The 72,089-nt window shown below is 47.4% G+C and overlaps 1 protein-coding gene across 1 annotated transcript; it reads right to left on the minus strand.

Moving 5' to 3' along the window:
* Positions 1-40,542: 40,542 nt before the first annotated feature.
* Positions 40,543-41,429, minus strand: LOC123403441 (thionin BTH7). The gene is made up of 3 exons (XM_045097381.1): positions 41,113-41,429; positions 40,945-41,013; positions 40,543-40,853 (listed from the first exon to the last, which is right to left on the minus strand). Exons 1-3 carry the CDS (start codon positions 41,354-41,356, stop codon positions 40,753-40,755), a joined length of 414 nt encoding a protein of 137 aa, XP_044953316.1. The 5' UTR covers positions 41,357-41,429; the 3' UTR covers positions 40,543-40,752.
* Between the last annotated feature and the right edge of the window lie 30,660 nt (positions 41,430-72,089).

Genomic DNA, 72,089 nt, shown 5'->3' on the forward strand with positions numbered 1-72,089 from the left:
CATTAAAATTAGTCATGAGAATGACGATGTGAAAGAATGTAAAATATGCATGCATAGGAAAAATACACGTCAATTTCAAAATATAAACTGCATAAGTGAACATGCAGTCAGTGCACACAACCTTTGACCATGGGCACTAATATGGGCATAATTATATGGGTTGTTACACGCAAAAGAAGTATATGGGTTGGACATTTAAGAGTAACAATTGTTGTGTTAACCGCAAGTTGTTTTTTCTCTTGTATGCCATTTTACTAATTGTTGATGTATGATAATGAAAATAATAGCTAAAGCCGTCAATTGGAAAATGAAAATATCAAAATATAGTATATTTTTTCGGAATATGGAACATTGTGTACTTATAGTTGAAGGACTACCGTCATGGAAAAGTCGCACAACTCTTAGAGAACCTATCAATGTCCCAGTCATGTAAGCTTGATGATCTTAATTGGTAGTTGTATTTGTGTTGAAGGGAACTGACAAACGAACAATTGAGTCAAACTCTATGATATATGTAGAACTGAATTTGAAGGAATACAAATTAGCATCAAAGGACAGATTAGGCATCGAAAACATCATGAAAATATATAATAAATATGCGGGCATGAATGCATGAGCCACCACAACGCTAAAGATGACTTGAAGGAACAAGAAACATACATAGATGTAAGACATACTCTAGATATTTTGATTATGTTCTTGCGTCAAAATTTGTTTATAAATTATAAAAGTAGCATAAATTACTATCCTTCTTGGGTGCCATTGTCACCCGACTATATAAAATAAAAATATGACAAAGATTAATTTTCCGATGTTTGTAAAATTAGGAGTGTATAAATAATAATATCTGTATTGTCCAGTTGAATTACTATGATTACATATCAATGATATACTTTCAGAACTAACATTTATAAAGCATACTGATATGAAAATAATGATCAACCTATTGATCACCAAACACCATTACAATCCAAATTGTATGGGTAAATATATGTTCAAAGTCTAGCCGCGTAAATGCGCGGGTGACCCAGCTAGTTTTGTTGATACCTTATTACACATCCATCCGAACCGCCGGCAAATGCCACAGACTCATCCTTGAAGCAGCAGTCCAGAAGTGCTGCCTCCGAATTCGCCTCCAGACGGAGAATGGATTTGTCTGCATCGTACAGCCGCAGCCCCTGCAGAACAAAATTCTAATCGGAGCCCTGTCAGCCATCTCTTCCGCAAAGATAAAGTGCTGGTTTTGTCTCAAATAAATGCAGCTGTAAAGTGAATGGACTGCAGCATCTCTCGTGGGAACATGCACAGATTAGTCACTAGTCACAGCTATCAAGTCAGCCTAAGTTGCTACTAATACAGTATATTATACTTATTAATTTAGGGATGCTACCAGAGTTGATACTCCTAGAAAATGCAGTACTTGTTACGTTATCATTGACGCTATTCCTTGCAGTGTGACGGCTTGACAATGAACGACCCTGAATGATAGTAGTAGTATATTTCACTGATCACGGAGAAGACTTAAGACTGAAATGAATGCAGAGAATACGACCAGGGAGGCGAAGCGCTGGTAGCAAAGAGAAGGATTGGAGCACATCTGGAGAGCGCGAGATTGGATCTCATACCTAAGATGAAGCCAAGGGCGCTCACGAGCGCCTTGTTGCAGATGACAATGAAGACCGAGGAGACCACGGAGAGGCTGAGCGCCCCCACTATCCCCAACTGGAACTTCTCCCCCGCCACCCCCATCTGTGCCGGCTGGGTTTGCTATTGAGCACGCGAAGCAAGAAGCAGCAGCAGCCGAGGAGCTTCCAGACGCGGACCCCCACCGGCAGGACCTGCGCAACAGGAAGAAGATCACATTTCGATCAAGCAACCGCGACAAGAGACGGGCTTCCCGCTGTTCAAAGCAACCGAGCGGCAATAGCAGCAGCACCGCGGTGCCACAAACCTCTGTGTCAAAAATCCGAGCGCGTGGGGAGATCTGAGGAGGGCGGGCGGTGAGGGATCTGATCGGATCGGGGTCAGCTCCGCCCGGACTGGCGGTTGCACGGTTCAGGGTGCGTTCCTGGATCTGGATCCTGCAGGAGAGGGAGGGAGCTCTCCTGGATCTGGATCCTGCAGGAGAGGTAGAAAATGGAGGGGAACGGGGAACGGGGAGGTATGTTGAACGGGGAACGGTGGGTGAGGAGGATGGCGAGGTGGGCGATGGGTGGGAGTGGCGGGGAAAGGACAGGATCGGAAGGGGGCGGGGACGGGGAGGAGGTGGCGGCGGCGAGGAGATGGGGAGGAGGGAGGGGTCTGAGCTAGGGTTTGGGCTGTGGGTGGGGTTTTCTTTTTTTCTGTAAATACATGGATGGATGGATGTGAGATGGTGAGATAGATGGATGGATGGATGGGTGCCATGTCATTGATCCGTGGGAAGAGTTCTGATTGGTTAGAACATGTTAAGACATTTTTATAATCGTCGTAAAAGTTATGACGATCTCATCTTATGCGGTTACGATGATTTTGACTCACATCGTCGTAATTTATATGTAGATTTGATCCCCACAACGGTTTATGATGATTGTGGATGAAATCGTCATAGATTTATGATGAATTCATCAACGACATCTTAAAAAACGTCATGTATGAGCATATTTCTTGTAGTGTCTGGTGTTGATCATGCTTTGCCCGTGTAAGAGGTTTAGTCAGCGGGTCTGCTACATTCAGATCCGAGTGCACCTTGCATATATTTACATCCTCCCCTTCACGTAGTCGCGGATGAGGTTGAAGTGTCGCTTGATGTGTCTGGACTTCTTGTGAAACCGTGGTTCCTTTGCTAAGGCAATGGCAACCGTGTTGTCACAGAACAAGGTTATTGGATTCAGTGCGCTTGGCACCACTCCAAGATCCGTCATGAACTGCTTCATCCAGACACCCTTCTTAGCCGCCTCCGAGGCAGCCATGTACTCCGCTTCACATGTAGAATCAGCTACGACGCTTTGCTTGGAACTGCACCAGCTTACCGCACCCCCATTAAGAATAAATACGTATCCGGTCTGTGACTTAGAGTCGTCCGGATCTGTGTCAAAGCTTGCATCGACGTAACCCTTTACGGCGAGCTCTTCGTCACCTCCATACACGAGAAACATCTCCTTAGTCCTTTTCAGGTACTTCAGGATATTCTTGACCGTCGTCCAGTGATCCACTCCTTGATTACTCTGGAACCTGCCTGCCATACTTATGGCCAGGCTAACGTCTGGTCTAGTGCACATCATTGCATACATGATAGATCCTATGGCTGAAGCATAGGGGACGGTGCTCATATGCTCTCTATATTTATCAGTTGTTGGGCACTGAGTCTTACTCAATCTCGTACCTTGTAAAACTGGCAAGAACCCTTTCTTGGACTGTTCCATTTCGAACCTCTTCAAAACTTTATCAAGGTATGTGCTTTGTGAAAGTCCTATCACGCGTTTCGATCTATCCCTGTAGATCTTAATCCCTAGAATGTAAGCAGCTTCTCCTAGGTCCTTTATAGAGAAACTTTTATTCAAGTAATCCTTTATATTCTCCAAAAACTCTACGTTGTTTCCAATCAGCAATATGTCATCCACATATAAAATTAGAAACGCCACAGAGCTCCCACTCACTTTCTTGTAAATACAAGATTCTCCAACCACTTGTATAAACCCAAATGCTTTGATCACCTCATCAAAGCGTTAGTTCCAACTCCGAGATGCTTGCACCAGTCCATAAATGGATTGCTGGAGCTTGCACACCTTGTTAGCATTCTTACGATCGACAAAACTTTCGGGTTGCATCATACACAACTCTTCCTTAAGGAAACCGTTAAGGAACGCCGTTTTGACATCCATCTGCCAGATTTCATAATCGAAAAATGCAGCTATTGCTAACATGATTCTGACGGACTTAAGCATCGCTACGGGTGAGAATGTCTCATCGTAGTCAACTCCTTGAACTTGTGAAAAACCCTTTGCCACAAGTCGAGCTTTATAAACGGTCACATTGCCGTCAGCGTCCGTCTTCTTCTTAAAGATCCATTTGTTTTGTATAGCCTTGCGGCCCTCAGGTAGTACTTCCAAAGTCCACACTTTGTTTTCATACATGGATCCTATCTCGGACTTCATGGCCTCCAGCCATTTGTTGGAATCTGGGCCCATCATTGCTTCTTCATAATTTGCAGGTTCATTGTTGTCTAACAACATGATTGACAAAATGGGATTACCGTACCACTCTGGAGCAGCACGTGGTCTCGTCGACCTGCGTGGTTCGACAGGAACTTGAACCGGAGTTTCATGATCATCATCATTAACTTCCTCCTCAACCAGCGTCGCAACGATAGAGGTTTCCCCTTGCCCTGCGCCACCATCTAGAGGGATGAGAGGTTCGACAACCTCATCAAGTTCTATCTTCCTCCCACTCAATTCTCTCGAGAGAAACTCCTTCTCGAGAAAAGCTCCGTTTTTAGCAACAAACACTTTGCCCTCGGATTTGAGATAGAAGGTGTACCCAACTGTCTCTTTTGGGTAACCTATGAAGATGCACCTTTCCGCTTTGGGTTCTAGCTTTTCAGGCTGAAGCTTTTTGACATAAGCATCACATTCCCAAACTTTAAGAAACGACAACTTTGGCCTTTTGCCATACCACAGTTCGTATGGTGTCGTCTCAACGGATTTTGATGGTGCCCTATTTAAAGTGAATGCAGCTGTGTCTAATGCATAACCCCAAAACGATAACGGCAAATCAGTAAGAGACATCATAGATCGCACCATCTCTAATAAAGTACGATTACGACGTTCGGACACACCATTACGCTGTGGTGTTCCTGGCGGTGTCAACTGTGAAACAATTCCACATTGTCTTAAGTGAGCACCAAACTCGAAACTCAGATATTCACCCCCACGATCAGACCGTAGGAACTTGATCTTCTTGTTACGATGATTTTCAACTTCACTCTGAAATTGCTTGAACATTTCAAATGTTTCAGACTTGTGCTTCATTAAGTAGACATAACCATATCTACTCAAATCGTCAGTGAAGGTGAGAAAATAACGCCGCCGCGTGCCTCTACGCTCATCGGACCGCACACATCGGTATATATGATTTCCAACAAGTCACTGGCACGCTCCATTGTTCCGGAGAACGGAATTTTAGTCATCTTGCCCATGAGGCATGGTTCGCACGTGTCAAGTGAATCGAAGTCAAGTGACTCCAAAAGTCCATCGGCATGGAGTTTCTTCATGCGCTTTACACCAATATGACCTAAGCGGCAGTGCCACAAAAATATGGCGCTATCATTGTTAACTCTAACTCTTTTGGTCTCAATGTTATGTATATGTGTATCACTATCAAGATTCAATATGAACAATCCTCTCACATTGGATGCATGACCATAAAAGATGTTACTCATAGAAATAGAACAACCATTATTCTCTGACTTAAAAGAGTAACCGTCTCGCAATAAACAAGACCCAGATATAATGTTCATGCTCAACGCATGCACTAAATAACACTTATTCAAGTTCATAACTAATCCTGATGGTAACTGAAGTGAAACTGTGCCGACAGCGATTGCATCAACCTTGGAACCATTTCCTACGCGCATCGTCACTTCATCTTTCGCCAGCCTTCGCCTATTACGCAGTTCCTGTTTCGAGTTGCAAATATGAGCAACAGAACCGGTATCGAATACCCAGGCACTACTACGAGAGCCGGTTAAGTACACATCAATAACATGTATATCAAATATACCTGATTTTTCTTTGGCCGCCTTCTTATCAGCCAGATACTTGGGGCAGTTGCGCTTCCAGTGAGCCATACCCTTGCAATAGTAGCACTCTGTTTCAGGCTTAGGTCCAGCTTTGGGTTTCTTCGTCGGATTGGCAACAGGCTTGCCGCTCTTCTTTGAATTACCCTTCTTGCCTTTGCCGTTTCTCTTGAAACTAGTGGTCTTATTCACCATCAACACTTGATGCTCTTTACGGAGTTCAGACTCTGCGACTTTCAGCATCGCAGACAACTCGCCGGGTGACTTGTTCATCCCTTGTATGTTGTAGTTCAACACAAAGCCTTTATAGCTTGGCGGCAGTGATTATAGGATTCTGTCAGTGATAGCCTCTTGTGGGAGTTCAATCCCCAGCTCAGCTAGACGGTTTGAGTACCCAGACATTTTGAGCACATGTTCACTGACAGACGAATTCTCCTCCATCTTGCAAGCATAGAATTTATCGGAGGTCTCATACCTCTCGATCCGGGCGTTCTTCTGAAAGATGAACTTCAACTCCTGGAACATCTCATATGCTCCATGACGCTCAAAGCGACGTTGAAGTCCCGGTTCTAAGCCATACAAGACTGCACATTGAACTACTCAGTAGTCCTCCTTACGTGTTAACCAAGCGTTCTTAACATCCTAGTAAGCCGTAGCGGGTGGTTCATCTCCTAGCGCAGCATTAAGGACATAATCCTTCTTCCCAGCTTGTAGGATTAACTTAAGATTACGAGCCAAGTCTACAAAGTTGCTTCCATCATCTTTCAACTTAGCTTTCTCTAGGAATGTATTAAAATTCAGGGTGACTGTCGCGTGAGCCATGATATACAACACAAATATATTTAAAGTGGACTTAGACTATGTTCAAGATAATTAGAGTTTAACTTAATCAAATTACTTGCTAAACTCCCACTCAAAAAGTACATCTCTCTAGTCATTTGAGTGGTTCATGACCCACTTACACTAGCTCAAGTCCGATCATCACGTGAGTTGAGTATAGTTTCAGTGGTAAGCATCCGTATGCTAATCATATCATCTATATCATTCATGATCGACCTTTCGGTCTCATGTGTTCCAAGGCCATGTCTGCACATGCTAGGCTTGTCAAGCTTAACCCGAGTGTTCCGCGCGTGCAACTGTTTTGCACCCGTTGTATGTCAACGTTGAGTCTATCACACCCGATCATCACGTGGTGTCTCGAAACGATGAACTGTAGCAACGGTGCACAGTCGGGGAGAACACAATTTCGTCTTGAAATTTTAGTGAGAGATCACCTCATAATGCTACCGTCGTTCTAAGCAAAATAAGGTGCATAAAAGGATTAACATCACATGCAATTCATAAGTGACATGATATGTCCATCATCACGTGCTCCTTGATCTCCATCACCAAAGCACCGGCACGATCTTCTTGTCACCGGCGCCACAACATGATCTCCATCAACGTGTCGCCATTGGGGTTGTCGTGCTACTCATGCTATTACTACTAAAGCTACATCCTAGCAAAATAGTAAACGCATCTGCAAGCACAAACGTTAGTATAAAGACAGCCCTATGGCTCCTGTCGGTTGCCGTACCATCGACGTGCAAGTCGATATTATCTATTACAACATGATCATCTCATACATCCAATATATCACATCACATCGTTGGCGATATCACATCACAAGCATACCCTGCAAAAACAAGTTAGACGTCCTCTAATTTTGTTGTTGCATGTTTTACGTGGTGACCATGGGTATCTACTAGGATCGCATCTTACTTTCGCAAACACCACAACGGAGATATATGAATTGCTATTTAACCTTATATAAGGACCTCCTCGGTCAAATCCGATTCAACTAAAGTTAGAGAAACCGACACTTGCCAGTCATCTTTGAGCAACGGGGTTACTCGTAGCGATGAAACCTGTCTCTCGTAAGCGTACGAGTAATGTTGGTCCAAGCCGCTTCAATCCAACAATACCGCGGAATCAAGAAAAGACTAAGGAGGGCAGTAAAACGCACATCACCATCCACAAAAACTTTTGTGTTCTACTCGAGAAGACATCTACGCATGAACCTAGCTCATGATGCCACTGTTGGGGAACGTCGCATGGGAAACAACAAATTTCCTACGCGCACGAAGACCTATCATGGTGATGTCCATCTACGAGAGGGGATTTCTGATCTACGTACCCCTGTAGATCGCACAGCAGAAGCGTTAGTGAACGCGGTTGATGTAGTGGAACGTCCTCACGTCCCTCGATCCGCCCCGCGAACCGTCCCGCGATCCGTCCCACGATCTAGTGCCGAACGGACGGCACCTCCGCATTCAGCACACGTACAGCTCGACGATGATCTCGGCCTTCTTGATCCAGAAAGAGAGACGGAGAGGTAGATGAGTTCACCGGCAGCGTGACAGCGCTCCGGAGGTTGGTGTTGATCTGATCTCGGCAGGGCTCCGCCCGAGCTCCGCAGAAACGCGATCTAGAGGAAAAATCGTGGAGGTATGTGGTCGGGCTGCCGTGACAAAAGTTGTCTCAAATCAGCCCTAAAACCCCACTATATATAGGAGGGAGAGGGGGGGGGCTTGCCTTGAGGCTCAAGGAGCCCCAAGGGGGTCGGTCGAGCCAAGGGGGGGGAGTCCTCCCCTTCCAAACCGAATCCAACTAGGTTCGGAAGGTGGAGTCCTTCTCTCCTTTCCCACCTCCCTTTTTTTTCTCTTTGATTTCTTATCCTATGGTGCATAGGGCCTTCTTGGGCTGTCCCACCAGCCCACCAAGGCCTATGGGCTTCCCCGGCGTGGGTTGCCCCCCCGTGAACACCCGGAACCCATTCGTCATTCCCGGCACATTCCCAGTAACTCCGAAAACCTTCCGGTAATCAAATGAGGTCATCCTATATATCAATCTTTGTTTCCGGACCATTCCGGAAACCCTCGTGACGTCCATGATCTCATCCGGGACTCCGAACAACATTCGGTAACCAACCATATAACTCAAATACGCATAAAACAACGTCGAACCTTAAGTGTGCAGACCCTGCGGGTTCGAGAACTCTGCAGACATGACCCGAGTGACTCCTCGGTCAATATCAAATAGCGGGACCTGGATGCCCATATTGGATCCCACATATTCTACGAAGATCTTATCGTTTGAACCTCAGGGCCAAGGATTCATATAATCCCGTATGTCATTTCCTTTGTCCTTCGGTATGTTACTTGCCCGAGATTCGATCGTCACTATCCGCATACCTATTTCAATCTCGTTTACCGGCAAGTCTCTTTACTTATTCTGTAATACAAGATCCCGCAACTTACACTAAGTCACATTGCTTGCAAGGCTTGTGTGTGATGTTGTATTACCGAGTGGGCCCCGAGATACCTCTCCGTCACACGGAGTGACAAATCCCAATCTTGATCCATACTAACTCAACGAACACCTTCGGATATACCTGTAGAGCATCTTTATAGTCACCCAGTTATGTTGCGACATTTGATACACACAAAGCATTCCTCCGGTGTCAGTGTGTTATATGATCTCATGGTCATAGAAACAAATACTTGACACGCAGAAAACAGTAGCAAAAAAATGACACGATCAACATGCTACGTCTATTAGTTTGGGTCTAGTCCATCATGTGATTCTCCTAATGACGTGATCCAGTTATCAAGCAACAACACCTTGTTCATAATCAGAAGACCCTGACTATCTTTGATCAACTGGCTAGCCAACTAGAGGCTTGCTAGGGACAGTGTTTTGTCTATGTATCCACACATGTATATAAGTATTCATTCAATACAATTATAGCATGGATAATAAACGATTATCTTGATACAGGAATTATAATAATAACTATATTTATTATTGCCTCTAGGGCATAATTCCAACAGTTTAAACCCTAATCACTCGCTGACAGTTGGCCCAAGGCCAAGTCAAACCCACTTAGGGGCTAGTCAGCGCGGGATTAGCCCCTGAGACGCTGACCAGTGGGTCCCCCCTGTCAGGTTTGACCTGATCAGGTCAGTTGACCTGCTGACGCCATGATGATGCAGTAGTGACGCAATAAAGGGGTTTTCTAGTATAAAAATAATTCAAAAAATGTTTAAAACTTCTAAAATTCATAGAAATTAATCTGTAACTCCAGTGAAAATAATTTATATATGAAAAAGTATGAGAAAAATTCAAGAAATCTGAATATGTCATTTTCAAACATGTTTGGAAATGTTACAGAACCCAAACATGTAGATTAATGAATAAGTTAATTCTTATAAACACTTTGTAGATGGAATTTGGAAAATATTTAAATTTCACTATAAATGACATGATCAAACACTGTCCTAATTACAAACCAGCAACCAAACATGTCATCCCATGCATGTTAAAAGCAAGTTGATCTGAGCATCAGGTCGAATCAATTAAAATGGTATCCAAGAATACCTCGTTTGAATTGATATTTGAATTTGATTCAAATCAACCTCAAACCTAATACATGTTAGCTATAATAGTATACCACCTTGCATCCTCATGCCATGCTCATGCATCATCTTGATTGCATATGTTTGATATTGATTGTTGTCATTCCTTTCGGTAGGCTCCGCTCCCCCGGATTCCACCGAATATCCGTCTGACGGATATTGTCACTCCTCTGAGCAACAAGGCAAGCAACCATTTTGATCATCCCGATAAATCCCCTGTTCTTGCTCCTCCACTTACTTATTGCATTAGGATCAAATGCTTCAAATGCTTTTGCCACGTTAGTTGAACCCACTTCCTTTGCGTGACCTATCTTTGTCACAGTAAATAGCTGAACCTTGCAACCTAGCATACCACGTAGTTTCTTGAGCCATGATGTGCCTTATCCTGCTATGCATGCTATGCTTAGAGTTGTGTATGGTCTGTCATCTGGGAGATGAACAGAATTGTGAGAATGTGTTCGGTAGGTAAAGGTTGTGTGTTGAACCTGATTTGGTAAAGGTACCGGTGAAAGGCTGTGTAGGAGTACATGGCGGGTTGTTTCGTTGGAACCGTCCTTAGGAACTGAGTTCCGTGTATGTAATTCAAGACGAGATACTACCACATGCTCGGCCCTGAAATATGACCCCGCTCGACTTATTAATCGATTAGTACTCGGTCCAGGAGTTGTAAGTAGTTTCTGGTGTTTATAGTCATGCTGGAGGCCGTGCATGGTGCTGACCTGAGAAGTGGGCTGTGATGCGGTAGGCAGTGGCACGGTGTAGCAAGTGGCACCCGGATGGTGGGCTTGGGAACCCTGCGCACATCGTTTGGGGCCGTGGCGAAAACCTCGGCCGGACTTCCATGCGGGTTACCCTCAGATAGGCGATAGACCTGGACTAAGTACTAATGTGGTTAACGGTCGTGGCCGACTCCCTCGCTCGGCTTCCGCTTGAAGGTTGCCGAGGTGCATGACGTGCACATGGCGATAAGTGGCGAGAGCGTGTGTGACAAAGTACACCCCTGCAGGGTTACGATCTATTCGAATAGCCGCGTCCGCGGATATGGACTACTTGGAGACATATGTTGTTCATAGATAACTTAAATGGCTACTCATAAAATTATCAAGATAAGCGTGAGTGTCCTGGACGGCATTTCTGTATGGAGACGGAATGATTCCACGATGGAGTATTGTTGTGGTGTTAGTGGACTCGAGTGCGAGAAATCAAGTTGTCAAAATTATTGAAAAATGCAAGTTGTCTAGCCACGAGTAAAATGCTGGCTTTCCGCATGAAACCCCACAATACCTTTTGATACATTGCATGAGTAGACAGTTATCCTAAAGTCTTGCTGAGTACCTCCGTACTCATGTTTGCTTAATAAATGTTGCAGAGGTTGCTAATGACCCTAATGGAGGGTTGCCGTGAACTTTAGTAGCACTCCTTACAGGGAAATGCCCCTTTGTGATCCAACGAGCATGGTAGCTCGCTACTGCTCCGGACACATTGGTTGACCGGCATGTGTCCTTCTTAGCTGCTGTGTCTGTCCCCTTTGGGGAAATGTTACGCGATGTAATGGAGTCCTTGTAGCTTGCTACGACTCGTCTACACTCGCTGGTGACCGACACCTGCTTTGTTGGGTCATGTATGCGTGTCCTTGTGCGGTACTGCCACTTTGGTTTATGACTAGACTTGTGGATCCAGGTTCTTTGACATTGGAATGCTAGCGACACAATTGCATACATGAGTCAAAAGGCGCAAACGGTCCCGGCTAAGGTAAGGCTGCAGCCGTGGGGTTAACCGTGCGTGAGACCGCAAAGGGATGCGATGTGTTACATGCTAGATTCTTATGGCTTAGGATCGGGGTCCCGACAGCGTTGGTATCAGAGCCTGACTGACTGTAGGATTACTAAGCCAAACTGGTCAAAGTTGAGACTAGAATTGCTTTAGTTATGTATAAGGGAATTTTTTGTGGAAGGGAACATAAGACTCTTGTTCTCTTCTCAAGTTATTCTATTCTGGTCATCCTCGTCTTTTCTGCGGGAATTAAGGACTAGGTTACTCATCTTCTTCTAGCCTCGTGTTTCTGATCGGTAGATTATAGGACTACGGGTCAAGAGATATTTGGGTTTCTTTCATTCCTAGGAAAAAAGGAAGTAAGTTTGATGATCAGAGAGTTGAACTTGATAATTGAGTGGTTACGCTATTCCATTTTTGGGTTGTCTCAAAAATTGTTTTTCAGCATTTACAGCCATTATGCTGCCCAATTTTGCATTCAGAGCTCTAATGCTTTTGCATTACTCTCTATTTACAGATGCCTCGCCGTCCTTCTCGTCAGGTGGTACGTCTGACCAGGTGCATTGATGTGCCGGGTCATACGGCCATGCTGGTCAGGGTGATGTCGGTGTGCGGTTACCGCTGGTACCCCGAGTACACAGTGGAGGAATAGTACCGAGACTTCAACCAGAGCCAGTATATCTGCACTGTTAGGGTATTTCCAGACTACCCTGGAGCTGAGGAGCCAATCCATTGGTCCAATGGGTTGGGAGTCACTATTGACATGGCAGTACAAGATGCTGCCTATTCAATGCTGACCATTATGAGGGCGAGACATGCACTGGTGCAGAATTCAGAGTTCTGCTATGTTCCGGCCTCTCAGCCTGGTGAAGAGGGATACCTCAGCGGAGTCTATTTTGATTCTTCTATGGAGGATCCACTACTGTAGTCCACTGTTGAGATGCTAGAGAACAGAGACACGCATGCTCGTGCTCTCCGCATGGAGCTTTATGCTACCCGTGCCCGTCTGTGGACGGCTTTGACGCAGCTGGCACCCTTCAACCTCTAGCTATTCCTGAATGGAAATGGGATAAAGTTAGTATGGATTTCATTACCGGATTTCCCAAGACCAAGAAAGGAAATAATGCTATCTTTGTGGTCATTGACCGTCTTTCCAAAGTGGCTCATTTTCTTCCCGTTCGTGAGAGTATAACAGCTAGCCAGCTAGCAGAGTTATATATCTCTCGAATAGTGTCTCTTCATGGTATTCCCCTGGAGATTAACTCGGACCGTGGGAGTATCTTTACTTCTCGCTCTGGGAAAGTTTTCAGAATGCCATGGGGACTCACTTGTCTTTTAGCACTGCTTTCCATCCCCAATCAAGTGGTCAAGTAGAAAGAGTGAATCAAATCCTAGAAGATATGCTCCGAGCTTGTGTTATATCGTTCGGTATGAATTGGGAGCAGTGCCTTCCATTTGCCGAATTCGCTTATAACAATAGTTATCAATCAAGCTTGGGCAAAGCTCCTTTTGAAGTTCTTATGGACGAAGATGTCGAACACCTCTTAATTGGTCAGAAACCGGAGAGAGGCAACTCTTTGGCCCGGATATGATCCATGATGCAGAAGAGCAGGATCCCATTATTCGTGAAAAGTTGAAAACAGCCCAGTCTCGTCAAAAGAGCCAATATGATCGTCATCATAAGGCTGTGACGTTTGAAGTTGACGAGAAGGCTTACCTTCGGGTTACACCTTTGAAGGGTACCCATCGATTCTGTATCAAGGGCAAGTTGGCTCCTCGTTACATTGGTCCTTTTCGCATTCTTGCCAAACGAAGAGAAGTTGCCTACCAGTTGGAACTTCCTCCGCATCTTTCCAAGGTTCATGATGTCTTCCACGTCTCGCAACTCAGGCGTTGTTTTTCGGATCCTATCCGTGAAGTGCACCACGAAACGCTTGATCTCCAAGATAACCTTTCATACCGAGAATACCCCATGCGTATTCTTGATCAAGCTGAGCGTACCACTCGACGTCGAAACCTCAAGTTTCTTAAAGTTCAATGGTCAAATCATTCTGAAAAGGAGGCAACTTGGGAAAGAGGGGATCGTCGCCGACTTGAGTATCCTGCATTATTCCCGACGACTTCTAAATCTCGGGACGAGATTCTTTTGAGTGGGGGTGAGTTGTCACATCCCTGACACCTTAATCAACTTAGCTTTGTGCTCATGTTTTTTTTGCATTGCATCTAGGAAATTTTCAACAAGACCAAAGTAAGTGGTGAAGGAAAATTCGAAAACCCTAGGCACTTCTCAAGTTAAAGGAAAATTCAAACTAGCTAAAATCAATGAACCCAAAATGGCCTCAAGAAAAGTTCAATCTTTCTGATAATTCTTGGAAACAAATAAGCAATGAAGGAAACCATTTCTTTTATACTCTTGGCATTTTAAATAAATGCAAAATGCTATTGGTTTCAAGTTTTAAATTTGAAATCAGAAACTTTAAGTTTTCAAAAATGTTGAAAACTTTAGGAATGGGTGGATAGACTCCAACTAATATTCTGGTGTGTTCAAAATGTTCTTACAAACTATTTTGGGAGCTGAAATAATAGCAAATCAATAGTTAAAAAAACAGAAACAAAACAGAAAGGAAATAAGAGAAAAGAATAGCTTACCTCTATCTGTCGCCGGCCCAGCCCACCAGGGGCTCCCCGGTCATCTTCCTCCTCCTGCGAGTAGGCAGGGGAGAAGATGAGCACGGCGGCCAAGCCGACCACCTCCTGCCTGCCTCCTCGCTGTTGGAGGCCTCCAGGAGCGCCAGCGCGACGCCTGAGCCTTCTTATCCTCCTCCCCGCGGCTCTATCCTCTCCCCTAGGTCTCTCGATCCCCTTTCCCCTCTCGGATCTCTCTCTCCCCGAAGCTCCGGTCGCCGTCGATCCTCGTCTCCCGGTCCTCCTCGACCCTGCCGGCAGCCTCACAAGATCCGCCGTGAGCTCCTCTTCCCGAGGCTTTCCCCCTCCTTTAACCACGTTAGCCGCCGAAGCCCGAAGGACCTCGTCGCCGGCCATGTCATTGCCGTCGTTGTGGTACTCTGCTCGCGAGACCGAGCTCAGAAATGAGCTCCTGGAGCTCTGTAGATGGCGTAAGGCCCCTCTCCCAGGTCGCTAGTCCCCCGCATCGGCACCCCCGTCGATGCCCGAGCCACAGCCGCCGCTGATCTCATCGCCGGCGTGGATTCCGGTGACCACTTGGTCCAGCTCCTCTCCCTTTAGATGTGGCGTTTCTCTAGCTGTCCGTAGCACTAAACTGCGCCCAAAACCGACAGTCGTAGCGCCGTTTAGCTCACTCCGGCGAGCCCTCCGCCGCGCCCCGTGGTCGCCGCCGGCCATATTACGATGGGGCCCGACGTGGCCAGCCTAACCCAATAGTTTAAACCCTAATCGCTCGCTGACAGTGGGCCCAAGGCCAAGTCAAACCCACTTAGGGGCTGGTCAGCGCGGGATTAGCCCCTGAGACGCTGACCAGTGGGTCCCCCCTGTAAGGTTTGACCTGATCAGGTCAGTTGACCTGCTGACGCCATGATGATGCAGTAGTGACGCAATAAAGGGGTTTTCTAGTATAAAAATAATTCCAGAAATGTTTAAAACTTCTAAAATTCATAGAAACTAATCTGTAACTCCAATGAAAATAATTTATATATGAAAAAGTATCAGAAAAATTCAAGGAATCTGAATATGTCTACCCAAACATGTAGATTAATGAATAAGTTAATTCTTATAAACACTTTGTAGATGGAATTTGGAAAATATTTAAATTTCACTATAAATGACATGATCAAACACTTTCCTAATTACAAACCAGCAACCAAACATGTCATCCCATGCATGTTAAAAGCAAGTTGATCTGAGCATCAGGTCGAATCAATTAAATTGGTATCCGAGAATACCTCGTTTGAAGTGATATTTGAATTTGATTCAAATCAACCTCAAACCTAATACATGTTAGCTATAATAGTATGCCACCTTGCATCCTCATGCCATGCTCATGCATCATCTTGATTGCATATGTTTGATATTGATTGTTGTCATTCCTTTCGGTAGGCTCCGCTCCCCCGGATTCCACCGAATATCCGTCTGACGGATATTGTCACTATTCTGAGCAACAAGGCAAGCAACCATTTTGATCATCCCGATAAATCCCCTGTTCTTGCTCCTCCACTTACTTATTGCATTAGGATCAAATGCTTCAAATGCTTTTGCCACGTTAGTTGAACCCACTTCCTTTGCATGACCTGTCCTTGTCACAGTAAATAGCTGAACCTTGCAACCTAGCATACCTGGTAGTTGCTTGAGCCATGATGTGCCTTATCCTGCTATGCATGCTATGCTTAGAGTTGTGTATGGTCTGTCATCTGGGAGATGAACATAATTGTGAGAATGTGTTCGATAGGCAAAGGTTGTGTGTTGAACCTGATTTGGTAAAGGTACCGGTGAAAGGCTGTGTAGGAGTACATGGCGGGTTGTTTCATTGGAACCGTCCTTAGGAACTGAGTTCCGTGTATGTAATCCAGGACGAGATACTACCACATGCTGGGCCATGAAATATGACCCCGCTCGACTTATTAATCGCTTAGTACTCAGTCCAGGAGTTGCAAGTAGTTTCTGGTGTTTATAGTCATGCTGGAGGCCGTGCATGGTGCTTACCTGAGAGGTGGGATGTGATGCCGTAGGTAGTGGCACGGTGTACCAAGTGGCACCCGGATGGTGGGCTTGGGAACCCTGCGCACATCGTTTGGGGCCGTGGCGGAAACCTCGGCCGGACTTCCGTGCGGGTTACCCTCAGATAGGCGATAGACCTGGACTAGGTACTAATGTGGTTAACGGTCATGGCCGACTCCCTCGCTGGGCTTCCGCTTGAAGGTTGCCAAGGTGCATGACGTGCACATGGCGATAAGTGGCGAGAGCGTGTGTGACGAAGTAGACCCCTGCAGGGTTATGATCTATTCAAGTAGTCGCGTCCGCGGATATGGACTACTTGGAGACATATGTTATTCATAGATAACTTAAATGGGTACTCATAAAATTGTCAAGATAAGCGTGAGTGTCGTGGACGGCATTTCCGTATGGAGACGGAATGATTCCACGATGGAGTATTATTGTGGTGTTAGTGGACTCGAGTGCGAGAAATCAAGTTGTCAAAATTATTTAAAAATGCAAGTTGTCTAGCCACGAGTCAAATGCTGGCTTTCCGCATGAAACCCCACAATACCTTTTGATACATTGCATCAGTAGATAGTTATCCTAAAGTCTTGCTGAGTACCTCCGTACTCATGATTGATTAATAAATGTTGCAGAGGTTGCTAATGACCCTAACGGAGGGTTCTTCATAGACATCGACGACGACGAGTGGCTAGTGTCCCAGCTACGTTCTGGCCCTAGGTTGGGTCTGTAGTATAGTCAGGCCATGTGCCTTCCAGTTTCTCCTGTCTGTACTCAAACAGTTTTAAACACTTCCGCTGGCTTGTAACTGAATGACTGCTATTATGGGTCGTGAGACCCTTACTGTGTAATATTATGTGTGTGGCTCTTCCGAGCCTCTTAAATAAAGCTTGTATGTTTATGGTTATGTTTTGATGCCATCGATGTATCTATACATATCGGTATGCCATGCGTACGTGTGTCGTACTTGATATGTATGGGGTTCGACTACCTAGCCGTGAACTTTAGTAGCACTCCTTACAGGGAAATGCCCCTTTGTGATCCAACCAGCTGTTGGAATTATGCCCTAGAGGCAATAATAAATGTATAGTTATTATTATAATTCCTGTATCAAGATAATAGTTTATTATCCATGCTATAATTGTATTGAATGAAGACTCATTTACATGTGTGGATACATAGACAAAACACCGTCCCTAGCATGCCTCTAATTGGCTAGCCAGTTGATCGATGATAGTCAGTGTCTTCTGATTATGAACAAGGTGTTGTTGCTTGATAACTGGATCACGTCATTAGGAGAATCACGTGATGGACTAGGCCCAAACTAATAGACGTAGCATGTTGACCGTGTCATTTTGTTGCTACTGTTTTCTGCGTGTCAAGTATTTATTCCTATGACCATGAGATCATATAACTCACTGACACCGGAGGAATGCTTTGTGTGTATCAAACGTCGCAACGTAACTGGGTGACTATAAAGATGCTCTACAGGTATCTCCGAAGGTGTTAGTTGAGTTAGTATGGATCAAGAGTGGGATTTGTCACTCCGTGTGACGGGAAGGTATCTCGGGGCCCACTCGGTAATACAACAGCACACACAAGCCTTGCAAGCAATGTAACTTAGTGTAAGTTGCGGGATCTTGTATTACGGAACGAGTAAAGAGACTTGCCGGTAAACGAGATTGAAATAGGTATGCGGATACTGACGATCGAATCTCGGGCAAGTAACATACCGAAGGACAAAGGGAATGACATACGGGATTATACGAATCCTTGGCACTGAGGTTCAAGCGATAAGGTCTTCGTAGAATATGTAGGATCCAATATGGGCATCCAGGTCCCGCTATTGGATATTGACCGAGGAGTCTCTCGGGTCATGTCTACATAGTTCTCGAACCCGCAGGGTCTGCACGCTTAAGGTTCGACATTGTTTTATGCGTATTTGAGTTATATGGTTGGTTACCGAATGTTGTTCGGAGTCCCGGATGAGATCACGGATGTCACGAGGGTTTCCGGAATGGTCCGGTAACGAAGATTGATATATAGGATGACCTCATTTGATTACCGGAAGGTTTTCGGAGTTACCGGGAATGTACCGGGAATGACGAATGGGTTCCGGGAGTTCACCGGAAGGGGGCAACCCACTCCGGGGAAGCCCATAGGCTTTTGGGGGGGTCACACCAGCCCTTAGTGGGCTGTTGGGACAGCCCACCAATCCCCTATGCGCCAAGAGAGAAAAATCAAAGGAAAGAAAAAAAAGAGGAAGAAGTGGGAAGGGGGAAGGACTCCCTCCCACCAAACCAAGTAGGACTCCGTTTGGGGGGGGGGGAGAGTCCTCCCCCCTGGCTCGGCCGACCCCTTGGGGATCCCTTGGACCCCAAGGCAAGGTCCCCCTCCCTCCTCCTATATATATGGGGCTTTTAGGGCAGATTTGAGATGACTTTCTCACGGCTGCCCGACCACATACCTCCATAGTTTTTCCTCTAGATCGTGTTTCTGCGGAGCTCGGGAGGACCCCTGCTGAGACAAGATCATCACCAACCTCCGGAGCGCCGTCACGCTGCCGGAGAACTCTTCTACCTCTCCGTCTCTCTTGCTGGATCTAGAAGGCCGAGATCATCGTCGAGCTGTACGTGTGCTGAACGCGGAGGTGCCGTCCGTTCGGTACTAGATCGTGGGACTGATCGCGGGATTGTTCGCGGGGCGGATCGAGGGACGTGAGGACGTTCCACTACATCAACCGCGTTCTCTAACGCTTCTGCTGTACGATCTACAAGGGTACGTAGATCACTCATCCCCTCTCGTAGATGGACATCACCATGATAGGTCTTCGTGCGCGTAGGAAATTTTTTGTTTCCCATGCGACGTTTCCCAACACGAGCCATGGTAGCTCGCTACTGCTCCGGACACATTGGTTGACCGACATGTGTCCTTCTTAGCTGCTGTGTCTGTTCCCTTTGGGGAAATGTCACGCGATGTAATGGAGTCCTTGTAGCTTGCTACGACTCGTCTACACTCGCTGGTGACCGACACCTGCTTTGTTGGGTCCTGTATGCCTGTCTTTGTGTGGTACTGCCACTTTGGTTTATAACTAGACTTGTCGATCCGGGTTCTTTGACATTGGAATGCTAGCGACACAATTGCATACGTGAGTCAAAAGGCGCAAAAGGTCCCGGCTAAGGTAAGGCTGCAGCCGTGGGGTTAACCGTGCGTGAGACCGCAGAGGGATGCGATGTGTTACAGTCTAGATTCTTATGGCTTAGGATCGGGGTCCCGACATCACCGACATCACCGCCTACACCGAGGCTGACTGGGCTGGCTGCCCCGACACAAGGCTATTGACTTGGGTTTCTGTGTCTTCCTTGGGCTATTATTCATCTCGTGGTCGTCCAAGCGGCAGCTTACGGTCTCCCGATCCAGTGCTGAGGCTGAGTATCGTGCCATGGCGAATGTTGTCGATGAGTGTTCCTGGCTTCGTCATCTTCCTCTTGAGCTCTCGTGCCAGGTCACCAAGGCGACAGTGGTCTACTGCGACAATGTCTTGGTGGTCTACCTCTCCGCCAACCTAGTCCACGTCGCGGCAGCAAGCACATTGAGCTCGATATTCATTTTGTTTGGGATCAGGTCACTCATAGCGACGTTCGTGTTCACCATATTCCCACATCCCAACAATTTGCAGAAATCATGACCAAAGGCTTGCGCACGGCGTCTTTGCGTCAGCAATGTCGACGCTTCGACTGCGCGGGGTGGGCGGGGGAGGGGGCGTGGGGGTTGAGTATATATTTTATGTGCATATTGTGTATTACACCCACCTCCTAATTCTGTATAGTTGAGGTCGTGGCCCACCATGTACATCATATATACGTGTGGTTGCACCTGATCAATACATCGTGCAATTCCATCATCATACACCAAGCACGTACTCTACAAAAATCATAGAGGAGCGCTCGTCACCTCATCATTTATAGTAGTAAATGCAATTCCCACTAATTATGGATTCATTGCCAAGTTGGTGACTTATATTTATAAGGATGACATAATTAGATTTCTAAATGATGACTTAAATTTGTAAATGGTGACTTAAATTTGAGTGTTTGGATTTTCCTTGCAAAGGTGATGACTTAGTTAACTTTCAGTTTTGCAAATGGCTTGCAGACCTAGTGAAAGGGGGCATATAGTTTGCGAACTTTAGGCAGCAAATTATTTGCAAGATTTACATTAAAGATGATTTTTTTATTGTGAATATTAATTTGTGCAAATGTCCACTGTCGTCATGGCGTAGGAATGTGAAATTTCATGTCGAGGACTGATGACTCAATCCTTATCATAATTTGGACCACGTGACCCAGTTACCTACATGGGCATGTAGACATCTTGATGGGGCAATATATAATATGTTTTGTACATTGAATGAGCAACAAGTTTAAAGTCATGTTGCCGTTTAATACCAATAGACTATTTCATACATAATTTAATTGCCGTTTTAGTAGGAACTAGCCTCCCATCGCCATCTTGAGTCACTATTGAAACACCGACATGATAAGGAGCCTAGATGCCTCTCTTGCGTATTTCGCGTGTGCATTTGTCTCCTAGTACACCTGTTTATCTAGGTCGTATGTTTGTGTGTGTTTCATGTTTGTATATATGTCTTTATTGGACTTGTACATCTGTCTACTTGATAGACACAAAACATTCATGATGCAAGAAATACCATAAACTGAAATACCAATGCAAAAATGGGAAAAGGTGCCCGAATACCATTTTTTTAAAACATTATCAAATTCACTGATAGAAATGCATGTTGCGGCCCTGCATGAAGTTGCTATTACATTTATAACTAGATGGTTTCTTCTCTCTCTTGGATCTTCAACACAAAGTTCTCCACGATCTTCATGGAAATCTATCCAATGTAACCTTCTTTTGCGGTGTGTTTGTCGAAATCCGATGAATTGTGGATGTATGATCATATTGTCTATGAATCTTATTTGAGTTTCTTCTGATCTCTCTTATGCATGATTCCATATCCTTGTAATTCTCTTCGAGTTGTGGGTTTTGTCTGGCCAACTAGATCTATGATTCTTGCAATGGGAGAAGTGCTTGGTTTTGGGTTCATACCATGTGGTGACCTCACCTAGTGACAGAAGGGGTAGCGAGGCACGCATCGTGTTGTTGTTGCCATTAAGGGTAAAAAGATGGGGTTTTCATCATTCGTTTGAGATTATCACTCTACATCATGTCATCTTGCTTAAAGCGTTACTCTGTTCGTCATGAACTCAATACACTAGATGTATGCTGGATAGCGGTCGATGTGTGGAGTAATAGTAGTACATGCAGAAAGTATCGGTCTACTTGTCTCGGACGTGATGCCTATATGTATGATCATTGCCTTAGATATCATCATGACTTTGTGCGGTTCTATCAATTGCTCGACAGTAATTTGTTCAGCCACCGTAATACTTGCTGTTTTGAGAGAAGCCTCTAGTGAACACTATGGCCCCTAGGGTCTACTCCACACCATATTTTCAGCCTTACACTTTTTTACTTCGTTGCACTTTCCGCCTTCAGATCTCACTTTGCAAACAATCTTGAAGGGATTGACAACCCCTTTGAAGCGTTGGGTGCAAGCTTGTTTGTGTTTGCGCAGGTACTCTGGACTTGATGAGACCCTCCTTCTGGATGGATACCTTGGTTCTCAAACTGAGGGAAATAGTTACTGCTCCTGTGCTTCATCACCCTTTCCTCTTCAAGGGAAAACCAACGCAAGCCCAGCCTCTGTCAACGTGTCAATTTCTGGCGCTGTTGTCTGTGGGATAGCAGAAGAATTTCTGGTGCCTTTGCCGGGGAGGAAGATCAAGTCAAGAACTCATCCAAGTAGGTGTCGCAAACTCATCTCTTGCATTTACTTTGTTTGCGAGTTGCCTCTCTTTTTCCTCTCCCCCACTTCACGAATTTGCCTTTTTGTTCGCCTTTTCGTTCGCCCTTTTTCTCGCCTGCTCTTTGTTTGCTTGTGTGCTTGCTTGCTTGCTGAAGTCACCATGAACGAAAACACCAAACTTTGTGACTTCTTGAATACTAATAATAATGATTTTATTAGTACTCCGATTACTCCCGCCACTAGTGCGTAGTCATACAAAATCAATGCCGCTTTGCTGAATCTTGTTATGAAAGAGCAATTCTCTGGCCTTCCTAGTGAAGATGCCGCATCCCATCTCAATACCTTCATTGAGCTTTGCAATATGCAAAAGAAAAAAGATGTGGATAATGACGTGATTAAATTAAAGCTTTTTCCTTTCTCGTTGCGAGATCACGCAAAAACTTGGTTTTCTTCTTTGCCCAAAAATAGTATCGAGTCTTGGGATAAGTGCAAAGATGCTAATATATCCAAGTATTTTCCGCCTGATAAGATCATCTCTATCCGTAATGATATCATGAATTTCTACAAACTTCATCATGAACATGTTGCACAAGCTTGGGAGAGAGTGAAATTAATGATTAGAAATTGTCCCGCTCATGGCTTGAGTTTGTGGATGATTATACAAATATTTTACGCTGGCTTTAATTTCGCTTCTAGAAATATCTTAGACTCCGCCTCAGGTGGAACATTCATGAAAATCACGTTAGGGGAAGCCACAAAGCTCTTAGACAACATCATGATAAACTACTCTCAATGGCACACTCAAACGTCACCTACTAGTAAGAAGGTACACATTATAGAAGAAATTAACTCGTTGAGTGCTAAGATGGATGAGTTAATGAATTTGGTTGCTAGTAGAAGTGCTCCCTTGGATCCTAATGATATTCCTTTGTCTTCTTTGATTGAGAGTAGCAACGCTAGCTTGGACGTTAATTTTGTTGGTAGGAATAACTTTGGCAACAACAATGCCTTTAGAGGAAACTATGTCACTACTGGAAAACAGTTTTTTGCCATCTGCCTAGTCTTTGCCGTCTGCTAGCTGATGGGAAAGAGTGTCTTTACCGTCAGCTTCAACAAAGCAGATGGCAAAGCAGATGGCAAAGTCCTTTGCTATCAGCTGACCAACGGCAAAGGTGCCACGTGGCGCCCAGCTATGCAACCTGGATAGCAGCAGCTGGCCATATAGGAGGGCACACAGGAGGGGGCAAGAGGAGGTGGAGGTTGACGGCAAAGAAGAGGGAGAGGCAGACGGCACAAAATAGGGGTAGGCAGACGGCAAATAAGAGGGGGGAGGCAGATGGCACAGAGGAGGGGGAGGAGGAGGGGGAGGCAGACGGCAAAGAAGAGGGAGGGGGGTAGACGGCAGAGAAGAGGGGAGGCAGACGACAAAGCCTCCGTTAGCCCCTAACGGAGGCAACGCCTGCCGGCTGCCGTCTCAACATATTTGCCGACTGCTCTCATGGAAAGCTGACGGCAAAGCTCTTTGTCGTCTGCTTCGGTGAGGCAGACGGCAAAGAAGCTACAATGCCGTCGTAGGCTGACGCAGAAATTTTGCCGACAGTGAGATTCTTTGCCGTCTGTGATATACTCTTTGCCGTCTGTGATGGCAGAAGGCAAAGAAGCTAATTCTTGTAGTGTGTTCCTAGGCCTTTTCCTAGTAACTCCTCTAATAACTTTGGCAACTCCTACAACAATACTCATGGAAATTACAATAGATTACCCTCTGATCTAGAGAGTAATATCAAAGAGTTCATCAACTCTCAAAGATTTTCAATGCGTCCATAGAGGAAAAACTACTCAAAATTGACGATTTGGCTAAGAGCGTGGATATAATTTCTTGTGATGTTGATGCTTTGAAAGTTAGATGTGCTCCTCCCAAAATCAACGTGGATGAATCTTTGAAAGCAATGCGTGTTTCCATGATTGAGAGCCAAGAAAGGACCACCCAAATTCATGCTAGACATGAATGGCTTAAAAAGGGTGTTCTCGGGATGAGAATCACGGAGATGTTAAAGTGCTTGGTGTGACTCCCATTGAATCTTTGTTTTCTTGTGTCCAACCTAATGATTATGGGGTTGGATATGAATCCACTTTGGTTGAAAAGTGCCCCAATGATTCGGACTCCATCTATCTTGATGTTAAAAGCATTAAAAGTGGAGTAGAAGACGTTAAAACTTTGAGTAGTAATGAAATTACTACCATGGATTTCAAGCAATTTAATTATGATAGTTGCTCCTTGATTGAATGCATTTCTTTGATGCAATCCATGTTGAACTCTCCACATGCTTATAGCCAAAACAAAGTCTTTACCGATCATATCGTTGAAGCTATGATAAAATCTCTTGAAGAGAAACTTGAATGGGAAGTCTCTATCCCTAAAAGATTCAAGATGAGTGGGAACCTACCATCAAAATCAAAATCAAAAACTATGAGTGCAATGCTTTGTCTGATTTGGGTGCTAGTGTTTCTGCGATTCAAAAGTCTTTATGTGATGTTCTGGGTTTTAATGAGATTGAAGAGTGCTCTCTTAATTTGCATCTTGCTGATTCTACTGTCAAGAAACCCATGGGAAGGATCAATGATGTTCTTATTATTGCAAATAGGAACTATGTACCCGTGGATTTCATTGTGCTTGACATTGATTGCAATCTTACATGCCCTATTATTCTTGGTAGACCTTTCCTAAGGACTATTGGTGCTATCATCGATATGAAGGAAGGGAATATTAGATTTAAATTTCCTTTAAGGAAGAGCATGGAACACTTTCCTAGAAAGAAAATAAGATTGCCTTATGAATCAATGACGAGGGCCACTTATGGTTTGAGCACCAAAGACGACGATACGTGATTCTATCGTGTTTATGCCTAGCTAAGGGCGTTAAACAATAGCGCTTGTTGGGAGGCAACCCAATGAATTTATCTTTTTCTTTCTGTTTGTTGCGTCCACACTTTCATAATTCTGTTGTGATTGTGTTTTTTGTGCTTCTTTTTGTGTTTGAGCCAAGCAAAGCCTTTATGACTAGTCTTGGTAATGGTTGTTTGATCCTGCTGGAAAAAGACAGAAACTTTTTGCTCACGAGATGATTTTTAATTTTTATTCGGAAAGAGCTTTTGATTTGATTATTTTTTGCTTCTGATTGATATACTTTTTACCGAGGCCGTCGTAAGTTTTCACATTTTCCTAGGTACCATAAGTATACTAAGTATACATATTGCTACAGACTGGTCTGTTTTTGACATATTCTGTTTTTGTTGAGTTGGTTGCTTGTTTTGATGAAACTATGGTTAGTATCGGGGGGTAATAGCCATGGAAAAGTGAGAATACAGTAGACCATCATCAATATAGATGGAATTCAAGTTTTTTACTGTACCAAAAGAAGTGGTATAGTTTGTTTTCTTGTACTAATGTTATCACAAGTTTCTGTTTAAGTTTTGTGTTGTGAAGTTTTCTAGTTTTGGGTGATGTTCTCATGGACAAAGAGACAAGGAGTGGAAAGAGCTCAAGCTTGGGGATGCCCAAGGCTACCCAAGCCAAATTCAAGGACACCAAAAATCCTAAGCTTGGGGATGCCCCGGGAAGGCATCCCCTCTTTCGTCTTCAATCCATCGGTAACATTACTTGGAGCTATATTTTTATTCACCACATGATATGTGTTTTGCTTGGAGCGTCTTCTATCATAGGGGTCTTTTCTTTTTGTTGTGTCACAATCATCCTTCCTGCACACCGTTTTGAGACAGAGAGACATGCACTCGTCATGATTTTGCTAGAATGCTCATAGTGCTAAACTTATATCTTTTGAGCTACATACTTTTGCTCTAGTGCTTCACTTATATCTTTTGAGCTAGATACTTTTGCTCTTGTGCTTCACTTATATATTTTAGAGCACGGCGGTGCGTGATTTGGTAGTTGGCTTATGCTATGAGTCCCAAATGTGCTAGGTACCCAAAGAGGATGCAAAAACCTCCACCTTCATGTGCATTGAGTAGAAAGAGAAGTCTCGGTTCCTCTCAATTAGTTTTGTGACATGGATTCAGTAATATTAAGAGTTATGTTTGTAGAGTGTTGTGAATCTAGAAATAATTGTGTTGGAGTTAGTGATTCCTGTAGCATGCACGTATGGTGAAACACTATGTTAGGAAGTCGGAGCATAATCGATCTATTGATTGTCATCCTTTGTGTTGAGGTCGGGATCGCACGATGGTTTACACCTACCAACCCTTTCCCTCGGAGTATGCATTTAGCACTTTGTTTCGATTACTAGTAAAAACTTTTGCAATAAGTATGTGAGTTCTTCATGACTAATGTGAGTCCATGGTATAGATGCACTTTCACCTTTCACCATTGCTAGCCTCTCTAGTGCCGCGCAATTCTCGCCAGTGCACAAACCCACCATATTCCTTCCTCAAAGCAGGCACCATATCTACCTACTATGGAATTTTCATAGCCATTCCGAGATATATTGCCATGCAACTACCACCGTTCCGTCTCATGACTTGTGCCATCACTCTCATATTTCCATTGCATGATCGTAAGATAGCTAGCGCGATGTTTCAACGTCATACGTCATGCTAGATCGTTGCACATCCCAGTACACTGCCGGAGGCATTTCCTATGGAGTAATCATCATTGTGATCTTTGAGCTGTGAGTAAATAAAAGTGTGATGATCATCATTATTAGAGCATTGTCCTATGTGAGGAAATAAAAAAAAAGGCCAAAGATCCCAAAAACAAAACAAATGAGAGAAAAGAGAAAAGAAAAAAAGAGAGGCCTAAGAGCCCAAATGAAAAAAATAAAAAAAAGGACAGAAACAGAGAGAAGAGACAATGCTACTATCTTTTTCCACACTTGTGCTTCATGTTAGCACCATGTTCTTCATGATTGAGAGCTTCTTGCTTTGTCACTACCATATGCTAGTGGGAATCATCATTTTATAACTTGTCTTGTATATTCCAATGATGGGCTTCCTCAAATTTCCCTAGGTTTTCGTGAGCAAGCAAGTTGGATGCACACCCACTAGTTTTGGTTTTGAGCTTTCACATACTTATGGCTTTAGTGCATCTCTTGTATGGCAATCCCTACTCATTCACATTGATATCTATTAATGGGCATCTCCATAGCTTATTGATACACTGAGTCAGTGTGACCATCTCCTCCTTTTTTGTCTCACAACCACCACCACACTCTATTCCACCTATAGTGCTATATCCATGGCTCGCGCTCATGTATTGCGTGATAGTTATAAAAAGTTTGAGAAAGTTAGAGTGCGAAAACAATTACTTGGCCAATTCTGGGGTTGTGCATGATTTACATTAGTTGTGTGAGGATGATGGAGCATAGCCAGACTATATGATTTTGTAGGGATAACTTTCTTTGGCCTTGTTATTTTGAAAGTTCATGATTACCTTGCTAGTTTGTATGAAGTATTATTGTTTTCATGTCAATAGAAAACTATTGCTTTGAATCTTACGGATCTGAACATTCATGCCACGTGAAAGAAGTTGCAAAGGACAACTATGCTAGGTAGCATTCCACATCAAAAATTCATTCTTTATCACTTCCCTACTCGAGGACGAGCACGAGTTAAGCTTGGGGATGCTTGATACGTCTCCAACGTATCTATAATTTTTGATGGTTTCATGCTATTATCTTGTCAAACTTTGGATGTTTTGCATGCCTTTTTTTTGGGACTAACTTATTAACTCAGTGCCAAGTGCCAATTCCTGTTTTTCCATGTTTCTGACCCCTTTCACAGGAGATTTTGAAACGGAGTCCAAACGGAAGAAAATCCCCGAAAAGATTTTTTCTGGAACGGAAGAAGATCGGGGAGCTTGGGAGCCAAGGCAGGGGATCCCCAGGGGCCCCACAAGACCCCACCCCGCGGCCAGGGGGAGGCCGCGCCATCCAGGCTTGTGGGCCCCCTCAGCATCCCCTGACCTAGGGGTTGCGCCTATATAATCCCTAAAAATCCCAAAAAAATCAGGAGATCATCGAAAGTACTTTTCCGCCGCCGCAAGCTTCTGTCTCCGCAAGATCCCATCTGGGGCACGTTCTGGTACCCTGCCAGAGGGGGGATTCGGACACGGAGGGCTTCTTCATCAACACCATGACCTCTCCGATGATGCGTGAGTAGTTCACCATAGACCTACGGGTCCATAGCTTGTAACTAGATGCCTTCTTCTCTCTCTTGGATCTTCAATACAAAGTTCTCCATGATCTTCATGGAGATCTATCCGATGTAATCTTCTTTTGCGGTGTGTTTGTCGAGATCTCATGAATTGTGGATTTATGAACAGATTATCTATGAATCTTATTTGAGTTTCTTCTGATCTCTCTTATGCATGATTTCATATCCTTGTAATTCTCTTCGAGTTGTGGGTTTTGTCTGGCCAACTAGATCTATGATTCTTGCAATGGGAGAAGTGCTTGGTTTTGGGTTCATACCGTGCGGTGACCTCACCCAGTGACAGAAGGGGTAGCGAGGCATGCATCATGTTGTTGCCATCAAGGGTAAAAAGATGGGGTTTTCATCATTGGTTTGAGGTTATCCCTCTACATCATGTCATCTTGCTTAAAGCGTTACTCTGTTCGTCATGAACTCAATACACTAGATGCATGCTGGATAGCGGTCGATGTGTGGAGTAATAGTAGTCGATGCAGAAAGTATCGGTCTGCTTGTCTCGGACGTGATACCTATATGTATGATCATTGCCTACGAGCTTGAGCTGCTTGTTACTGCTATGGATGATGTACCCGTAGTTCTTGGTGCCGGCGATGTAGCGGAGGAGGTATTTGACAGCACTCAGGTGCTCCGTCGTGGGCTTCTCCATGAATCGACTCACATACCCCACAGCGAAGGCGATGTCCGGCATGCTGTGCACCAGGTAGCGGAAACTTCCGACGATGGAGCGGTAGAGCGTCACGTCCACCGGCGGGTTTGAGCTTGTCTTGCTAAGCTTCAGGCGCGGCTCCATGGGCACCTGCGCTGTAGCGCAGTCCGCCATGCCTGCCTTCTCCAGCAGCTTGGCAGCATATGCAGATTGACAGAGCGTGATCTTGCTATTCTGCTGGGTCACCTCGATGCCGAGGTAGTAGGACAGGAGGCCCAGGTCGCTCATCTTGAACCTGTCCGTCATCTCCTGCTTGAATTTGGCGATCTCCAGTGTGCTGACGCTGTGACGATCAAGTCGTCGACGTATACTCCATGAAGCAGACGCGAGCCTTCTCCTCCGCGAGCGTACATAGCATGTTCAGAGGGGCATCGGGTAAACCCTAGTGAACGAAGAGTGTGATCGAGCATGGAGTTCCATGCCTGTGTTGACTGACGAAGGCCGTACAGCGCTTTCTTCAGGCGCAACACTTTTCCCTCCATGCCGCTGACGACGAAGCCGGGGGGCTGGGAGACGTACACCACCTCCGTCAAGTCGCCGTTCAGAAATGCACTGTTCACGTCAAGGTGGTGCACCTCCCAGCTGTGGTGAGCTGCTACGGCGAGGAGGACGCTTACGGAATCCAGGCGCGCCACTGGAGCGAAGACCTCGTCGAAGTTGATGCCGGCGCGTTGTGCGTACCCCTTAGCGACGAGCCTCGCCTTGTGCCGCACCACTTCTCCCGCCGGGTTCTTCTTCAGCTTGTAGACCCACTTGAGCCCGATGGGACGTTGGCTGGCGGGGAGATCGCAGAGTTCCCACGTGTTGTTCTCCTTGATCGCGGCCATCTCCTCGGCCATTGCCGCACGCCACCCTGCCTCGGACTGGGCCTCTGCAAGAGTTGCAGGTTCCTCCCCTTCTGCAAGGAAGAGATATTGCTCGAGCTCTTCTTCTATGTTAGCCAGGGTCATATACCTTCGCATAGGAGGGTCTCGTTCCTCTGCAGTAGGCGTGTTATCGGCTCCTGGCATGGCGAACTCCACCCCTGCACGCGGTGGCACAGGCGATATAGCGATGGGAGGAGTTGCGGGTGTCTCTGTTGGCGGGGGCGTAGCAGGTGGCGCCTCCACGTCGACCTCGTCGTCTGCCTCCGCTGGAGCGCTCGGTGGTGGGGCAGGTGCGCCCTCACGCGTGCCCTCCGAGCCGCGTAGGGCCGCAGTCGGTGGAGTGTAGGCGATGTCGAAGTCGCCGTTCAGCGTCTCTATGTCGGCGCCCTCCCAGCTCCATGACGCCGCTTCGTCAAAGATAGCGTCGCTGGTGACATGCACGCGCTGGGTCAGGGGATCGAACACCCGCGACGCCTTGGTGTCTGGCTCGTAGCCAAGCAACACCATCTTCTTGCTTCGATCCTCAAGTTTCTTGAGATGTGGCCGCGTTGTTTTGACGTGGACGACGCAGCCGAATACGCGGAGGTGATGCAGACTCGCTGGCGTCCCGTGCCAGAGCTCGAAGGGGGTCTTGCCGTCCACTGCGCGCGTGAAGGAGCTGTTCAGCAGGTATACCGCTGTGGTCACCACCTCCCCCCAAAACGCACTGGGAACGCTTCTCCCTTTGAGCATGCTTCTTGCGGAGGCGGCCACCGTCTGGTTCCGCCGCTCGACAACACCATTGTGTTGTGAAGTGTACGGCGCGGTGAGGTGGCGTTGGACACCGTTGTCGGCGCAGAAATCGTCGAAGGAGCGAGATGTGAACTCCCCTCCCCGATCAGTGCGCAGGGTGCGTAGTACGCACCCACTCCGAACCTCTGCTGCTGCTTTGATGCGCCTGATCGCCATCTCCGCTTCGTCCTTGGTGGTGAGCATCGCCAGCCACATGTAACGGCTGTAGTCGTCCACCATCAGGAGAAAGTAACGTTTCCTGGCCGGGGTTGCCGGCGAGATCGGCCCGCAGTGATCGGCATGGACAAGTTCCAGACACGCCGTCGCCCTGAACTTTGCCGCTTGCGGGAAGGACCCGCGCTTCTGCTTCCCTGCCAAGCAAGCATCGCACAGCTGGTCGGCGTGACCGATCTCTGGTAGGCCGCGAACCATGCCGCTGCGGGACATGGTGCGGAGAGCGCCAAAGTTCTGGTGTCCGAGGCGTTCGTGCCACGTCCAGGCCGTGTCACCGCGGCGCACAGAGAGACAGGCAGGCTGCACGATCTCGAGATTGACTTTGTAGAGACGATTTGGCGAGCGTGGTACCTTTGCGAGTAGACGGTTCTGCCGATCCCACACCGTCATGTAGCCGTCGTGGATCGAAGACGGGCACTCGCTTTCATCGAGCTGCCCTAGGCTCACGATGCTTGTCTTGAGTTTGGGGATGAAGTAGACATCAGTGAGGGCACGATGCTCGTCGCCGCTCACCGAGATCACCACCGTGTCGTGCCCCTTGATGTCGACCATGGAGTTGTCGCCGAAGCGCACGGTGCCGACGATCTTGGTGTCCAGATCAGCGAAAGCAGCGCGGCTGCCGGTAATGTGGTTCGATGCGCCGCTGTCGAGGTACCAGGGAACGTCGACAGGTTCCTGGTCTTCCCCGAGCGTCGACGATGAGCACGAGGTTCAGTTGTGCCGCAAGGTATGCCGCGGGCTCCTCCTCGCCCCCTCCTTCACGAGGTAGGCTTCTTCGCGCTTCTTCTTGCGACACTCCCGGGCCCAGTGCCCGAGTTTGCCGCAGTAGCGGCACTTGTCATCGCGGGCAGCCCCTGTGCCTCCCCGCGGTTTGTCACGCGCGCCGTCGTGGCCGCGTCCCTTGTCGCGGCGGTTTCCGCCTCCGCCGCCACTCCTAGAGGGAGTGTCCTCCTTCTCACGCGCGCGCCACTGCTCCCTTGTGAGCAGCAGCTGGCCGTCATTTGCTGCACCCGCCGGCTCGCCGTCGTCGTCTTCCTCGCAGACCTTGAGACGCCCGATGAGCTCTTCGATGGACATGGTGTTCAGATCGAGAAGACTCTCGATCGATCGCGCCATCTGCCTGTACCTCTTCGGCACGATATGCAGGTATTTGAGAATCACCTTCTTGTCGTCGATGGGGTCGCCGTGGACGTCCAGCTGATGGACGAGCTCCTGCCGCCGCAACCCAAAATCATCGACAGACTCACCAGGTTTGAACCTGAGATCCTCGTACTGCTTGCGGAAGTTCTGGGCCTTCGAGTCGCGGACACGATCGGCCCCGACTCGGATCGTCTTGATTGCGTCCCGTGCCTCCTTCGCCGTGTCCTTGACGGCGAGCATGGGGATCATCTCCCGCGGCACGGCCCGGAGGATAGCCTCCAGTGCCATGCGATCGTCGTCGAAGTCGCCTACTCCGGTGTCGATGACGTCCCACAGGTGTCGCACCTAGAGGATCGCCTTCATCAGCAGCGACCACGAGTTGCAGTTGGTCCTCGTCAGCGTGGGCCACGCCGTGCCCGAGCCGCTGCCGAGATAGCGCCCGGAGCACGGGAGGGACAGAGTGGATTTGGGCAGCGCGTCGTCAGCGCCGTCGGCGGCCTTCTTCGACGCGTCGCCTCCTCCAATCTTCGGCATCCCTCCGACAGGTATGGATCAACAAAGCTCTGATGCCAATTGTCAGCTAAATCCCTACTCACTCGTGATCAAAACGAAGGTGGAATCAGCGTAGGAAGAAGATGAACTACTGATGAACTCGAGAGGTTTTGTGCAGTGTCCAAGTTACTGCTTTTCTGGTGCTTTTCTTCCTCTTATTCTGCAGGAATAACAAACTTGCCGTGGCTATAGCCACGATCCCGACTAAGTCGTGCCATCCCACGACTTGGATCGAGCCCACGGCTCTCCTAAGGACTCGCGATGTGGGCGCACAAAACGCGCCAACACCTGACAGAAAACGACTCTGACGAAACTGAACTTTCGACACCTAAAACCCTGAAGAGCTAACAACTGAAACTGAAACTTATTCCCAACATAGCGAGCTCCTCAAGGAGATGCCGGCTCCTGCTGCGGATAACGCTTGATTTCAGTCTCTCTACTGCCCTTGAGTTTTTCTTATGGTTCTTTTGTAGAATTGGAATATGATATGTTGGAACATCCGAGGTCTTAATTCTCCTAAAGACATCTAGCTATTTCGAACGCAATCCGTGACAGTGGTTGCTCTATCATTTGTTTGCAAGAAACTAAAATGCCGCAGTTTGATGCAAAAACCCTCAAGACTTACTGCCCCAAACATTTTGACAAGTTTGCGTTTGTTCCCTCTAGGGGTTTGTCGGGGGGCCTAGTTACGATCTGGAATAGTAATGTTTCTTTGGGGGAATATCTTCTTGTAAGAAAGCTTTCCTCTGGGGATCAACTTTAAATCAACACAATCAGCTCACTACTAGAAACTAGTTAATGTTTATGGCCCCTGTAATGGGAACACCACGCTCTTTATACAAGTTGGCTTTTTGATCTTGACATCCCCACCTCTGAAGATTGGTTGATAGTTGGAGACTTCAATTACATTAGAGCTCCTGAGAACCGTAACTTTCCAGGGGGAGATGTCCACGACATGTTCACTTTCAATGATTTCATTCGCAAACAAACACTCACTAAGCTTCCCTCAAGGGGCGATCACATACCTGGTCTAACTTGCAATAAGACCCCCTCAATAGGGGCGATCACATCCACCAATGCCAAGCCTCTCGAAAAGAGATTGTACTAGTTAAGCTTGACTTCGTGAAGGCATTCGACACCATTGAACACTCGACAATGATCAAGATCATGCAGAATATGGGGTTTAATTCGAAGTGGATTGGCTCAATACTAGAAAAAAGGCTGTTAGTGGCGCACCGGTTTTTGCTATTAATGACGCACTATAGGTGCGCCACTATTACCACACCACTAGTAACAAATACTAATGGCGCACCTCTGGTGCGCCATTAGTATTACAGGTAACAGTGGCACACCTTGTAGTGCGACATTACTATTGATACAGGTGCACCACTGGAAACTTTTTTTTTTATCTTTTTGATTTTTTGAATTTTGAAGGCGGGAAAATAGTAGTGGCGCACCGTATTACCCCCAACGTGCGCCATTGCTATTTTTGAATTTTGAATTTGGATCTGGATCTAGATCTGGCTTGTTTTTTTGCTCATTTTTGTTGCTTGAATTTTTTTCAAATTTCATTCTCGACCTGGATCTGGTACGTTCTTTGTGCCGGGGGAGCTTCACATGTGGCCGGAAGTAGAGGAGGAGGGAGGAGAGATCGTGAGGAGGAGAGGAGGGAGGAGAAACCGTCAGGATCAGGAGAGGAGGGAGGAGGAGGTCGCCGTAGAGGAGGAGGAGGGCCGTGAGCAGGAGAGGAAGGAAGAGCACCGTGAGGAGGAGGGGAGGGAGGAGGAGGTCGCCGGAGGAGGAGCACCGTGAGGAGGAGAGGAGGGAGGAGGAGGAGGTCGCTGGAGCAGGAGCACCGTGATAAGGAGGTCACCGGAGGAGGAGCACCGTGAGGAGGAGGAGGTCGCCGGAGAGGAGGAGATGGAGTGGAGGACAGCAGGAGAGGAGGAGATGGAGTGGAGGAGAAGAGGAGAAGAATGAAGGGGTAAGTGGCTGGTCGGCCCTTTCAAACTTCTGTCCCAAGTTAGTAGTGGCGCATCTTGCACTGGTGCGCCATTGCTATTTTTTTGAATCGTGAAGGCGGGAAAATAGTAGAGGCGCACTATTCACTGATGCGCCATTGCTAATTTTTTTGATTTTTTTTATTTTTTTTGAATTATGAAGACGGGAAAATAGTAGTGGTGCATTATTCATATGGTGCGCCATTGCTAACTTGTTTTTTATTTTTGTATTTCGTTGAATTCTGAAGGTGGAAAAATAGCAGTGGCGCACCATGCAATAGTGCGCCATTGCTAATTTATTTATTTTTTGCATTATTTTTTCAAAATTTTTTTGCCTCCAGATCTTAAAAGCATCATAACTTTTTTTCTCTTAGGTTTTTGAGGATTCTAGAAAATCGATAACAGGCTTTGCCCCTTGAATTCGGATGTAACTTCTCGAGTAGATGATTTTTCATATAAAAAACTTTTTCATCGGAGGTCGTATGCAAAAGTTACGCCCATTTTACCAAAACACGGCGGCACCTGCAGCGTCGGCCCCGCCCGCTCCACCACCTGCAGGAGGAGTTTGACACATTGCAGCGGAATCGGACTTGGCAGCTTGTTCCCCGACCCCAGCACGCTAATGTGATTACCGGGAAGTGGGTCTTCAAGCACAAGCTCCGTCCTAATGGTACCCTCATTCGCTACAAGGTGTGTTGGGTAGTTCACAGCTTCCGCCAGCGTGCTGGCGTCCACTTCACTGACACTTTCGCTCCGGTCCTCAAGCCTGGCACGATCCTCACCGTCCTCTAGCTTGCGGTCCCTCGTGCCTGGCCTATACACCAGATGGATGTCTCTAACGCCTTTCTCCATGGTCACCTTCAAGAGCAGGTGTTCTGTCAGCAGCCTACGAAATTTGTTGATCCGACGTCTCCATATCATGTGTCCATACTTCTGTGCTCGTTATACGGGCTCAAGCAGGGTCCTCGCTCCTGGTACCAGCGCATCGCGGTGTTCCTACATCAACTCGTGTTTCAGTCTATACGTTCTGATACCTCGCTGTTTGTCTATCACTAGGGCGCCGACACTGCATATCTGCTCCTCTGCGTCGATGACATCATCCTAAGAGCCTGCACACCTGGCCTTCTCAGTCGGCTCACTGACCGTCTTCGTGCTGAGTTCACCATCAAGGACCTGGGTCCTTTGCACTACTTCCTAGGTGTTGAGGTCATTTGTGGTCCTGATGGCTTCTTCCTTCATCAGCGGAAGTATGCTCATGAGCTTCTTGACCATGCTGGGATGCTTCATTGCAAACCCGCGACCACGCGTGTCGACACGAAGACCAAGCTCTCCGCCACTTCCGCTTCTCCTGTTTCGGATGTTCTGCTCTATCGCTCTATTGTTGGCGCTCTGCAGTACCTCACACAGAAACTTCCAGAGATCCAGCACACTTTCCAGCAGGTCTGTCTTCACATGCATGCTCCTTGGGACGTTAACTGGGCCGCTGTAAGGCGGATCCTACGCTATGTGCATGGCCCCGTGGACTTGGGCATCACGTTGTTTGCCTCCGCCTTCACCGAAATCACCGCCTACACCGAGGCTGCCTGGGTTGGCTGCCCCGACACAAGGTTATCCACTTCGGGTTTCTGTGTCTTCTTTGGGCTATTACTCATCTCGTGGTCGTCCAAGCGGCAGCCTACGTTCTCCCGATCAAGTGCTGAGGCTGAGTATCGTGCCATGGCGAATGTTGTCGCTGAGTGTTCCTGGCTTCGTCATCTTCCTCTTGATCTCTCGTGTCAGGTCACCAAGGAGACAGTGGTCTACTGCGACAACGTCTTGGCGGTCTACCTCTCCGCCAACCCAGTCCACATCGCCGCACCAAGCACACTGAGCTTGATATTCTTTTTGTTCGGGATCAGGTCACTCTTAGCGACGTTGGTGTTCTCCATATTCCTACAAAGCAACAATTTGCAGATATCATGACCAAAGGCTTGCGCACGACGTCTTTGCGTCAGCAACGTCGACGCTTGGACTGCGTGGGGGGGGGGTGCATATTGTGTATTACGCCCACCTCCTAATTCTGTATAGTTGAGGTCGTGGCCCACCATGTACATCATATATACGTGCGGTTGCACCTGATCAATACATCGTGCAATTCCATCGTCATACACCAAGCACGTACTCTACAAAAATCATAGAGGAGCGCCTCGTCACCTCATCATTTATAGTAGTAAATGCAATTCCAACTAATATGATTTCATGGCCAAGTTGGTGACTTACATTTATAAGGATGACTTAATTAGATTTGTAAATGATGACTTAAATTTGTAAATGGTGACTTAAATTTGAGTGTTTGGACTTGCCTTGCCAAGCTAGTGACTTTATTGAATTTCAGTGTTCCGACTTGCCAACCTAGTGAAAGAGGGCATATAGTTTTCCAAATTTGAACAACATATTTTATGCAAGATTTACATTAAAACAAAATATTATGAATATTAATTTGTGAAAATGTCTAGTCTTTGGTACTGGCAAGCTACGATGGTCATGAAGTAAGAGAGTGAAATTTCATATCCAAGTGCAACTTCACTACTTCGTTGTACGCACCAGCTAGGACTGATGAATGAATCTAGACCACGTGACCCAGCTACCTACATGACCATTAGCATGTCTGGATGGGGCAATGTAAATATATTTTTACTAAGCAACCAATTTTCCATGTTGCCCCTTCGGCCCTAGAGAAGGCACATCACCATATGGTTCCACAACAGTATCCTTGGTCCATAATAATGGAGGTGAGCTAAAAGACAACATCGCTGCTGGTTACTGCAGCCCTCACTGCATGGATTGAACAGAGTACTAGATCACATTTACACGCCAACCGCCTGGTCGAGACCATATAGGGACCATCTCAAAAATTCAGAGACCATGCTCAAATCTCTAATAACTTTAGAGAAATTGTGAACCACCAGCCAGCCAAAACAACTTTGGATTCTTTATTATATGGAAGTCTTATTGCTTAGATCTTTTAGTAGGACGCTGCCTCCCATCGTCATCCTGAGTCGCTATTGAAACACCAACAGGATAAGGAGCCTAGAAAGTTGTATTGCGTGTTTCACGTATGCATTCTTCTCTTAGTAGACCTGTTGATCTAGGTTTTATGTCCGTGCGTGTTTCACATTTTTATTTGACTTTTTGTTGGACATTCACATAGTCCACGGAGGAGAAGGAGGCAACACCATTTCTTCAAATGGAGAAGCTAGAGGTAGTTTTTTGAACGAGCATTGCGGTAGTTTGAACCCGCTCTCGGACAGGATAATGCAACTGCTCGTCATGGTGGTGTACTCTGATGCGCCTTCAGTCCCAACCTTTCCCTCTAGTACTTATTAACCATAAATTTGGTTAATAAAGTAAAACGAGTGACCAAATCATAGAGGACTGCCTCTTCACCTCACCATTTATAGTAGTAGAATGCAGTGCCCACTAATTTTTAATTCATGGCTGAGCTCGTGACTCAGATTTATAAATGATGACTTAATTTGATTTTTGAAATGGTTACTTAAACTTGTAAAAGGTGATTAAGTTTACAGTGTTTGTATCTGGCTTGCATTCAATTTGAGTCACTTATTTGCATTTCAATTTGGAGCATGAAAACGCATTTTTTTGCTTCTTTATTTTCTTCAAAGGCATTGGATACATAGTGATTCACCAAATCTTTGTCGAACTGAAAAGGAATATAACCCGTTGTTATTGCATTTCAAGAATACCCATCCGAGGTGATGCCGCATGACAGGTGTGAGTCACAACACTTTCTCTGTGTAGTCGTCGCACTGTATAAATGGCATCGGCAAGCCGGTGAGCCATTGGGCAAGAACCGAGCTCGTTCGACGTTCAGCCGAGTCCTTTCCGGCAAACCAACGACGACAACTACAGGATAAACTAGTACCTGCATGGCTTTGTCGGCGCTGTGCGAAGTGCTCCGCGACCAATCCATCGCTTGGCGCAACCGTTGGCGGCCGGAAATGTCAGATGTGGAAGGCACGACAAACAGTCGCCGATCTGCAACTTTTCGACCGACCGAGGCAGTAGGAAGGGGTAGGGGTCAATCCCGTGCCTGTGGTGGCCCACCGACATGATCCCGGCGGCTGATATGTCCGGAATCGTAGGAGCCAGCCCGACGGTGGTGGGAGGGGGGAAAAGCGTGGGCTGAAATGTCTCACCCGTCAACCGCTCTTGATATATACAGGGCGCCGTCCGCGCAAAGGGGAGAATCTGCGTTTTCGCGGGTTGGGGTGGCAATTTTACAACGCCACGCAAAAATATTTACGGGTCCGACGCGTTTAAGGGGTTTGATCGGACAACTTTTTCCGAACCCGTATTTTGACGATTATTTTATGGGTCGGGGCACTGTACGGGGCCTGCTAGAGATGCTATTATTCTTGTCTCTTACGTCTCTATGGTCCCTTTCCAGCAAGAAAAAAATATATCCTCTATGGTGTATACGTTGTTGTCCTTCACGGTTAACTTATTTATGCCTATCGAGGTTAACACACATGTTCCTGCAGCTAAGCGAGCGTCATTAAATCATGGCCTATTGACATTTTCAGTAAACAAATTTATATTACATACCCGCAGTTCATTAAATCTTGGCCTATTGACATTTTCAGTAAACAATATTCAGAATAAAGAAATATATACGTGTGAATTGCCCCAGTATATTGAGTCACATGAAGATTTTTTCTCAAGTTTTATCATAGATACATCCAGTGAACAAGAAACAAACTATGACTATTATTAGGGTTGGTTTGTACATAAAACCATCTCCAGTAACTAATTTCGATCAGTTTTGTGACTGAAACACGGCCGAGGCCACTGCGTTTTTTATTTTGATTTATATTTTATTACTTAAAGTGATTCTATGAACATACTCTCATATTCATTTGGTTTGTAGTCGAAAGCCATGTCTCCCAATTACAAGGCCACAATATGAGGGAGCACAAGTCTATAATGCTAGGTTCAAGATGCTCAAAAGAAAATACCATTGACACAAAAATATAGCCGATCCCATTATTGTGTGACGATTTGTTTCATCGCGAAACAATATATACAAATTCCCTATAACACTAGAAATTTTCATAATTTAAGGGGCAATTTGGTGGTTATATACGCTCGTCGTGGACTAACGAGATAGCAATCAAATTTATATGTCTTCACCGACCGCCCCTCGTCCCTTAGTGATCATAGTTCTCCTAAAATATGCTAAACATGTTGGTGATGACCATTAATTTCCTGTTAGCAACATTCTGTTCGACTAGCCAGTTGATGGCCCTTCGTGTTCCTATATAACATGTAACGCCTAATTAATGTTTAGTGGAGAAAACTTTCACGGTAAAAACATGATAGCTCATATGTTCGAACGTAAATATAATCGCAAAATGTATGGTCTTAATACGAAACAATTGATATACAAGAAACAACATTAAAAAATTTAAAAATTGTGGTGTATCACATAATATATCCATGGAACTTTTATATTAAGCCAAGGGTATAAATAGATTCATCGTGGCGACTCTTATTGGAACGAGGGAAAAAACAGAAATACATAACTTCACCATCATTACAGAAAATGACAAAACGACCTTGGTATCAAGATTGTTGAACAGAAAATGACAAAACGACCTTGGCCATAGAAATCATGCCCAAGAAGGCATGATTAGGCTTCAACAGACTGAATGACTTCACCATCATTACAGAAACGGGCACATGCGTTGCTGCAGAGTCCCATGTCGAATTTCATCTCTTGGCCACGGGAAACTGTTACAAAATAGTTGAGGTTATGTATGTCTAAAACACAATATTTTTTCTGCCGGTAAAAATAAAAATAAAACTGGTCAATTAAAATTACCATTGTCCATGTTGTCACAAACGGAAGTCCTGCATCCAATTGTGCAGTACTCAGTCGCATTTGGTTCACCTACAAAAGTAATTTGAACCACAAGTATGCAAATAATTAATTTTCTATTAGTAGGTAATTATCAACAAGTTGGGAAGGATAAAAATGATATCTCTTTACCGGATTCAGGGAGAAGATTCAGCTTAGGATAGTCCCTAGGACATGTTGGGCCGCTTATGATTTTACAACCACAAGCAGTTGCGCAGACTGGTCGGGAACCACCGGCGAAACGGCAGGCGTTGTAGCAGTTTCTGCCCGTCGTGTTCTTGCAGCAACTCTTGCCTTCTACTTGGACCTGCTCCAGAACTAAACCCAATATGAGAACACAAATAACCACGCTCTTAATACTCTTGTTGGTTGCCATGGTTGGCTGGTTGGCCTTAATTTCTCAAGTAGAATGAGAAATGGTTACGTTGGATTGATGGAAATCCTACAACGCCAGACTCCTATTTATAGAGGTATGGCGGTGTGTTATGAGTGTTGGACATAGCTAGGCACCACTCAATTTCTGCAATAATTGGAAGTCTTGAATATACATGGATATTATTTTTGGTGCAAATCTATCCGTTCGTTGTGTCACACGTGTTCATGCATGCATGCCTATTTTACTCAACCGACGTAGCCATGCACAGTGGTCTTGCATGATTTGAAAGTTTACTAAGTGACCAGCACGTTTACAATAGTTACCAAGCACGTACTCTACAAAAATCATAGAGGAGTGCCTCGTCACCTCATCACTTATATTAATAGAATGCAATGCGCACTAATTATGAATTCATGGCCAAGTTGGTGACTTACATTTACAACGATGACTTAAATTTGTAAAAGGTCATTTAAATTTCAGCGTTTGCATCTGCTTGCCAAGCTGGTGACTTGGTTAACTTTCAGTTTTGCATCTGGCTTGCAGACCTAGTGAAAGAGGGCATATCGTTTGCTTTGATTTACGTTAAAGATGATTTCTCTATTGTGAATATTAATTTGTGCAAATGTCCAGTATCGTCATGGCATAGGAGAGTGAAATTTCATATCGAGGATCCTAGATCTAAGTGCAGCTACCGTACTTCAGTGTACGCACCAGCTAGGACTGATGACTCAATCCTTATCATCATTTCGACGATGTGACCTAGCCCTGTGGACATCTGGATGGGGCAATACATAATATGTTTTCTACTGAGCAACCAAGTTTACAAGTCAAGTTGCCACTTCTGCACTAGAGAAGGCACATCACAACTGTGGAGGTGATGACTCCGTGATCCGAAATAATGGAGGTGATGAATAGTGGAGGTGAGCTGAAAGACAACATTGCTTTTGTCTACTCTCGGCACTAGTAGACCCATTACCCAACTAATCCATACCATGCTCGGTGGACGTAACCCTTTTGTTTCCATCTCTTTCTTTCAACCATGCACTCAATAATCTTCTGCATACTAAATAATGGTCATAGGTAGTTACTAATTATTGAACTTTTATATCCATAGACTATTTCATACATAATTTAAATAATGATCATATGTTGCTGTTCAATGTGGGATTTTCTAGCCTATTTCCCTATTTTATATTCGTATTTTCCTCCGTTACCAAACACGTTCTCTTTCAAAATCATAGAGGAGCAGATATTTCACAAAAATATCACAGAGGAGCGCATCATCTCCGCATCAGTTATAGTAGTAGAATGTACGTAGTGCCCATTAATTACGAATTCATGGTCGGTACCACACTCCGTCATGTTTAGAAGACACATTTAAATTTACATGTGTTTCCACAATAGACATGCATGCATGCGCCGTGTCAATTAGTACTACTCCTGCATGCATGCGCCGTGTTAATTTCTCATCTCATTAGGCGCATGAGTATTATTGATGCTATTTTTTAGCCCATCTCACAGCCAATCGATAACTACATAGGTTCTAGATATCATCCAAGCACGCCTTGTAAACCGTGATGGCGGGAGTAGTTTTTGAGGACGACAGCTACGATGCATTTATCAGTATAACATTTGTGTGGTCAAAACTATGCATTTGGATTGACCATGAGGGATACCCTAGTAGTACTCCCTCTGTTCTGTTATGACTCAAATAAACAAATTACATCTTCCCAATAACTACTGCATACACCATTAATCAATAGAGAAAACCACATTCAGACTAGAGAGAACACATTATGGAAGAAAATTTTATTGCCCCATCTAGGTGTGCAAACTTTTCTTTTCTTTTGCCACTTGCCTCTGCATGTCTCATGTTTGGTTGATTAGGAATTACGATGGAGTAGTTTTTGAGGACGACAGCTACGATGGAGTAGTTTTAGGACGACAGCTACGATGCATTTATCAGTATAACATTTGTGTGGTCAAAACTATGCATTTGGATTGACCATGAGGGATAACCTAGCAGTACTCCCTCTGTTCTGTTATGACTCATAAAAACAAATAACATCTTCCCAATAACTACTGCATACACCATTAATCAATAGAGAAAACCACATTCAGACGAGAGAGAATACATTATGGAAGAAAATTTTATTGCCCCATCCAGGTGTGCAAACTTTTCTGTTCTTTTCCCACTTGCCTCTGCATGCCTCATGTTTTGTTGAAGGTGGTGCACATTCAACAAATTACATCTTCAAAAATAATTATGTATTCTAACAGTTATGTATGAGTTATGGAAGAGAATAATTATGGAAGAATACTAATAGTTATGTATGAGTTGGTGTAATTAACTCAAAAAAAACAAACTAAATCTTCCCGGTAACTACTGCATACACCATTAATGAATAGAGAAAATCACATTCATATGAGAGAGAACACATTATGGAACAAAGCATTATTGCTCCATCTAGGTGTGCAATTTTTTTTCCACTTCCCTCTGCATGTTTCACGTTTTGTTGAAGATGGTTCACAAAGCATTATTGCGCTATCTAGGTGTACAAATGGCCAAGTAGCTTAGTCACGTGGTCCATAGGATGCACGAATTGATACTTAAGACAAACATGACATGCACATGGTAGCAACAAGCCAAGAACCATATCATGATGGCTGCCTCAACCTAGTTCTCGTCCACCATCCTACTCACTTTGCTATCATGTGAATGCACTGCATAACTATTCTCAAAGAAACAACAAAATTATAATGCATGCTCGCACTTAATTAAATCTTGGCTCATTGACGTTTTCACTAAAGAATGATTAGAATAGAGAAATCTACATGTGACATGCCCCAGTATACAGTGTCACATGACGAATTGTTTTCATGTTTTATCATAGATACTTCACTATCAGTCTCATGGTGTTAATGACTCCATGATTGCATGAAATTTTACACTATCAGCCACAGTCCCTCATTTACAGCATATATGTCATGTCATTTTTTTTGACAACACTACCTGTAAAATATTGCCATCCGCAACAGTTGTTTTGTAAATCATTTTAATTTTTTAATCACACAATGGTTAATTTGACAAATCTTTGCAGACCTGAAACATGGAGGTCATGTAAAAGGGTTCTCGGTAGAGAGAGCCTAACTTTGCGTACCTGAAACATTGAGGTCCTGTCAAAGGGGTTCTCGGTAGAGAGAGCCTAACTTTGGGGACCAAGAGGATGTGATGAAGGGGTGGGTGGAGATATAGGGTTTTCAGTGGTATTTCCTTGGACATCTCATTTATAGTCCGTTAATTTTTTTAAGTAATTAACTCCGAATCTAGAAATACTAAATTTAGTTCATATTAACAACCAGCTCCGAATATTACTAGAGTTGGTTTGTACACAAAACCAAATCTTGTAACTAATTTAGAGATGTTTCGTGTGCGAAACACGGCCAAGGTCAATGTATTTATATTTGGATTGAAATTTATTAACTAAATATACAATATGAACGAACTTTCTCTCACACTCCTTTTGTTTTTAGTGGAAAGTCATATCTCCCATTTGCAACGAAGAATATGTGAGGGCACACAAGACTATAATTGTACGTCCAAGCTGCTCAACACGAAATAGAATGAAGGCGAGAAATAGGCTGGACATCCGATTATTGTGTGACGTTTTGGGTCATCGGCAAACTGTGTATACAACTGCCCAAGAATACTACATATTTTTATATGTTTAGTGGGCAATTTGGTGGTTTTATATGCTCTTGATTGACCAGCAAGATAGCATTCAAAGTTGTATGTGTCCACCGACCACCCCTCATCGGTCAGCGATAATAGTTTTCATAACAGGCGCAAAACACAAATAATGTTTGATTGATTTATAGGAAACAAATAGATTTATGGGAAAATGTATGGTCTTTATCTAAAATTATTGATTTATAGGAAACAACATGGCAAAATGTATGGTCTTTATCTAAAATTATTGATTTATAGGAAACAACATGGGAAAATGTAAACAATGTAATGTATCACATAATATATACATGGAACATTTATATTAGTTGGCCAAGGGTACAAATAGATTCATCATAGCGACTCTTATTGGAACAAGGGAAAACAACAAGCACTTGTAAGAGAGTCAGAATAGAAGAGGCACTCGCGCACTCCTCCTCCTTGGCCGCCTCGCCATGCCACGCCTTGTCACGACGCGTCGCGGGTTGCGGGATTGAGACGAGCCGAGCTTATACCTACACGCTTATTTTTGCTGGTCAGGAACAGAGAGTCCTTAACTGATTAACCACGATCTGAGACGTCGTTTCTTGGGCTGTAACGGACTCGGACGTGGGTCCGTCCACGTCTCTTCACCCTACCGCGCATATATATAGGTGAGGTTCCTGCCAACCCTAGCCGTCATCACAACATATGGGTTTGCACCGTTCCAGATCAATCCGCCACCACCAAGTATTCTCCATCCCTTCTTCCGGCATGCACCGTGAGAAGGAACAACAGGCATGCGGAACCCCGCCTCTCGTAATTCTTTATGGGGCAGCCAGTTATATGTCATGGAACAATTCTATGACTACAAGAAGACCGATGAGCGCCGTGTTGTTCAACAAGCTCATGATATACAATCTCTCGCGAAGGAACTTGAGTACTTCAAGTTTGTGTTGCCGGATGATACGTCTCCAACGTATCTATAATTTTTGATGGTTTCATGCTATTATCTTGTCACACTTTGGATGTTTTGCATGCCTTTTATTTTTTGGGACTAACTTATTAACTCTGTGTCAAGTGCCAGTTCCTGTTTTTTCCATGTTTTTGACCCCTTTCAGAGGAGATTTTGAAACGGAGTCCAAACGGAAGAAAATCCCTGAAAACATTTTTTCTGGAACGGAAGAAGATCGGGGAGCTTGGGAGCCAAGGCAGGGGAGCCCCAGAGGCCCCGCAAGCCCCCACCCCGCGACCAGGGGAGAGGCCGTGCCATCCAGGCTTGTGGGCCCCCTGAGCGTCCCCTGACCTAGGGGTTGCGCCTATATATTCCCTAAAAATCCAAAAAAATCAGGAGACCATCGAAAGTACTTTTCCGCCGCCGCAAGCTTCTGTCTCCGCAAGATCCCATCTGGGGCACGTTCTGGTACCCTGCCAGAGGGGGGATTCGGACACGGAGGGCTTCTTCATCAACACCATGACCTCTCTGAAGATGCGTGAGTAGTTCAGCATAGACCTACGGGTCCATAGCTTGTAACTAGATGCCTTCTTCTCTCTCTTGGATCTTCAATACAAAGTTCTCCATGATCTTCATGGAGATCTATCCGATGTAACCTTCTTTTGCGGTGTGTTTGTCGAGATCTGATGAATTGTGGATTTATGAACAGATTATCTATGAATCTTATTTGAGTTTCTTCTGATCTCTCTTATGCATGATTTCATATCCTTGTAATTCTCTTCGAGTTGTGGGTTTTGTCTGGCCAACTAGATCTATGATTCTTGCAATGGGAGAAGTGCTTGGTTTTGGGTTCATACCGTGCGGTGACCTCACCCAGTGACAGAAGGGGAAGCGAGGCATGCATCATATTGTTGCCATCAAGGGTAAAAATATGGGGTTTTCATCATTGGTTTGAGATTATCACTCTACATCATGTCATCTTGCTTAAAGCGTTACTCTGTTCGTCATGAACTCAATACACTAGATGCATGCTGGATAGCGGTCGATGTGTGGAGTAATAGCAGTAGATGCAGAAAGTATCGGTCTACTTGTCTCGGACGTGATGCCTATATGTATGATCATTGCCTTAGATATCGTCATGACTTTGCGCGGTTCTATCAATTGCTCGACAGTAATTTTTTCACCCACCGTAATACTTGCTATTTTGAGAGAAGCCTCTAGTGAACACTATGGCCCCGAGGGTCTACTCCACACCATATTTTCAGCCTTGCACTTTTTTACTTCGTTGCACCTTCCGCCTTCAGATCTCACTTTGCAAACAATCTTGAAGGGATTGACAACCCCTTTGAAGCGTTGGGTGCAAGCTTGTTTGTGTTTGCGCAGGTACTCTGGACTTGACGAGACCCACCTTCTGGATCGATACCGTGGTTCTCAAACTGAAGGAAATACTTACTGCTCCTGTGCTGCATCACCATTTCCTCTTCAAGGGAAAAACCAACGCAAGCCCAGCCTCTGTCAACGTGTCAATTTCTGGCGCTGTTGTCTGTGGGATAGCACCGAACAAGTTTGTGGACGGAGGCACCATTGCCAAGGTTTGACCTTCGTGGAACAATTTTGTTACCTCTCTGAAATACAAGAGACAACAGTTCTCTGTTTAGGATCTCATTGGATGTCTTGATGTTGAAGACAAGGTGTCGTGGTTTTGTCACGGCAGATGTCCTCGTGAAAGGACTTAGTACTGGAGCCATCGCACCTTGGTGGCGACTCAAAGGGGTTAAGCGGGAGAGACACGGCGATTTACCCAGGTTCGGCCCCTCGAGAAGAGGTAATAGCCTACGTCCTGCTTTGTATGTATTGATGTGGATTCGATTACAAGGAAGGCGTAACTCGCCTAAACCTAGCACTCGATGATTTCTAACCTACCTCTCCCCCTCCAGACTCGCCTTTATATATAGGTCAAAGCCTTGGGGTTTACAAGAGTCCCTTCTTTTTTACAAATCGTGACCACCGCGGTCTCTAAGTCGCCGTCTTGCCAAACCCAGAGTCCTTCCGTAAATCATAACCATCCTGCAACTTTGAACCGCCCGGGCTGAGGCCCAACTAGCCTTAAAGGATGAATCGCCTTAACAGTAACCCGACCCATACTTGCCGGGTCACTTTAGCAGGCAATATCCCCAACATTAGGCCCCAAATTGACTTGAATCTTCACGCCAATGCTTCCATTTTAGTCGAAGGCGATTCACTCCTCTGTGTTCCTCCGTACACCAGAAATCTTAACTCGCCAACTGGTACCGGCAAAAGTCTCTGAGCCGCCAACGCATTTCCCGTCAGTACTTTCCTTAGCCCTCGATTTTCGGGAACTCCAACACAATCCCAATGGATCTTTTAATGCGTCATTATCCCAAAATTTCCGGACGTCATCATGGCGAATCTTTCCTTCCCCAAAGGTTCCCGCTCATAATGCCTCGATCCCCGCGCCCGTCCTGATAAATAGGCGGAAGGGACAGGGCTGACACCGGCCACCCACCAGTCTCGTCAATCCCTCCACCATCATCTCAGCGAGAAGAACACGCTCCGCATCCCGAAGGCTTCGCCGCCGGCCGCGAACTCCACCCCCGTCCGAAGAACTCCAGTGCTGCCCGCAAGCCGTCGCCGTTCGAGGAGCTCCGGCGCCATCCGCAAGCCGTCGCCGTTCGAGGAGCTCCGGCGCCACCCGCAAGCCGTCGCCGTTCGAAGAGCTCCGGCGCCGTTCGAGGAGCTCGAGCGCCGCCCGCACGTCGTTGCCGTCGCCAGGCTCCACCGCCGCCGAGGGTCTTCGACCAAGATCTCCAGGTTAGGTCGCTGTTTCCCCTTCTTTAAGGGTAGATTTACTTTTTTGTTTCTAGCTGCCGCCATTGCCATAGTCCCGAAGCTCTATGCTCGTTACCATCTTAGCTGTCGAACTGATTAGTCCGAGCGCCATTAGGGCACCCAGTGCTTCGAACACTTCTATCCATCTGTGCCCTTGCGAATTTTTGAAACAGGCTAGTCTTTTTAAACATAAGGCACCATCCTGATCACACATCGTTCATGTTCTAGCCACGTCCGTAAGCTTTTATATCTGTTGAATAGATCCATTCCTCTTTCACTGTTTGCAAAAAGCTGTTTGGAAACCTCGTCCTTCCCTTAGCGTTTCGGAGAGAATAAATTTTACCACCCACAGTAGCGTCGCTTCTGAGAATAGCCCTGCTCCGATAGGTCGCTACATCAGCCTAACCCGGCCTCCCAATCCGGCGGGTTAAGCAGAAGCTAGTCCCGACTCACACAGTAAATGTTCGAGACATGTAATACCATTTTCTTGCCTATTTCTAGCATGGGTGCCGTTTTCAAGAGTGATTGGCTACCCACCAAAGTTGACGATGCTGTTTTGGCGAATTACGTGAAAGCGGGCTGCTTGGATCCTCAAGACGTCATTGGATGGCGTACCGGGTTAGGAGAAGACCTACCCAACCCCAAGGAAGGGGAGATAGTAGTTTTTGTGGAACACTTAGAACGGGGTTTTAAACCGCCCGGATCTAAATTCCTTAGAGACGCCCTGAATTTTATGAACGTCCGACTCCAGGATTTGGGACCCAATTCCATAAGCAACCTAAGTCAATTCCAAGTCCTTTGCGAAGCTTATTTGCGGATCGAGCCTTCCGTCCCTCTGTTTTGGTACTTTTTCCACTTGAATCGCCAGACGGAATTCCACAATTGCCCAGTTTGGAACTCGGCGGGGTCAACGTCTAGCGTCGCAGGGACAGTCCATTCCCTGCACTCACTATGCCTAGCCATCCCAAAGGCTGGGGTGAATCTTGGTTCTACTGCAAGGAAACATCCCCTGCCAGCGAAAACAAACTTCAGGGTTACAGGCCAAGCCGCCTTCCAGTCAACTTCAAGCTCCCCGACAAGCTCACCGAGGAGGAAGAGTCGGAATTCGTCCCAATTCTGTCCGAACTGAGATCCTTGATGAACAACGGTCTCACCGGGGTTGACTTGATTCGCTGCTGAGTCGAATGGCGGATCCTTCCTCTGAGCCGCCGAGACGGCCTGATGTGCGAATTTGACGGTACTCTGGATCATCCCCAATGCTACTTCCACACAGCATTAACAGAAAAAGACATCGTCACCATCATCAAGAAGCTGACCGGCGAACCTGCAGCGAAATGCGGCCAAATCGGCCTTAAGCCCTTCTGCAAGATTAACCCGGCACCCAAGGTAACCAAAGCTAACTCGCCCTCAACTTTTATTTCATCTGTTTTACTGTCATCATGACTTCATGCCATATCCTCTTCCAGAAAGGCGACAAGTTCTGGTCTAGGAGACCTAAGAAACAAGCCATGAAGAGTGCTAAGCCGCCTTCCAAGAAAAACAAATGCAAAGGCAATGAAGTCGACGAATCTCAAGCTGGCGACGCACTCTCAGAGGTACCAATCCGTCCTCATTTTCACTCGCCACTTATCACCTTTTAACTTTTATTTATCTCTCGCTCCTCTTATAATATAATGAAGATAACGAGAGCCAGGAAGACTCTGTCGAGGTAATTTCCGTCTCCTCCGATTCATCTCCTTCTCCACCTAAGCCGGCCCGGCGAATATGTGGGAAAGTACCTCTCTCACATCCAAATGCCCATTTGGACCCAAATTTCTTACTGAAGAAAATGCAGCACGCCTCGAAATGGAAAACGCGAAGTCATTCTGGCGACCTGACACCTGGCTTGCCAACAAGGAACAAAAGAAAACCAAGCGAGGTACCTCCTTTTCTTATTTGAGCAACCATCGTTCGTGCTGCTTTGGATCACAGTCATAACCCGCCAGTATTATCGATGTACAAATTCTGCAGGATTCTCCCCCCACTTCTGGCGACTCAGTGATGTCGACCCTTCCACCAATGATCCAAGTCCCGGGGTAAGTTCCTTGTCCTGACCCTTGAGAATAATACTCTTTTTAATTTTTTGACACGCCTATCTCTTTCATTAGGGCGCAAGCCAAAAAGAGGAAGACCAGTGGATCAATCCCAGACGCCACTTCTGAACCTCCAAGGAAAGCTACTCCGACTCAAGAAGATCCGAGTCAAAACGAGCCGTCAATTCAAGCAAACCCTCCTGAGTCGCCCAAAGGATCAACGGATGTCCCTAGATCACCGGTCGTAATGGTGACAGCTGATGACCCAGATGCTGTGGTCATCACTGGTTTTGGTTTCTCCAAGCCGGCAGAGACAATCCTCTCCAAACATATAGCATCCCCTTCTCCATCAATACCCGAGTCTGGGCCTTCCAAGGCGAAACTTTCTGACTATGCAGGTCTGGAGTTTAAAGAGCTCTGTTCTGGCTTCGCAAGTCGCCTGGAAGCGAGTTACGAGATGGAAAAGAATCTGCTAAAGATGTTAAATAACAAGCATGAGGTAAACTTTATACTCTGTATTATTCCCAGTAACCCCCAAGGGCCGGGTCATCAGTAAAATGATGAGCCGGGTCTTTTAAAAAGCGTTGCGACCAGTAACCCCCAGGGGCCGGGTCATTAGTAAAATGATGAGCTGGGTCTTGATTTCTGTATAATTTCCCTTGAGAAATTATACATTAGCCCCCAAGTGTCAGGGATATTGCCTTGCAATAATTCTGAGACTTGTCTTTGTTTTAAATTTTGAACAGGAAAGCCTTGCCCAGACCGAACTGGCCCTGGTCGACTTAAGGAAAAACTTGGCTGACCAACAAGATGCCCGAACTCAGTCGGAAGAAAAATATAAGTTGGCTCTGGTTGAACTGGAAAAGCTCAAAGCCGAGTTAGAAAGAACTCAGGCTGACCACAGCGCGGTTTTGACAAGAGCCAAAAAAGCAGAAGCAAAGCTGGCAACTGTGCAGCAGGAGCTATCCGGCTTAAAGCGCCATATTTCCAACATGACACAAGCCATCTTTGGTAAGCTTTACCTAACTCTCCAATCTTATCCTCTTCCTTGGGGAAATTCCTTAATGTTTAACTTACCGGTTATTTAATCACAGGCTCGAGGGTCGCCAATCTGCAAGACGACAGCGTGTTGATGCTGAAGGCGATCTATACACTGACGGAACAACTGTACACATGTAGTGTGCTGACCGTCAAAGCTGTGATCGGTGCAAAGGAGCCCATAACTTCCATCAAGAAGGTGCTTGGATATCTATTCACACTGCCTCCCCAGATCGGCGAGTTAACCCGATCAGCCGCCCGGAAGGGTGTCTTGACGGCTCTGAGTCGCTGCCTGGCGTATGCTCCAGAAATTAATTTGGAAGAAGTAGCTGCCGGCTTCCCTCAGCTTAAAGATGACGGCTCGGAGTTCGTGGAAGAAGACTACCAGAAGGTTGTCAAGGATTCTTGACTGGCCGCGACTCAACTTGCCGCCAGCCTTGACTTGACAAAATATCAGGCGGCTTACGATGAAAAGAATAAGAAAATCAACCCGCCAACCTTCATGGTGACCAACCTTATCCCTTGGCGACCCAATAATCCCTTTGACTGGGAGACAGACCTGGCATCAATCTTGACCGTTGAAGACGATTTCGCCTCTTTGTCCAGATGCAATTGGGTCTTGGGCGATTTACAAATCGAAGCTGGTCAGAGCTCACGCCAGGACTTAGCGGGATAGATTTTCCTTGAATTTGGCCCAAGAGCCATGTAATAGTCAGTACTATCTTTTGATGACATCTTCTGCAAGAAACCCTTATACCGCCTTTGAGGCGGTTTAAAATATTTTGTTAATCCTTATCAGAACCGCCTGAAATGCTCAATCCGCCAAGGATGAAAACCTTGAGCACATTATCTATGAAAATAAAATTTCCAAGGTCAAATCATAACACGAGTAATTTTGTCGGCTCATATGATCGCGACAGGAGGGGGCGAGTCAGGAAACTCGTGCACCCACCCTTAATGCAGGTTTCGTCGGCTCATATGGTCGCGACAGGGGGAGGCGAGTCAGAAAGCTCGTGCACCCACCCTCAATGCAGGTTTCGTCAGCTCATAAGGTCGCGACAGGAGGAGGCGAGTCAGAAAGCTCGTGCACCCACCCTTAATGCAGGTTTCGTCGGCTCATACGGTCGCGACAGGAGGAGGCGAGTCAGAAAGCTCGTGCACCCACCCTTAATGCAGGTTTCGTCGGCTCATAAGGTTGCGACAGGAGGAGGCGAGTTAGAAAGCTCGTGCACCCACCCTTAATGCAGGTTTCGTCGGCTCATACGGTCGCGACAGGGGGAGGCGAGTCAGAAAGCTCGTGCACCCACCCTCAATGCAGGTTTCGTCGGCTCATAAGGTCGCGACAGGAGGAGGTGAGTCAGAAAGCTCGTGCACCCACCCTTAATGCAGGTTTCATCGGCTCATACGGTCGCGACAGGGGGAGGCGAGTCAGAAAACTCGTGCACCCACCCTCAATGGAGGTTTCGTCGGCTCATAAGGTCGCGACAGGGGGAGGCGAGTCAGAAAGCTCGTGCACCCACCCTTAATGCATGTTCTGTCGGCTCATAAGGTCGCAACAGGATGTCATGAAATTGCTCTTTCTTTTTCTTAAAGAAGAAGCCCCCGAGTCAGGGAAACATTATATTATTCCATAATGAAAACTGAAAAACTTACAAAGCATGGAGTTTTAAGAACTCAAGTGTAATAAGGCCGCAAATGGGCAATATTCCAAGGGCGAGTTGACTCAGCCCCCGTAGTCGGTCGATCAGGCCGAAGATCCATCAAGTAGTAAGAACCATTGCGGAGGTTCTTGCTGACAACGAAAGGTCCCTCCCAAGGGGGCGAAAGCTTGTGCATGCCTGCCCGATCTTGTATCAGTTGAAGCACCAAATCGCCTTCCTGGAAGGTCCGACTCTTCACCCGGCGGCTATGATAACGCCGCAGATCTTGCTGATAGATCGCCGAACGAGCCGCTGCTAAGTCACGTGCCTCTTCCAAGGCATCCAAAGAGTCCTGACGCGCCAGCTTGTTGTCTTGCTCCACATATGCGGCGACTCTAAGAGAATCATGCCTTATGTCAGTAGGGAGGACGGCCTCTGCACCATAGACCAAGAAGAAAGGGGTGAACCCCGTGGACCGATTCGGGGTGGTTCGGATGCTCCATAATACCGAAGGTAACTCCTCCACCCAACATCCTGGAGTTCTTTCCAGGGGAATTATGAGCCGAGGTTTGATCCCTCGCAAAACTTCCTGATTCGCCCGCTCGGACTGTCTGTTTGACTGCGGGTGAGCAACTGCAGAGATATCAAGCCGGATATGTTCACGGCGACAGAAATCCAGCATCGCTCCTTGGGACAAGTTAGTACCATTGTCCGTGATGATACTGTGCGGATATCCAAAACGGAAAATCAGCTTCTTCAGAAATTTTACCGCAGTCTCCGCGTCGCAAGTCCCAACTGGCTCCGCCTCAATCCATTTAGTGAATTTATCAACCGCCACCAATAAGTGAGTTTTCTTGTTGGAGGACATCTTAAAGGGACCGACCTTGTCCAGCCCCCAGACCGCGAAAGGCCAAGTAATGAGGATCATCCTCAATTCTTGAGCCGGCACATGAGTCTGTCTCCCTTATCGTTGGCACCCCTCACACCGCCGTACTATATCTTCTGCATCTGCGTGAGCCGTCAACCAGAAGAAACCGTGTCGAAAGGCTTTTGATACCAAAGAACGTGACCCGGCGTGATGTCCGCAGTCTCCAGAATGGATGTCATTAAGGATCGTGCATCCTTCCTCGGAGGAAACGCACTGCTGAAAGACCCCTGAAGCACTTCGTTTATATAGCTCGCCATTAATGATGACCATGGACTTGCTATGCCGAACAATCTGGCGAGCCAAAACTTCGTCAGTGGGTAACTCGCCACGAGCAAGATAAGCTAGATAAGGAAGAGCCCAATCCGGAGCGATATGGAGAGCCGCCACAAGCTGAGACTCGGGATCTGGTATTGCCAATTCCTCCTCCGTGGGTATAGTCACGGACGGTTTATGCAGGACATCCAAGAAGACACTAGGGGGGACCGGTTTTCTTTGTGAGTCGAGTTGCGAGAGGGCATCAGCTGCTTCGTTGAGTCACCGATCAACATGATCAACCTGGTACCCATGAAAATAGCCCGCCACGTCAGATACGGCTCGCCTGTAAGCCGCCATCATAGGATCTCGAGAGTCCCAGGTGCCCGAAACCTGTTGCGCCACCAGATCTGAGTCCCCAAAACATCTGACTCGGGTTAGGTTCATCTCTTTTGCTAGTCGCAAACCGTGAAGCAGAGCTTCATACTCTGCCGCATTATTTGTACAAGGGAACATGAGCCGGAGGACGTAGCAGAACTTATCTCCTTGAGGGGATATCAACACCACACCAGCCCCCGAGCCCTCCAACTGCCTGGATCCATCAAAATAAATAGTCCAATAGGTAAGGTCAAGCCGATCTTCCGGAGCCTGAAGCTCCGTCCAATCATTGACGAAATCAACTAGTGCCTGGGACTTGATAGCCGTGCGGGGGGTATACTGAATGTGATGTGACCCAAGTTCTATTGCCCATTTGGCGATTCGCATTGTTGCCTTGCGGTTTTGGATGACGTCGTCGAGGGGCGCGGAACTGACCACGGTGATTGGGTGTTCTTGGAAATAATGTTTAAGCTTCCGACTCGCCATGAACACCCCATAGACCAGTTTCTGCCAATGTGGGTATCGCTGTTTGGAAAGAGTTAACACCTCACTGATAAAGTACACCGGGCGTTGTACCGGGTATTCCTTTCCTTCCTCCTTTCTTTCGACGACCACAGCCACGCTGACCGCTTTGGAATTCGCGGCGATATACAGGAGCATAGGCTCCTTTTCAGTCGGGGCCGCCAGGACCGGCGGGTTAACCAATTGATGTTTCAAGGCCTGAAGTGCCTCGTCAGCTTCCTCTGTCCACACGAATCGGTCAGACTTCCTCAACAATTGATAGAGCGGAATCGCCTTTTCTCCGAGGCGGCTTACAAAACGACTGAGAGCCGCAATACGACCCGCCAATCGCTGAACTTGGTTAACATTCGTCGGCTTGCCGAGGGAGGTAACCGCTTCAATTTTGTCCGGGTTAGCCTCGATGCCGCGCTCCGATACCAAGAAACCCAGTAGTTTTCCCGCAGGTACGCCGAAAACGCACTTGGTAGGATTTAGCTTCATCTGATATACCCGTAAATTATCAAAGGTTTCCTTAAGGTCTTCCAGAAGTGTCTCCTCCCGGCGGATCTTGATCACAATGTCGTCAACATAAGCATGGACGTTGCGGCCAATTTGGCTGTGAAGACAATTCTGGATGCAGCGTTGGTAAGTCGCCCCTGCGCTCTTGAGCCCGAATGGCATGGACACATAGCAAAAGGCCCCGAAGGGGGTTATGAAAGCAGTCTTTTCTTGATCTGCCACAGCCATTTTGATCTGATGATAACCTGAATAAGCGTCCAAAAAGCACAATCGTTCGCATCCCGCCACCGAGTCAATGATTTGGTCGATGCGGGGAAGAGCGAAAGGATCCTTGGGGCAAGCTCTGTTGAGGTCCGTATAGTCAATACACATACGGAAAGTGCCATTCTTCTTGAGTACTAACACCGGGTTAGCTAGCCATTTGGGGTGAAAGACTTCCACGATGAACCCGGCGGCTAAAAGACGGGCGACTTCCTCTCCAATCGCCTTCCGTCGCTCCTCGTTAAACCTGCGGAGGTATTGTTGGACAGGTTTGCATTTTGGGTCAATATTAAGATGGTGCTCAGCGAATTCTCTCGGTACACCCGGCATGTCAGAGGGTTTCCATGCGAAGATGTCCCGATTCTCACGGATGAATTCGATGAGCGCGCTTTCTATTTGGGGTCCAGACCCGTTCCAATGGTAAACTGCTTGGATGAAGAGCTAGGGACGAAGTCGGCTGTCTTCGTGTCATCCGTTGGTTTGAACTTGAGGGGCGACTCGGAATTTGTAGTCGGTTTCTTGAGTGGTGACATGTCTGCCGGGTCAACATTGGCCCGGTGGTTTTTGAGCTCTTCCGCCGCGTAGGCGACTTCCGCGTAGGCCGCGTCTCCTTCCTCACACTCCTTTGCAATTCTTCTATCTCCGTCGACCGTGATGGGCCCTTCAGGACTAGGCATTTTGAGCTTGAGGTAGACGTAGCACGGGCGGGCCATGAAGTGAGCGTAAGTCGGTCGTCCGAACAGCGCATGGTACGGGCTTTTTAATTTGACCACCTCGAAGACCAGAGACTCCGACCTGTAGTTCTGTGCAGTTCCAAATGCTACTGAGAGCCTGACCCGGCCAATCGGATAAGCGGATTTGCCCGGGACGATGTCGTGGAAAACCGTGGTTGAAGGCATCAAGTCTTTCTCTAATAGATTCATCCTCCGGAAGGTGTCGAAGTATAGGATATTAATGCTGCTGCCGCCATCCATTAGTACTTCCGATAGAGTGTAGCCCGCCACTTGGGGAGCCACGACCAAGGCCAGGTCGCCCGGGTTATCTATTCTCGGCGGGTGATCCTCTCTGCTCCACGTTATGGTCTGTTCGGACCAGTGGAGATATCTGGGAACTGCCGGCTCAATTACGTTGTACGCCCGGTGATTTACCTTTTTATCACGTCTGCAAGCATTAGTGGTGAAAACATGATATTGCCCATTACTTAGCTGTTTAGGATTGTTGCGGAAGCCCCCATGGTCATCCTGGTCCTGCAGAGCCCCCTGTGGGGGCAGCTGCTGGAAGACTCCTGGCGGGTTGTACCGCCGGTGGTGGTGCACCGGGTATTGGCCGCCGCCTGGCTGCGGCCCCCCCTGAGCCTCTTGTTCGGGAAAACCGCCGAAGGGGTTGTGCCTTTGGTTGGGCGCGGCGAGTTGGTCTTGGCGACGGTTCGGGTCTTCGCTCTGGCTCTTCTTGATTGCCTCGGCCCGAAATTCCCGCATCACGAAGCAGTTCTCCCAGGAGTGGCCCGCCGGTCCGTCGGCCGTGGCGTGGTGCGGGCAAGGGTCTTTGAGCAGCTCTTCGTAGTTACGCGGTCTTTCCCCACTGAAGCCTCGATTCTTCTTTTTGCCGTCATTGGCGTTGGTGTTGGCAACCAGATCCGAGGGCTCCTCATGCGGCCTACGCTTGCCGTTGGTCCCCTGGTTATGACGGTTGCGGCCTTGGAGGCGGGTATGCTTATTCGTTGAATCGCCCTTCTTGGGCGAGTTACCCTTACCATCCTCGCCGGGATCCTTGGTATCATCGGCTTCGGCGTACCTAGTGAGGGTATCCATCAGCTCGCCCATATCCTGAACTTTCCGTTTGAGTCGCCCCAGCTTCTGGACCAGCGGTTCGTAGTGGCAGTTGTGCTCGAGGATAAGCACAGCTTGCGCTGCCGTGATGACATCCGATGAATGGATAATTTCCACGACTCGCCGCGACCAATGATGCGCCGACTCATCCGGGCGTTGCACGCAGTGTTGTAAGTCGACGATTGTCATCGGTCGTTTACAGGTTCCCCGGAAGTTTTTGATGAAACGTTCCTTTAACTCGGCCCAGGACTAGATAGAATTGGGGGGTAAATTCTTCAACCAAGTGCGTGCCGATCCCTCGAGCATCATGGTGAAATATCTGGCGCAAACCACCTCGTTTACGTCGAGCATGTCCGTGGCGATCTCATAGCCCTCGATCCAAGATGTTGGTTCGAGGTCTGGTGTGTAATTAGGCACCTTTCTTGGTCCTTTGAAATCCTTGGGCATTCTTTCGTTTCGAAGGGCCAGGGACAAGCAGGGCACCCCAACTCGCCCTCCGGTCCCCGCGGGAGGAGTCTGAGCCTCTTGAGTGTTGGGTGGACCTCTGCCCGGCGGGTCCCGCTCGGGCGGGTTGTCTTGCGGGAGGTGTCGCGGGGCGCTGTTTACGGCTGGCTGATCCTCCGGCCAACCCCTGGTATAGCTCGCCTGGGGGTGGAGTGCAATCGCTCGGGGCTGTGTGAGAATTGCGCGTTTTGGACCACCGCCGTTTTCAACATCTCGATGGCGTTCCTTGCTTCGACCTCAGCTGGGGTGTTGCCGTGGATCGGGAGAGACTCCAGATGGCGAGTTGCGGCAAGCACGTTATCCACCGGGTTAGAGAAGTGGCCTCGGGGGGTACGGAAACGAGGAATTTGACCCTCAGTCAGCTGAATCGGCGGGTTAGGAGGGCGGCCCATCCCTCCTGCTGGAGCGGCTCCCATCCCGGGTGTTTGGGGAGTGTCGAACAGGCGAGTCGGATTGAGATCATGGGGCAGGCGTCCCTGGTGCCTCCGCTGATGGACGGCGTCGGATGCGCACTGCTGTCTTTCAAGCCGCCAATTGTCGGTGTTCAACCGCATCCTTTCGGCCGTAATCTGGGCCTGTCGAGTTTCCATCCTGGTGGACTCCGTCGCGGCATCCTGATGGGCCTTTGCCACCGCCTCCCTCAGCTTTGCTAACACTGCGTTTATCTCTGCTTGGTTCTCTGGCGTGAGGGGGGTTGACATTAGTCTTGTGATTTCCGCCGCGAAGTCCACCAGGACTGCTAACGCACTTCTGGATGTCCCGCCGGTCCCATCGCCTCCGGCGGGGCTCTGTGCGGGTTGAGTCGCCCCGGCCATGTAGATGGCGATCTGGCGGCGGGTTCGATCGAGGATTTCTGGATCCATGGCCAATGACAAGCCACCGAGACCGTCTCCGTGGAGGGACTGGATGGAATCCGAATCGCCCATGGATGATTCGTCGTCAGAGTTGATGGGGGTAACCTCCTGAGCCGCCGCGTGCTCTGGCTCCTCTGACCCCTGCGTGAACCCCACAAAGACCGGGTGGGTCAGATTCCGTGTTACGACTGGATGAACGTACCTGGCCGGCTCGACGATGTCGGAGGAGGTGTCCGGCTCAGGAACAGATGACCCGATCATGCCGATGAAGACGTTGATCTTGCCGAAGGGGACCCTGTAGCCTGATTCGAGAGAATTTGCTTCAGGTCCCCATCGCCGGTTGTCGATGTAGGCGATGCCGCGTCGGCTCCAAGTCATGAGCGCCGCCGCATAACTCCCAGACCCTGGTAGGGCTCCCTTTGAGAACTCAACTCCACCGTACGCAGGCCCCACGGTGGGCGCCAACTGTCGTGGTTTTGTCACGGCAGATGTCCTCGTGAAAGGACTTAGTACTGGAGCCATCGCACCTTGGTGGCAACTCAAAGGGGTTAAGCGGGAGAGACACGGCGATTTACCCAGGTTCGGCCCCTCGAGAAGAGGTAATAGCCTACGTCCTGCTTTGTATGTATTGATGTGGATTCGATTACAAGGAAGGCATAACTCGCCTAAACCTAGCACTCGATGATTTCTAACCTACCTCTCCCCCTCCAGACTCGCCTTTATATATAGGTCAAAGCCTTGGGGTTTACAAGAGTCCCTTCCTTTTTACAAATCGTGACCACCGCGGTCTCTAAGTCGCTGTCTTGCCAAACCCAGAGTCCTTCCATAAATCATAACCATCCTGCAACTTTGAACCGCCCGGGCTGAGGCCCAACTAGCCTTAAAGGATGAATCGCCTTAACAGTAACCCGGCCCATACTTGGCGGGTCACTTTAGCAGGCAATATCCCCAACACAAGGCGAGGGAAAAAGACACACGTGATCAAGCTGTTGAGGGAGTTTATAGTGCCCACATGGTACATAAGAAGAACTTCCATCTCAACATTCCCCAAAACAACAAGAACAAAACTCGGGGAAAGTCAAGTTTGTTGCAAAGAACAAGCCATCACACTCTACCAAGTTCAAGAACTCTTCCTATACGATGGGGAAGGGACTATGCCATGTCTGCGTGATCCAAATCACTAGGCTCAGAGATGTCCCAACCGCTATGATGAGCGCGAACTAGATAAGCGCAGAAGTCCGCCAATGATATTTTTCCTACCATCCTTTCAGTTTTTCATTCTCTAGATTGTTTAATTGACACCGGTGCCAATGCCCATGTTTATGCTGATGCATCCATGTTTTCTTCTTATTAGGTCACAGGGACTTCCCCCGTCCTGATGGGGAACGTGTCACATGGTATTGTTCTAGGTGTCGGGAGTGTCGATCTGAAGTTTACTTCAGGGAAGATCGTGCGCCTGAAGAACGTTCATCATGTTCCCTCCATAAATAAAAATCATGTCAGCGGTTCCCGTTTGTGTCGAGATGGTTTTAAGTTGGTTTTTGAGTTCAATAAAGTTTTAATTTCGATGTATGGACAATTTTTTGGAGAAGGCTATGAGTGCGGAGGCTTGTTCCGCCTATCATTGTCAGATATTTGCACTAAAGTTATTAATAATGCTTGCCATAATTCTGAATCTCATATGTGGCATTCACGCTTTGTCATATTAACTTTGGTTGCATGAAGCGGCTAGCCAAGCTGAATTTAATTCCAAAATTCACTGCTGTCAAGAGTTCCAGGTGCCAACTGTGTCTGCAAGCTAAGCAATCTCGCAAGTCTCACAAGACTGCAGAGGCGACAAACTTGGCACCACTAGAGGTTATTCATTCTGATCTTTGTGAGGTGTATGGCGTTTTGGAAAAAGGGGGAAAGAAATATTTCAGGACGTGGATTGATGACTCCACTAGATACTGTTATGTGTACCTTCTGAAATCAAATGATGAGGCTTTAACCTAATTCAAATTATAAAGCTGAAGCACAAAACCAACTTGATTTAAAAGTCAAATGGTTAAGGTCTGATCATGGTGGAGAGTTTTTTTTCCAATGAATTAGATTCTTTTGTTCAGAACACGGCGTAAGTCATGAGAGTACACCTCCCTACTCACCTCAGTCAAATGGGGTGGCCAAAAGAATGAACTGAAATCTAACTGATTTGGTTAACCCCATGTTAGACACATCGGGTCTCTCCAAGGAATGGTGGAGGACGCACTAATGACTCCCTGTCATGTCCTAAACCGAGTTCCCACAAAGCATAAAACCATTACTCCATTTGTGGAATGGGAAAGGGCAAAGGTTGAAACTCTCTTACTTACGTACTTGGGGTTGTTTGGCGAAAGTCAACATACCAATTGCCAACAAGCGCAAGTTTGGACAAAAAATCGTGGATTGTGTTATTCTGGGCTATGCTTTGAAATACCCGACATGTATATTGGTACGATTATGCAGTCGAATGATGTGACTTTATTTGAGGACATATTTCCTATGAAGGATATGTCTAACTCATCAAATCAGGAGATACCTACTTTATCTTATCAGGAATTTTCTGTAACTCCTAAACCTACCATTGTGATGGAACACGTTGAGAATCCCGAGCACGATGACAATGAAATTCCTGTAAGGAGTAAGGGAAGAAGGACTGGAAAGTCATTTGGTAATGATTTCATTGTGTACCCAATGGATGACACACCCAGGACTCTTCGAGAAGCTTATGCATCTTCTGATGCTGACTACTAGAAGGAAGTTGTCCATAGTAAGATGGATTCCATATTTGCTAATGGAACATGGGAAGTCACTAACCGCCCATATGGATGCAATCCCATGGGATGTAAATTGGTGTTCAAGAAAAAGCTTAGACCTGATGGTACAATCAAAAAGTACAAGGCAAGGATTGTGGCCAGGATTTATACCTAGAAAGAAGGTGAAGACTTCTTTGATACTTACTCACCTGTGGCTAGACTAACTACTATTCGGGTGCTACTGTCATTGGCAGCCTCACATGATCTTCTCATTCATTAAATGGACATTAAGTCACCTTTCCTCGATAGAGAGTTGAATGAGGAAATTTACATGGATCAGCCCGCTGGTTTCGTAGTACCTGGTCAGGAAGGAAAGGTGTGCAAGTTTTTGAAGTACTTATATGGCCTTAGACAAGCTCCTAATCAGTGACACGAGAAGTTGGAGAGAACATTAACTGCTGTCGGGTTTGTTGTACATGAAGCTGACAAGTGTGTGAGCACAAGGATGGCTCTCTCCCTCTCCCCCTCTCCACCCGCTTTCCACCCAACCTATCAAGATCTCTCATGTTAATCTAGATAGAGGGACTGCTACACTGGGATTTCTCGCTGAGATTGACCTTGGCATATCAGCTGAGGCGTAAGTTTGATACCACAGTTCATTTTTCCAACTCCCGGGCTGGCAAGGAGTTCTTCTTGGTCGTTTCTTTCTCATCTACATCCTTCCTCAATGTTGAGTTGGTGGGTATTGTGGTCCAATGTTGCCTGCATGGTCTTAGCACGGGCTACAACGTCCACAAGATCTCTACCCGATCATTTCGTTTCTCTGTTGCCAACAACAAGGTGGGGCATTTCATCTATGGTCTTAAAGATAGAGTGTGGACGGATTTTTTTGTCATTTTCATCTCTTCAAGGGCCGCTTTGCCCATGCCATGCAATCTGATCCTCACTGGCATGCGGATCCGGAGCTAGTAAACATCTCTGCTTAACACATTATGGCGATTAAAACTAACTTGAGTTTTCTACGCTCTGGTGTTCATATGGACCATGCATCGGTGGGTTGCATGAATTCACGACTCGCTCCAAGTGATCACATGGTCTTCTGCAATTGCAATGAGGCAGAAGCTTCTTCCTTGGGTACTGACGTCCATTCATAACGTAAGCCAAAGCTCATACATTCAAGTTTGAATTTCAAACTGTTCATTTCGGATGGTCACATGCATTTACGGTTAATGGAGAGTTATGGTGCTCAGGAGGAACTTGAGGAATAGGAGGATTCACATAACATTGATTACCTCATTCTGGGTAGTCTCCATTGTCGGATCAATATTCCCTACCCACCCCCACCACAATATTATTTAATGTATTCATTCAAATATGCTCCTCCTCATAAAGATTGGCCTCGTTTGTTAGAGACCCGACACAAGGCAGATTTGGCACAAGCACAATATTCAAAGGAGGAAATCACAGATTTGGCCATTAATTGGCCAATTTGTGTTCCATATGCCTTCAATGGGGACATCATAAGCGCACTTGGCAAATGAGGTTAATCTACATTAACTGTTCGGCCCCTGATCATAAGGTGTTTTCTTGCCTGGCGAAATTAAAACGCCTCATATCCGCGGATACATCTCATGAAATGGGTAACAAAATCAACGATACCAATCTGCTTCACGTTGCCGACTTTAGAGTCGTTTCCAATCCTAAACTAGGCTGTGCTCAAAGCTCCGTTAGATGTGACTGGTGTGGGGCCTATGGCCATGTGGAGCAATCTTGCCGCAAGAAGTACGTACAGAGCCAACAAATGGGCCTGGTTGCCCAAAATCTCGATCCTACCCCTCACACTTCGAATCCTTCTCCACCTTCCCAAACAGAGCACACCCCCCGCCACATCCATCGCTACCACCATTGCTGCCACTATTGCCATGGTTTGCACTCGCCACCATGGCTAACTACCCTCTGAACCCAGTGTCGTTCCTACCACCGGGCTTCGCCGTCGAACATAGTCGTGCTGACAGGTGAGGAGTGGCATGGTGGTTGGTCCAATTACATCTCTCAACCACGACTTCCTGGCAATCGTGGAGGTACGCCACTACGTCCCCCTGCATCGCCGTGCGGCCATCCGCACCCAGATTGAGGGTTTTCTGGACGATGCTAAGATCTTTACCACTGAACCACCCTGTGGGCATTGAGGTTTTTGGACTTATGGGTTCCTTCATGCGTGACACTACCATTGCTACACCACTAGAACTAGAAGATGATGATTTATAATCACATTTGTGCCCTACAATGAAGCACTGAATCGCGGCACCACTACTTTTGGGCCAGAGCTGCGGATTATGTACTTTGGTTTCCTATATGACTACCAAAAAAGTACTACATCAACAATTCTCTAGGTGGTTTTGGCTATCTCATCTCCTGGTATAATCTGAGGCAAGATAGGAGGTTTGTTCTGCTCAAAGTGAGAGTCAATAACATTCGGTTAATTCAGAAAAGTTTTGTGGTTTAGCAGCTTGGAGGTGCTCGAGATTGCTGGACAGTTCAGGTCACTATTGTGAGAAGCAATGACTAGAATGGTCTGTTGCCAGAAGTTCCACCTGCTGGGGAAGATCCCCTCCTCCGGATCGAGCCCATAGCTCTCCTAAGGACTCGCGATGTGGGCGCACAAATCGCGCCAAAACCTGACAGAAAACGACTCTGACGAAACTGAACTTTCGACACCTAAAACCCTGACGAGCTAACAACTGAAACTGAAACTTATTCCCAACAAATCTCCCGCTAAGTTTTAGTCCTCGGTGATGTTGGTGATGCCGATCCTTCCTCGTAGTTCCTGGAACTGAATTCTTCCAAGAGACTTGGTGAGAATGTCGACGAGTTGATTGGTGGTGCCGTTGTGCTCGACGGCGGTCTTGCCTTTCTCAAAGCACCTCCTGATCTAGTGGAAGCGCGTATCAATATGTCTGCGCTCATGGAACACTAGGTTCTTGATCAGTTGGATAGCACTCTGATTGTCGATGTAGATCTTCAACGTCTCCTCCTCCTTGCTCAGCAGCTCCCCTACGAGGCGCCGGAGCCACGCAGCCTGGCACACCGTAGCGGAGGCGGTCATATACTCGGCCTCGCACGACGACAGGGCTACTGCCTGCTGCTTCGCAGACTACCAGGTCCCCGGACAGCCGTTGATGAGGAAGACACTGCCCGTCGTGCTCTTGCGATCATCTAGATCACCAGCGTGATCCGAGTCGCTGTACCCTACGAGCTCGAGCTGCTTGTTACTGCTATGGATGACGTACCCGTAGTTCTTGGTGCCGGCGATGTAGCGGAGGAGGTATTTGACAACACTCAGGTGCTCCGTCGTGGGCCTCTCCATGAATCGACTCACATACCCCACAGCGAAGGCGATGTCCGGCCTGCTGTGCACCAGGTAGCGGAAACTTCCGACGATGGAGCAGTAGAGCGTCACGTCCACCGGCGGGTTTGAGCTTGTCTTGCTAAGCTTCAGGTGGCGCCTCCACGTCGACCTCGTCGTCTGCCTCCGCTGGAGAGCTCGGTGGTGGGGCAGGTGCGCCCTCACGCGAGCCCTTCGAGCCGCGTAGGGCCGCAGTCGGTGGAGTGTAGGCGATGTCGAAGTCGCCGTTCTACGTCTCTATGTCGGCACCCTCCCAGCTCCATGACGCCGCTTCGTCGAAGATAGCGTCCCTGGTGACATGCACGCCCTAGATCAGGGGATCGAACACCCTCCACGCCTTGGTGCCTGGCTTGTAGCCAAGCAACACCATCTTCTTGCTTCAATCCTCAAGTTTCTTGAGATGTGGCCGCATTGTTTTGACGTGGACGACGCAGCCGAATACGCGGAGGTGATGCAGACTCGGTGGCGTCCCGTGCTAGAGCTCGAAGGGGGTCTTGCCGTCCACTGCGCGCGTGAAGGAGCTGTTCAGCAGGTATACCGATGTGGTCACCACCTCCCCCCAAAACGCACTGGGAACGCTTCTCCCTTTGAGCATGCTTCTTGCGGAGGCGGCCACCGTCTGGTTCCGCCGCTCGACAACACTATTGTGCTGTGGAGTGTACAGCGCGGTGAGGTGGTGTTGGACACCGTTGTCGGCGCAGAAATCGTCAAAGGAGCGAGATGTGAACTCCCCTCCACGATTAGTGCGCAGGGTGCGTAGCACGCACCCACTCTGAACCTCTGCTGCTGCTTTGATGCTCCTGATCGCCATCTCCGCTTCGTCCTTGGTGGTGAGCATCGCCAGCCACATGTAACGGCTGTAGTCGTCCACCATCAGGAGAAAGTAACGTTTCCTGCCCGGGGTTGCCGGCGAGATCGGCCCGCAGAGATCGGCATGGACAAGTTCCAGACGCGCCGTCGCCTTGAACTTTGCCGCCTATGGGAAGGACCCGCGCTTCTGCTTCCCTGCCAAGAAAGCATCGCACAGCTGGTCGGCGTGACCGATCTCCGGTAGGCCGCGAACCATGCCGCTGCGGGACATGGTGCGGAAAGCGCCAAAGTTCTGGTGTCCGAGGCGTTCGTGCCACGTCCAGGCCGTGTCGCCGCGGCGCACAGAGAGACAGGCAGGCTGCACGATCTCGAGATTGACTTTGTAGAGACGATTTGGCGAGCGTGGTACCTTTGCGAGTAGACGGTTCTGCCGATCCCACACCGTCATGTAGCCGTCGTGGATCGAAGACGGGCACTCGCTTTCATCGAGCTGCCCTAGGCTCACGATGCTCGTCTTGAGTTTGGGGATGAAGTAGACATCAGTGAGGGCACGATGCTCGTCGCCGCTCACCGAGATCACCACCGTGTCGTGCCCCTTGATGTCGACGATGGAGTTGTCGCCGAAGCGCACGGTGCCGACGATCTTGGTGTCCAGATCAGCGAAAGCAGCGCGGCTGCCGGTAATGTGGTTCGATGCGCCGCTGTCGAGGTACCAGGGAACGTTGACAGGTTCCTGGTCTTCCCCGAGCCGCACGATCGCCTGCTCCTCGTTCAGGAACACCCGCTCGTCGTCCTGCAAGGTATGCCGCGGGCTCCTCCTCGCCCCCTCCTTCGCGATGTGGGCTTCTTCGCGCTTCTTCTTGCTACACTCCAGGGCCCAGTGCCCGAGTTTGCCGCAGTAGCGGCACTTGTCATCGCGGGCAGCCCCTGTCCTCCCCGCGGTTTGTCACGCGCGCCGTCGTGGCCGCGTCCGTTGTCGCGGCGGTTTCCGCCTCCGCCGCCACCCCTAGAGGGAGTGTCCTCCTTCTCACGCGCGCGCCACTGCTCCCTTGTGAGCAGTAGCTGGCCGTCATTTGCTGCACCCGCCGGCTCGCCGTCGTCTTCTTCCTTGACGGCGAGCATGGGGATCATCTCCCGCGGCACGGCCCGGAGGATAGCCTCCAGTGCCATGCGATCGTCGTCGAAGTCGCCTACTCCGGTGTCGATGACGTCCCACAGGTGTCGCACGTGGAGGATCGCCTTCATCAGCAGCGACCACGAGTTGTAATTGGTCCTCGTCAGCGTGGGCCACGCCGTGCCCGAGCCGCCGCCGAGATAGCGCCCGGAGCGCGGGAGGGACAGAGTGGATTTGGGCAGCGCGTCGTCAGCGCCGTCGGCGGCCTTCTTCGACGCGTCGCCTCCTCCAATCTTCGACATCCCTCCGACAGGTATGGATCAACAAAGCTCTGATGCCAATTGTCAGCTAAATCCCTACTCACTCGTGATCAAAACGAAGGTGGAATCAGCGCAGGAAGAAGATAAACTACTGATGAACTAGAGAGGTTTTGTGCAGTGTCCAAGTTACTGCTTTTCTGATGCTTTTCTTCCTCTTATTCTGCAGGAATAACAAACTTGCCGTGGCTATAGCCACGATCCTGACTAAGTCGTGCCATCCCACGACTTGGATCGAGCCCACGGCTCTCCTAAGGACTCGCGATGTGGGCGCACAAATCGCGCCAACACCTGACAGAAAACGACTCTGACGAAACTGAACTTTCGACACCTAAAACCCCGAAGAGCTAACAACTGAAACTGAAACTTATTCCCAACATAGCGAGCTCCTCAAGGAGATGCCGGCTCCTGCTGCGGATAACGCTTGATTTCAGTCTCTTTGCTGCCCTTGAGTTTTTCTTATGGTTCTTTTGTAGAATTGGAATATGATATGTTGGAACATCCGACGTCTTAATTCTCCTAAAGACATCTAGCTATTTCGAACGCAATCCGTGACAGTGGTTGCTCTATCATTTGTTTGCAAGAAACTAAAATGCCGCAGTTTGATGCAAAAACCCTCAAGACTTACTGCCCCAAACATTTTGACAAGTTTGCGTTTGTTCCCTCTAGGGGTTCGTCGGGGGGCCTAGTTACGATCTGGAATAGTAATGTTTCTTTGGGGGAATATCTTCTTGTAAGAAAGCTTTCCTCTGGGGATCAACTTTAAATCAACACAATCAGCTCACTACTAGAAACTAGCGAATGTTTATGCCCACTGTAATGGGAACACCGCGCTCTTTATACAAGTTGGCTTGTTGATCTTGACATCCCCACCTCTGAAGATTGGTTGATAGTTGGAGACTTCAATTACATTAGAGCTCCTGAGATCCGTAACTTTCCAGGGGGAGATGTCCACGACATGTTCACTTTCAATGATTTCATTCGCAAACAAACAGTCACTAAGCTTCCCTCAAGGGGCGATCACATACCTGGTCTAACTTGCAATAAGACCCCCTCAATAGGGGCGATCACATCCACCAATGCCAAGCCTCTCGAAAAGAGATTGTACTACTTAAGCTTGACTTCGTGAAGGCATTCGACACCATTGAACACTCGACAATGATCAAGATCATGCAGAATATGGGGTTTAATTCGAAGTGGATTGGCTCAATACTAGAAAAAAGGCTGTTAGTGGCGCACCGGTTTTTGCTATTAATGGCGCACTATAGGTGCGCCACTATTACCACACCACTAGTAACAAATACTAATGGCGCACCTCTAGTGCGCCATTAGTATTGCAGGTAATAGTGGCACACCTTGTAGTGCGACATTACTATTGATACAGGTGCACCACTGGTAACTTTTTTTTGAATTTTTTGATTTTTTTGAATTTTGAAGGCGGGAAAATAGTAGTGGCGCACCGTATTACCCCCAACGTGCGCCATTGCTATTTTTGAATTTTGAATTTCGATCTAGATCTAGATCTGGCTCATTTTTTTGGCTTGTTTTTTTTCTCATTTTTGTTGCTTGAATTTTTTTCAAATTTCATTCTCGACCTGGATCTGTTACGTTCTTTGTGCCGGGGGAGCTTCACATGTGGCCGGAAGTAGAGGAGGAGGGAGGAGAGACCGTGAGGAGGAGAGGAGGGAGGAGAAACCGTGAGGATCAGGAGAGGAGGGAGGAGAAGGTCGCCGTAGAGGAGGAGGAGGGCCGTGAGCAGGAGAGGAAGGAGGAGCACCGTGAGGAGGAGAGGAGGGAGGAGGAGGTCGCCGGAGGAGGAGCACCGTGAGGAGGAGAGGAGGGAGGAGGATGTCGCTGGAGCAGGAGCACCGTGAGAAGGAGGTCACCGGAGGAGGAGCACCGTGAGGAGGAGGAGGTCGCCGGAGAGGAGGAGATGGAGTGGAGGAGAGCAGGAGAGGAGGAGATGGAGTGGAGGAGAGGAGGAGAAGAATGAAGGGGTAAGTGGCTGGTCGGCCCTTTTAAACTTCTGTCCCAACTTAGCAGTGGCGCATCTTGCACTGGTGCGTCATTGCTATTTTTTTGAATTGTGAAGGCGGGAAAATAGTAGTGGCGCACTATTCACTGATGCGCCATTGCTATTTTTTTTTGAATTATGAAGACGGGAAAATAGTAGTGGTGCATTATTCATATGGTGCGCCATTGCTAACTCATTTTTTATTTTTGTATTTTTTTGAATTTTGAAGGTGGGAAAATAGCGGTGGCGCACCATGCAATAGTGCGCCATTGCTAATTTATGTATTTATTGCATTGTTTTTTCGAATTTTTTTGCCTCCAGATCTTAAAAGCATCATAACTTTTTTTCTCTTAGGTTTTTCAGGATTCTAGAAAATCGATAACGGGCTTTGCCCCTTGAATTCGGATGTAACTTCTCGAGTAGATGATTTTTCATATAATTTTTTTTTTCATCGGAGGTCGTATGCAAAAGTTACGGCCATTTTACCAAAACACGGCGGGACCTGTAGCGTCGGCCCCGCCCGCTCCACGACCCGTGGCCTCTGCGGTCGGCCCGGTCACCCGTGCCCACACCGGCGTTCTTTGGCCAAGCTCTGGATGGTTGGGATGCATGAGGAGTTTGACACATTGCAGCGGAATCGGACTTGGTAGCTTGTTCCCCGACCCCAGCACGCTAATGTGATTACCGGGAAGTGGGTCTTCAAGCACAAGCTCCGTCCTAATGGTACCTTCACTGACACTTTTGCTCCGGTCCTCAAGCCTGGCACGATCCTCGCCGTCCTCTAGCTTGCGGTCTCTCGTGCCTGGCCTATACACCAGATGGATGTCTCTAACGCCTTCCTCCATGGTCACCTTCAAGAGCAGGTTTTCTGTCAGCAGCCTACGAGATTTGTTCATCCGACGTCTCCATATCATGTGTCCATACTTCTGCGCTCGTTATACGGGCTCAAGCAGGGTCCTCGTTCCTGGTACCAGTGCATCGCGGTGTTCCTACATCAACTCGTGTTTCAGTCTATACGCTCCGATGCCTCGCTGTTTGTCTATCACTAGGGCGCCGACACTGCATATCTGCTCCTCTGCGTCGGTGACATCATCCTAAGAGCCTGCACACCTGGCCTTCTCAGTCGGCTCACTGACCGTCTTCGTGCTGAGTTCACCATCAAGGACATGGGTCCTTTGCACTACTTCCTCGGTGTTGAGGTCATGTGTGGTCCTGATGGCTTCTTCCTTCATCAGCGGAAGTATGCTCATGAGCTTCTTGACCATGCTGGGATGCTTCATTGCAAACCCGCGACCACGCGTGTAGACACGAAGACCAAGCTCTCCGCCACTTCCGGTTCTCCTGTTTCGGATGTTCTGCTCTATCGCTCTATTGTTGACGCTCTGCAGTACCTCACACAGAAACTTCCAGAGATCCAGCACACTTTCCAGCATGTCTGTCTTCACATGCATGCTTCTTGGGACGTTAACTGGGCCGCTGTAAGGCGGATCCTACGCTATGTGCATGGCCCCGTGGACTTGGGCATCACGTTGTTTGCCTCCGCCTTCACCGAAATCACCGCCTACACCGAGGCTGCCTGGGCTGGCTACCCCGACACAAGGTTATCCACTTCGGGTTTCTGTGTCTTCTTTGGGCTACTACTCATCTCGTGGTCGTCCAAGCGGCAGCCTACGGTCTCCCGATCAAGTGCTGAGGCTGAATATCGTGCCATGGCGAATGTTGTCGCTGAGTGTTCCTGGCTTCGTCATCTTCCTCTTGATCTCTCGTGTCAGGTCACCAAGGAGACAGTGGTCTACTGCGACAACGTCTTGGCGGTCTACCTCTCCGCCTACCCAGTCCACATCGCTGCACCAAGCACACTGAGCTTGATATTCTTTTTGTTCGGGATCAGGTCACTCTTAGCGACGTTGGTGTTCTCCATATTCCCACAAAGCAACAATTTGCAGATATCATGACCAAAGGCTTGCGCACGACGTCTTTGCGTCAGCAACGTCGACGCTTGGACTGCAGG

Source organism: Hordeum vulgare, chromosome 6H, assembly GCF_904849725.1.
Source record: "Hordeum vulgare subsp. vulgare chromosome 6H, MorexV3_pseudomolecules_assembly, whole genome shotgun sequence".
Lineage (NCBI taxonomy): Eukaryota > Viridiplantae > Streptophyta > Magnoliopsida > Poales > Poaceae > Hordeum > Hordeum vulgare.

What these genes read in the sequence shown, in the direction of transcription:
- LOC123403441 (XM_045097381.1), bottom strand. Translation starts at nt 41,356, where the DNA reads ATGGCAACCAACAAGAGTATTAAGAGCGTGGTTATTTGTGTTCTCATA. An exon ending in GAATCTTCTCCCTGAATCCG is followed by an intron (nt 41,014 to 41,112) that starts GTAAAGAGATAT and finishes TTACTTTTGTAG; the next exon opens with GTGAACCAAATGCGACTGAG. An exon ending in TTGTGACAACATGGACAATG is followed by an intron (nt 40,854 to 40,944) that starts GTAATTTTAATT and finishes ATTTTGTAACAG; the next exon opens with TTTCCCGTGGCCAAGAGATG.